The sequence below is a fragment of the Callorhinus ursinus genome, unplaced genomic scaffold, assembly GCF_003265705.2.
Source record: "Callorhinus ursinus isolate GAN/ISIS: 27379988/994484 unplaced genomic scaffold, GSC_fseal_2.0 scaffold51, whole genome shotgun sequence".
NCBI lineage: Eukaryota > Metazoa > Chordata > Mammalia > Carnivora > Otariidae > Callorhinus > Callorhinus ursinus.
The window spans coordinates 5773443-5826438 of record NW_027397113.1 but is presented as its reverse complement, the minus strand read 5'-3'; the positions used below and the strand labels follow the sequence as shown (position 1 = coordinate 5826438).

General features: G+C 49.6%; 1 protein-coding gene across 3 annotated transcripts; it reads left to right on the top strand.

The window, feature by feature from the left end:
- The first annotated feature begins 14033 nt into the window (after positions 1 to 14033).
- On the top strand, positions 14034 to 42023 carry POLA2 (DNA polymerase alpha 2, accessory subunit). Of its 3 annotated transcripts, none has more exons than XM_025878834.2 (20): positions 14034 to 14198; positions 14770 to 15092; positions 15409 to 15803; positions 19400 to 19524; positions 20029 to 20108; positions 20492 to 20549; positions 24520 to 24626; positions 27244 to 27437; positions 28030 to 28118; positions 29387 to 29542; positions 30153 to 30215; positions 30932 to 30974; positions 34567 to 34691; positions 35189 to 35227; positions 35904 to 35977; positions 38903 to 39011; positions 39252 to 39358; positions 40397 to 40456; positions 40704 to 40830; positions 41543 to 42023. In XM_025878834.2, exons 3-20 carry the CDS (start codon positions 15725 to 15727, stop codon positions 41693 to 41695), a joined length of 1788 nt encoding a protein of 595 aa, XP_025734619.1. In that variant the 5' UTR covers positions 14034 to 14198; positions 14770 to 15092; positions 15409 to 15724; the 3' UTR covers positions 41696 to 42023. The 3 variants fall into 3 exon arrangements, with proteins under 3 accessions (XP_025734619.1, XP_025734618.1, XP_073739595.1); XM_025878833.2 differs by having other exon boundaries at positions 14770 to 15202; XM_073883494.1 differs by lacking the exons at positions 14034 to 14198; positions 14770 to 15092 and having other exon boundaries at positions 15315 to 15803.
- The last annotated feature ends 10973 nt before the right edge of the window (positions 42024 to 52996 follow it).

The window sequence follows — 52996 nt, the reverse complement described above, 5'->3', positions numbered from 1 at the left end:
AGTCTGCTTCTCCCTCTGCCCCTCCCCCTGCTCATGCGTGCTCTCCTTCTCTCTCAAATAAATAAATAAAAATCTTAAATATATATATATATAGAGAGAGAGAGAGATGTTTAAAAAAGCGACCAAGTGACATTAGAACATAAAGGGAGACTTAAATCTTACACACAGAAGTGGAAATAGCTAAATGTCATCTTTTATCTGAAAAGGGCTCAAAATTCTAGACTGTTTTTGGTCTGTTTAGGAAAGGAGATATAACTATTGAAATACATTAGTCAGAAGAAAAGAAGATAAAAAATCGTGAGAGAACAGATTGCCAGAGTTAGGGTGATAATTATAAAAAATAGGATGTCAGAGTAAGCTCATTGTAACCACGGGGACAAATTGAATATCTGCTGTTTAGCAAAATAGAATGATGTACAACAACTGCAGCTTTAATTCCACGTAAGTGGATCTGAAAATGCACTCCGGCTTTGTGGCCACCTGCTAGCCATCTGCATACATTCAGGGTATTTGCTTTGTTCAGTAATAAAAAAAATCAGCTAATTCTAAAAAATAAAACAAAAAATGTGCATCCTTGATAGCTATGTCTTCCGGGCCCACCTGACACACCATCTCGTCTTCCTGAAAATGTATGCTATTCCCAGGACAAGCCAGAAGAATATTTCGAATATTTGAATTTATTAAACTTGCTGGTCCGTTCAGGCTGAGAAAGCTAGAGTGTCTGAGCCAACAGCACCCCACTGACTGGATCTTAGGGTGAAGCATCTCAGATGGGGAACGGCACCCCACCTTGGCCACCATCCCCACCCACTCACCAGTCTTGAAGGAGACCAGCCGGGGAGAAGTAGCTCTTCTTTGAAGGGGGGCAGGGGAGAACATGGTGAAAACAGTCACCTCGGGTTGCCTGGGTGGCTCAGTGGGTTAAGCATCTGCCTTGGGCTCATGTCATGATCCCAGGGTCCTGGGATCGAGCCCCGCATCGGGCTCCTTGCTCAGCGGGGAGCCTGCTTCTCCCTCCGCCTACCACTCCCCCTGCTTGTGAGCTCTCTCTCTCTCTGACAAAAAAATAAAATCTTAAAAAAAAAAACAACAGTCCCCTCGAGTTGCCCTTCAAGTGAGCATTTGCTACAGAGAGAAGCAGAGTTCATCTTGCATGTTCACATGATCCTTGGAGGCCCAGGCCAGCTCCTACAACATCACCCGCAAGGACAAGAGAAACAGTCCAAACTGGGGGCCCAGCTCAGTCTAGCCCTGGTTCTGAAAGGACAGTTAACATCGTGCCCGACAGAAGAACGTCTAGTGGGTGAGAGGGTCACCCACCCTGAAAGCCGGGCTGGGACAACCTGGGGCAGTTATCTGAGAAGAAGAGAACAGCTGATGTCATCCCCACCTTTTCATGTTCATACACAATACTCCCCAAATACCCAAGGCCCCTTTTCTTCTGAAATTGCTACCGCAGAGCATGCTTGATTCAATTAAAACGTGCAAGTGGGCTGACCATAAACCCAGGGCCACCTAGCCCATACACGACCCTTGAGTGAACTTGGAAAAGGTTCTCCCCTCCGGGCAGAGGCAGCTTCCTGAGCACCCAGCTTGGTGAGTGAAGGGTGCCCTTGCACATGCTGGAAAGAGTCCCAACCCCCACCCCACCCTGGGGAGATACGGCTTCACAGCACAATGCACAGCTTGGCCAGCAAAACGCGGGCTCAGTTTCACCACCCCATCCCCACGCATTTGGGAGCAAGGCACCCTTGCTCAGTAAACAGCCTGCACAGCTGCACTCACTGGCTCTGCTTGATCACCAAACATTAAGCTGCTCTACAATAGGAGGAAAGCAATTCACCTGGCCTGATTCTTATCATGTGCAATTTACTGACAATTCTGAAAACATCACAGCAATAACTACTTTTTTTAAAAGAGAAGGCCTGTTGACTCAAGAGAAACTCAGGAAATTTTCAGGTTATATAAAAGGAAGTGAAAAAACTTAGATAAAACTCAGAAAGACATTTAGGTCTTTGCCCAACAGCAGAGGAATAGTCGGAAGTGAGTTCAGTTTTTGGCCACATGACCTTGGGCAAGTCATTTAGCCTCAGTCTCTGCATCTGGAAAATGGAAATAAAAATGTGTGCCTCCAAGCACCTGGTAGCTCAGTTGGTTAAGCATCCGACTCGATTTTGGCTCAGGTCATGATCTCAGGGTCGTGAGATCAAGCCCTGTGTGGGGCTCTGCTTGAGATTCTCTCTCCCTCTCCCTCTGCCCCACCCCCTCCTCTCTAAATAAATAAATAGATAAATGAATAAATAAATAAATTATCTTTATTAAAAATAGTGTACCTCACAGGGATATTCTAAAGATTACAGAAGGTAATGTTCATTCAGCTAATACTTACTGAACACTCCTTACGTGCCAGGCCCTGAAACACAACTATGAGTTTACAGACAGGGCCCCTACCATTTAGTATGGGGTCAAAAATAACATAAAATTTCCATTAGGATAAGAGTTATGAGAGGGTATGATGGGGCAGGAGGTGGGGAGGAAAATGACCTGGTCAGGTGGGTTGGGGATAGTTCCTAGTCTGTGATCTGAAAAAGAGTGGAGGCTACCAAGCAATGAGAGGGGTGAAGACAGACCCAGTCAGAGGGGAAGGGCATGTGCAAGAGTCTTGTGGCGGGAAGAAGCTTGGCTCCATCAGGGAAGCAAGGCCACTGGGGCTAAAACACAGAAATCAGGGAGAACAGTAATATCAGAGGAGGCTGGAGAGAGGTAGCTGGGGCCAAACTGGGCAGAGTCTTGAGGCCGCGATAAGGATATGGCTCTTCATCCTGTGAGCAATGGGAAGTGAAGGTTGGATCTTACGCAAGATGGGGCAAGAGGGGAGAGGAGGCAAGTGTGACGGAACTGAATTGTTTTTTTGAAACAAATCACGCTGGCTATGGAGTAGAAAGTGGATCAGAAGGGAGCCAGAGTGGTGTGGAAACCAACTGGTAGGTCGTTGCAGTCATCCAGGTGGGACAGGGTGGCTCCTGGATTCCGATGGCGGTGATGGGGAGAGGAAAAGGGGTTTCACAGGGGAAGAGAGGGAAACAGACCAGATAGGCAATGTGGTGGGAGGGGCTGAGAGCTTCACCCAGGCGACCCCCAGACTTGGGACATATGGTTCTAGATGGACGTTGGTGTCATTCACTAGGACAGGCAATGCCAGAAGAGGACCACATTGTAGGGGGAGGTCCTAATTTAGTTTAGGGAATACTGAATTTAAGATGTTTCTTCTCCAGCAGAGGCCGCAAGAAAGCAGTTGTGCCTGCACCTCTGACCTCAAAGGAAAAACCCACTACAATCCACTACAGGTAAAAATCCACGAATCATCTGTGTAGAGGGGGCACCTGAAGCCATAGTTGTGGATGCGGCCACCTAACACCACTTGGATCATTTGTAAACTTAAAAAAATTGTTGACCTGATTGCGTATTCTTGTTCTGTATCCAAGTCAACAAATAAATATTTAATTTTTGTTTTGCTTTATTTATTTATTTAAAGTAATCTCTACATCCAACGTGGGACTCACAATGCTGAGATCAAGAGCCGCATGCTCTTCTGACTGAGCCAGCCGGGTGCCTCCAACAGATAAATATTTTAAACTTTTTATGCTGTTCCTGAAGATTTTATGTCTCTGAAAGTATGGCAAGAAGTCATCTGGTCACAGAGGCCATGCGTTCAAGAGAAGCTTTCACTCAGAGAAATCTCTGGAAACCTGAATGTATTAGTTATACATAGATGTGTAACAAATTATTCCAAAATTTAGCAGCTCAGAACAACAAATGTCTTATCTCACAGTTTCTGCAGGTGAGGAATTCAGGAGCCACTGAGCCGGCTGCTCCTGGGTCCGGGTTCCACATGAGGTTGCAGTCAGGAGGTTGGCTGGGGCCACCATCACCTGAAGGCTACACTGGGGCTGAAGGAGCTGCTTCCATTCACAGGTGGCGGTAGGAAGCCTCAATCTTTGCCACAAAGACCTGTCCAAAGAGCTGCTTGAGCGTCCCCACAACATGGCACCTGGCTTCCCCAGAGCAAGTGATCTGAGAGAGGTTGGAGCCACAACTTTTTATGTGCTAATTTCAGCTGTCACACATGGGCTTTTCCACCACATTCTATTCACAAAAAAATGAGGCACTAAGTCCAGGCCGTGCATGACAGGAGGGGAATTAGGCTTCACCTTTGGAAGGGAGGAGTATCAACGAATTTGTGGACATTTTTTAAACCTCTTGTGGAAATCACATAGTTTAGTTCTTTGACATGAAACAGCTCCTTCCTCTAGGCTTCTCCATGGCCTTCTCCATTCAGAGGGAGTGGCATTGGACCCACGTCTGCTGATTTCCCCAGCTTTTATACCCACCTGTTCTTAAGCCTAGAGCTTTCATTGCATCCTTCTGAGAACACAAAGGGTGAAGTTCAAGTTGAGAAGTAACACCGATGAGGACCTGGCTGTCTACACTGGTTCTCATGGCTTCCTTTATCTTCATCCTCCAGATTCTGGTCCTCAGCCTGCCCATCTGGGAACAATATGCCATCACATCCTCAGAGAGGACCAGGCTCTGGTGATGTAGTCCCCACTGAACTCATTTTTGAGAGACTAGTTTATAAACACCTAGACTAATTTTTTAAACCAGGATACTGATGTGCTTGTGGCTGCCCCCAGAATCCTCGGGCGTGAGGAATGCAGGTCCATTCAGAGCTATACCGAACACTCTGGGCAGCTCAAAGGGGCGAGTTGCACACAAATACCCAAGGGCTCTTTCCTTGGGAAACAGGACAAAGGAGTAGAGGTGAAGGCCTTTGGAGAACCCATGGTGTCCGTGCCTGGCTTCCTCCAGCCACACCGAGGACCTCAACACACAAGCTCAGTCCTGCCTGGTTCTGGACCAATCTGGACCAAGGCAAGTAGAATATTTCTACCCCTATTTCTACCCCTTCGGGACTCAGCTAGTTGTAGGAATCCTGGTATCTAAGATGCCAGCTTGGACAGTCTCTGGGTCCCAGGGCTGTATTAGTTAGAGTACACATCCAAAATAACAAGGGCTTTTATACTGGCTCCGAGCCCAGCATGGAGCCCAATGTGGGGCTTGAATTCATGACCCTGAGATTGGAGGCTTAACCGACTGAGCCACCCAGGTGCCCTAACGGTGGCTTTTAAAAAATCAATTTCTCTCTCCTGTCACAGGCCAGACATAAGCCATCCAGGCTGGGAGGAAGGTGTCTCCACAGCATCAGAGACCTAAGAGTATTCTTTTGCTAGCTCTGTCATCCTTTGGGCATTTCCTTTGTCCCCACAATCCAAGATTTCTGTCATCATGTCCCATTCCAGCCATTGGGAGGTGAGGGCCTGCTGCTTCTTTCCCTTAAGGACGCAACCCAGAGGGTACCCATTTCTCTGTGATTCACATCCTACTGGCCAGAACCTGGCAGATGGCCACACCTGGCTGCAAGGGAGGCTAGGGGATGTAGGCTTGATTCTGGGTAGCCACTGGCCCAGCTAAAAAGCTGGTGTGTCTTGGTATAAGAAAGGAAATACATGTATAGGGCAACCCAACCAGCAGTTTCCACCATCAGAATGTTGTCTACTCCTTGCCACGATCACAATAAGGATAATTTACGTTTACCAAGGGCATTCCAGGCACCAGGCACTGTGCAAGGGTCTGACCAGTATTATAGCCCAGTGTGTACTACAAGCCTGTTAGTATTCCTGCTTACACAGGAGTAAACCGAGATTCAGAAATATCAGCAACTCTTTCCAGTTCACTCAACAAGGCAGGTCAAAGCCTGCATTTAGACCACCCAGCTAATTCCACGTCGAAACCATGATCTAGAGCAGCGCCGTCTGCTAGAAACAGAATGCAAGTCACATAGTAATTTTAAATATTCTAGTGGCCACATTTTTTAGAAGTTTCAAAAAATTAATTTATGGTATACATTATAATAAAAGATATTTTATTTAACCCAATTATTCCAAAAATTATCATTTCAACATGTAATCAATATAAAACATTATTCATGAGGGGCACCTGGGTGGCTCAGTTTGTTGAGTGTCTGCCTTTGGCTTGGGTCATGATCCCAGGGTCCTGGGATGGAGCCCTGCATCAGGCTCCCTGCTCAGTGGAGAGTCTGCTCCCCCCCTCTGCCCCTCTCCCCTGCTCATGTGTGCCCTTGCTCTCTCTCTCTTTCAAATAAATAAATAAGATCTTTAAATAATAATAGGGCACCTGGGTGGCTCAGTTGGTTAAGCGACTGCCTTCGGCTCAGGTCATGATCCCGGAGTCCTGAGATCGAGTCCCACATCAGGCTCCCGGCTCAGTGGGAACCCTGCCTCTCCCTCTGACCCTCTCCCCTCTCATGCTGTTTCTCTCTCTCTCTCTCAAATAAATAAATAAATAAAATCTTTAAAAATAAATAATAATAATAATATTATTATTAATGAGATCATTTGCGTTCTTCTGTGGGTCTCTACCCAACACTCTAGTGCCTAGATGCTTCACATGTATCAACTCATTTCATTGTCACAGCTGACCTTGGGTCCAATAGTCCTTCTGCATGGTTTTCTTCCTTTTTTTTTTTTTAAAGATTATTTATTTGAGAGAGAGAGAAAGAGTGCGAGCAAGTTGGGGGAGAGGCTGAGGGAGAGAATCTCAAACAGACTCCCCGCTGAGCACGGAGCCCAACGCGGGGCTCGATCTCATCATCCTGAGATCACAACCTGAGCCGAAATCAAGAGTCAGACACTCAACAGACTGAGCCATCCAGGCACCCCCTGCAGGGTTTTACGCTCATTTGACAAACTAGCAAACTGAAGTGCAGAGGTCAGGTAACCTGCCCAAGGTCACAAAGGGCTCAAAGTCAACTTGAGTGGACAGAGTATAAATCTGCACCCAGTCTAGGTTGGGATCTCTACTGGCTGTGGGACCCGAAGCAAATCCCTGCAACCTCTCTCCTTGTTTCCTTTGTTCATTGAGTAAGCAGCGAGTTGAGAGCCTGCCATGTGTCAGGCACCAGGATCTAAAAACACACACGTCATCTCCCTATGGAGCTTACAGTAAAATGCGCTGGAGAGATACCGACTAACCCAAGACTGACAGAAATATATGTGAAATTAAAGTTGTAATGAGGGTCACAAAGGACAGATCCTGGAGGTCAGAAAAGACAGCCCCAAAATGAAACAGGAAAGAATTGGAGTTAGCTCTGTGAAGAGGGGACCAGTCCAGGTGGGGGCCCCAGTGGTGATGAAAAGCCGTGTGGCAAACGGACCCGGTGTGGCCACAGAAAGAACAAAAGGTGAGTAAAGGTGAGGATGGGAATGTCCGGTGAGCGTCTTGAGGAACCCACTGAAAGTGTTCTAAGCAGGAGGTGGGGCTGACAGGACCGTATTTGAGTTTCAAACAGATCACAGCTGCCCCACTGGGGTGGACAATGTGGGGAGTGGAGGCCAGTAGCAGTAATGCCACACAAGGTTGCTGTAAGGAGTGAGGATAAGACAGAAGAGGCCCCAGCGTGGTGCCCAGCTCCCTCGGTGCGCAGCAGACCCCAGCTGCTCTTCTTATGCTCTTATTATTGGGCGCTCCCAGGGTTTACTGTCTTTGTACACCCATCTCCCTTTCCACCACAGATCGAATCCAGTGCCTCAGACATTATGGTAACTCAATAAACAGTAGTTAATTGGTTCAAGGTTCATGGTTTTGTGTTTTTGTTTGTTCGTTTGTTTTTGTTTTTTAATTTTTAATTTTGCCTCCCCTCCTCCAGAGAGCCCTAGTTTCACATAGGAATCTGGGAAGGACAGTTTGAATAATGGTCCTGGACTGCGCCACTCTGCCGCCACCTGGTGGCAACATGACTACAGCGTAGAACAATGGTTCCGGGCGACATTAGTGTCAAAAATAAATGAAAAGATAACACTACTAACAGTACACTTAAAGATGGTAAATTTTACCTTATGTGTCTTTACCACGATAAAAAAAATAAAGTGAGAGAAGCCTGGGTGGCTTAGCCATTAAGCGTCTGCCTTTGGCTCAGGTCATGATCTCAGGGTCCTGGGATAGAGCCCCGCGTCAGGCTGCCTGCTCCATGGGAGGCCTGCTTCTCCCTCTCCCACTCCCCCTGCTTGTGTTCCTGCTCTCGCTGTGTCCCTCTCTGTCGAATACATAAATCTCAAAAAAAAAAAAAAATGGATGTGGGGTGGGCGCCTGGGCTGGATTGAGATCTGCCTTTGCCATTTAGCTGAGAACTTTCCCTGGACTTCTCACCTCCCTCTCTGAGCTTCCGAATTCATGTTTGGGAAGAAATAGAAGCAACTATTCCATGAACTCAGGGATTGTGCTATCATTACAGACATAGCAAATGTAAAAGGGCTGTCCCAGAGCAAGGGTGCCGCCCACAGGATACAAGAGCTCGCTCAGAACACCGGCTGTTCTGGAACCTTCCTGGGGAGTAGCCCATCCCTGACCACATAGACCAGGAGGTGCCCTTCCCTGCACCATAGGCAGCCCAGGTTTTCACCCACAGATTTTAGCATGTTGCTGCTTGGGACATTGCTTATATTTTATTCCCTGACTATACAGTTCCTTTGAGATGACAAGCCACTCGAAAAAGTAGTGACAGGCACTCCCACCCTCCCCCACGCCCTTCAGGATAATAAGGTTTATTCACAGATTAACAGGAATTATATTAATTATATAGTACCTCAAATTGAAGATTGTGGACATTTATATTAGACTATATTGCTTATAACACACATAACCTTGTTTAAAATAAAAGTTTTATTGGGATAATTCACCCTATAAAATGGTACAATTCAGTGGTTTTTACTATTTTCACAATGGTATATATTCACACTGTTGGGCAACCATCACCACTATAAAATTTTAGAACATTTTCATCACCCCAGAAAGAAACCCTATACCCATTAACAGTCACTCCCCATTCTTCCCTCCCCCAACTCCTGGCAACCAGTAATCCATTCTCGGTCTCTATGGATTTGCCTCTCCTGGACATTTTATTTAAGTGGAATCATACACTATGTGGCCTTCTGTTTCTGTGTTCTTTCTTTCTTTTTCTAAAGATTTTATTTATTTATTTGTCAGAGAGAGAGAGAGGGGGAGAGAGCACAAGCAGGGGGAGCGGCAGGCAGAGGAGAAGCAGCCTCCTCACTGAGTGAGGAGCCCGATGCAGGACTCAATCCCAGGACCTTGGGATCATGACCAGAGCCAAAGGCAGACACTTAACTGACTGAGCCACCCAGGCATCCCTTTCTTTCTTCTTTGAGAGGGAGAGGACACGCGGGAGAATGCGGGGGGCGGGGTCAGAGAAAGAATCCCAAGCAGAGAATCTGAAGAACCCTATGCAGGGCTTGGGCTCAATCTCACAACTCTGAGATCATGACCTGAGCCAAAATCAAGAGTCAGACACTCAACTGACTGAGCCACCCAAGCATCCTGTTCATCCTTTTTATTACAGCCTTCCTAGTGGGCATGAAGTGACAAGATTTGCATCTTCCTAAAGACTGATGAGGTTAAGCATATTTTCATGTGCTTATTGGCTATTTATGTATCTTCTTTGGGGAAATGTTCATTCAAGTCCTTTGCCCTTCTACATTAGGTTATTTGTCTTTTTGTTGTTGAGTTGTGAGAGTTCTTTATAGTTCCAGATACTAGACCTTTAACAGATATATGATTTGCAAGTCATTTTCTCCTATGGATTATCTTTTCACTTTCTTGATAGCACTCTTTGATGCACAAACATTTTTAAAATGTGATCTTTTAAAGTGAATGTTTGATTTATTATAAAAGTGACATATTTTATTACATTCATGAGGTAAAAAGAGAAAATCGTTGTCTTGTGGTTGGGTACAATTAGGCTGCCATTCCTAATAAACTCTAAGTAAAACAGAACTGGAAGAAAACAACCAAACCCTGAGTATGCATTCTTAACAAAACCACTAGCTACCACCAAACCACATGAGGCCATGCCAAAGCCACTGCTCTTAGGAACAGCAAAAGGGCAAGATGCCCATTGTGATTCAACTGTGATTTTTTTTTTAAGATTTTATTTTATTAACTGAGAGAGAGTGAAAGTAAAAGAGATCACAGAGGGAGAGGGAGAAGCAGACTCACTGCTGAGCGGAGAGCCCGATGAGGGGCTCCATCCCAGGACCCTGAGATCACAACCTGAGCTGAAGGCAGATGCTTAACCAACTGAGCCACCCAGGTGCCCTCAACTGTGATTTCAAGGTTTGGATCAATGCACTGAGATAGGAAAATAGAAGTATTAGTATCAATATTTGAAAAGAAGGGGGGAAAGATACCTTTATTTGTCACAATATAATCTAGAAAATCTGAGGCTCTCCTAAAACATTAAAATTAATAAAAGGATTTGGCAAAAATGATTGGCTTCAAGAAATATGTACCAAAAAAATCAATAGCTGGGGCACCTGGGTGGCTCAGTCGGTTGAGTGTCTGACTCTTGGTTTCAGCTCAGGTCATGATCTCAGGGTCATGAGATCGAGCCCCACGTTGGGCTCCATGCTCAGCGGGGAGTCTGCTTGAGATTCTCTCTCTCCCTCTGCCCCTCCCCACCCTCAAATAAATAAAAAAACAAAACAAAACAAAACAACCCAATAGCTTTTCTTTGAACTGGCAATGACCAAATAGAAATCAGTGTGGGAAAAATATCCCATTCACAAGAACAACAAAAAATATTGTGTCACTAATTTGAACAAAAACAGGATCTATATGGAAAAAACTAGAAAGTTGTATTTAAGGACATAAACACAAGGCCTAGAAAAATGAAGAGATATCAAGATCCTTCTTGGAATGCTTTCTACCATTAAAATATCAATTCTTGGGGCACCTGGCTGGGTGGGTCAGTGGAGCATGTGGTTCTTGATCTTGGGGTTTTGAGTCCAAGCCCCACGTTAGGTGTGATTACTTAAAAATATAATCTTTTTATTAAAAAAATCTATCAATTCTTACCAAGTAAATAAAAATTTTAAATACCTCCAATCAGAAAGGCCTGAGATTGGATGGAAAACATAAAATGATTCTAAAGTCTAAAATTGTTTCTTGGGGCGCCTGGGTGGCTCAGTCGTTAAGCGTCTGCCTTCGGCTCAGGTCATGATCCCAGGGTCCTGGGATCGAGCCCCACGTCGGGCTCCCTGCTCCGTGGGAAGCTCCGTGGGAAGCCCCACGTCGGGCTCCCTGCTTCTCCTTTTGCCAGTCCTTCTGCTTGTGTTCCCTCTCTCGCTATGTCAAATAAATAAATAAAATCTTTAAAAAAATAAATAAAATTGTTTCTTAAAAAATGTTTTAAAAATAGCAAAATGCTTCAACAGCTTTTAAAAGTAACTATAAAGTTACTTGGAGCAAAGACTGCTAAGTTCTCAGCCATCATTAACTCTCTCCTTTCTTACTAACAAAGTTTATATATTAATGAGGATAGCAGTGTGTCACCCCAATAATATTACAACATTACAATTTATAAACGTGCATTTCCTGGCCTCCCTTAAAGATGTGGCTTTCTGACTAAAATCTAAAAGTTGTTGGGAAGGGTTTACAGAATGACTCCTTCAGAGAGGAATAGATGAAGGTTTGAAAAAAGTCTTTCCCCCTTTTCCTCCTACTTGGAATATGAGTGTGATGGTTGGCACCCCAGAAGCCATCTTGGACTCTGAGCTGAACTTAAGTATGGATGCTAATACGAGGATAGTGCTACAAACAGAAAGATGGAAGGATCTAGTCCTTGATGAACATGAAGCCACCACATCAGCCCTGGGCTGCCTATTCCCTGTCAGATAAATAAACTTCTGTTTTGTCCAAGTCACTGTTATTTTAGGATTTGGCTCTATGTTCCTGATCCAAAACCTCTTTGACACTACTATAATCAAAAAAATTATTATCCTGACACAGAAAAGGCAACGAATAAATCAGTGGAATGTAAAAAAAAAAAAAAAAAAATCCAGAAATAGATCCAAGTATTTATGCGGACTTAATACATGAAAAGATCACAGTTCAATTCACTTGGAAAAAAACGGTTCATTCACTAAGTTTACCTGACATACTGTCTGTTTGTCTGGAGAAAACAAAGCTAAATCCTTCCTTACATCATAGATAACATTACTTCCAGGTGGAGCAGAGCTCTAAAGGTGAAGTGTAAAACAATTAAATTAATAAAAGAGAAGTTAGAAGAATATTTGCATAAATAAGCTTAGATTGGGGAGACTTTATTAAGCAAAGCGGGAAACCAAAAAGCCACAAAGGAAAAGAGAGACATAAAAATGGTAGGGGCACCTGGCTGGCTCAGTCGGTGGAGCACGTGACTCTTGATCTCAGGGTTGCGAGTTCGAGCCCCACAGTGGGTGTAGAAATTACTTAAAAACAAAATCTTAAAAAAAGATTGTAACACTTTGGTAGAGGAAACTACAAAGTTAAAATACAGATTGGAAAAAGTCTGGGTGCAACACACTTGCTGGACAGTGGTTATCATCTATGACGGGGTCTGCAACCATTTTCTGTAAATGACACATGGTAGATATTTGAGGTTTAAGGGTCATAAGGTCTCTGCCACAACCACTCAAGGCTGTCTTTGTAGCACAAACTCAGCCATAGACCATAAACAAATGAGCACAGCGGCATTCCAATAAAATGTTATGCATACTGAAATTTGGATTTCATATCATTTCCATACATCTCGAAATATTCTTCTTTTGATTTTTTTCAACCATTTAAAAATGTAAAGAATATTCTTAATTTGAAGGCCTTACAGAAACAGGCAGCTGGCCAGTTTGGGCCTAAGGGCCATAGTTTGTGAACTCTGGTCTATGATATACAAAGAGTTCCTGCTACTTGGTCGTAAAAGTCAAAGGACAAAGGATGTAGACATGCCAGGGGCAGAAGAGGAAACCCAAAAGGTCACTAAGCATTTGTAACAGGATGTGGAATGAGATTTTTCCTGTTACCTGTGCACAAGATGCGACAAATAGTCCCACATTCTAGAGAGAGAGTATTGACACCCTCTTGAAAGCTTCCTATAGGGCGCCTGGGTGGCTTAGTCCTTAAGCGTCTGCCTTCGGCTCAGGTCATGATCCCAGGGTCCTGGGATCGAGTCCCGCATTGGGCTCCCTGCTGAGCAGGAAGCCTGCTTCTCCCTCTCTCACTCGCCCTGCTTGTGTTCTCTATGTCTCTCTCTGTGAAATAAATAAATAAAATCTTAAAAAAAAAAAAAGAAAGCTTCCTATAAAACACCAGAGACAGTCTTTTGATAATCGGCCCCATCACCCACCTCCAAATAGTAACAGGCAACTACTAATTCAGGAAAGGATTGACAGGGAGGAGAGTTGGTGTCAGACCTAGTCTATTTGACACCCAGAGCAGATGATTTAAATCCTCCTCTTCTCTACTACATTATTTTTAGCATTTATTTTTATCATGAAATGAAACTATACCCAACATAGAAGGCCTTACATATTTCAAAATAGTTCCAGACATTCGATAACTTCCTCTTTTGCTTTTTTTCTTTCTTAGGCTCTACTGATTCATGTCTTTTCACGTAAAGACAGTGCCCTCTTCACACTAATCTAGCACTGCTGTAAAGGTATTTCGTAGATGTAATTATAGTCCCAAATCATTTGGCCTTAAGAGAGGGAAATGATCTGTGTGGATTTGACCTAATAACATGAGACTTTTAAAAACAGAGTTCCCCTGGCTGGTTGAAGAAACCCCTAGAAAGGAATCCATCTTGGCCAACACCTTGATTTCAGCCTCACGGAGCTGGGAACGGAGACATGAAGACATGCTATGCCCTGACATCTGACCTATAGAACCTTGGGCTAATAAGTGGATGTTGTTTTAAGCCACTAAATTTGTGATGAATCATTATGCAACAATAGAAAACGATTACACCCTTTATTGCTTGTACCCAGGAGGACCACTCCTACCCTCTGCCCTCTGTACCCACCAGTAAGAGACCTGAGGGGAGAATGAGGATTTTTTCCTCTCCACCCAGCCCTTGAATAGGGAAACAGACTAAACTCTGCTCCACGCTGCCTGGCCGAGGCTAAGACAGGGTGCTCTGACTCTGCCTGGCCCCTGGCCCTCATCTCATTCCCTGAGGTGTCCCCTAGAAGTCTTTGACCTCTCCTGCAGTCTTGAGGATCACTACTTTGGTAAAACCCCATACTTTCCTTAGTCAGTCCCTACCTTCGGACATTCCAACAGTTTCCATTTTTATTTTTTATTTATTTATTTTTTAAGATTTTATTTATTTGAGGAGAGAATGAGAGACAGAGAGCACAAGAGGGAAGAGGGTCAGAGGGAGAAGCAGACTCCCTGCTGAGCAGGGAGCCCGATGCGGGACTCGATCCCGAGACTCCAGGATCATGACCTGAGCCGAAGGCAGTCGCTTAACCAACTGAGCCACCCAGGCGCCCAGTTTCCATTTTTAATATTGTAAATATGGCTACCACAAATATCTTCGTACATAAAACTTTGTCTGGATTTTGGCTGGTTTTCTTAGGATAAGAAATGCTGAGTCAAGAGCAAATGAACATCTTTAAGACTCCTCATATATACTGCCCAACTTTTCTAGAAAGATTTACCAGTATATCATCCCATTAGGGGAGCATGATGTCCAAGGTTATTGATCTAAGCTGAGCCAGAGATTGTGGCTCAAAGACTTAGGAGGTATTTCATGGGGAAGGCCACCTTTTCATTTTACTTCCACTCTCTTCCTCTTAGTGAACCGTCTTCACTCCCAAGTTTCCAGTCGTCCACTGGGAACTTCTACAGGGAAATCCCAAATGCACCCAAACCTAACCTGCCCTCGCTTATCTTAAAAGAGTGGTTTCGTTAGGGAATCTGGTTGGTTATCATCAACGGTTATCGGCTTGTCCCAGACCCACGTCGACCGGGTCAGAGAAGGGACGACGTGCGCTGCGCACAGGAGCTTTGGGAGGTTTGCGGGTGTATACGTAACAGCGCCTGCGCACCAACGCACAGGATGAAAGGGTGACGAACATTCGCCACCGGAGCTTCGCCAGCAGGCGGTGCCCGAAATACAGGTAACCGCGCCGGGCACAGAGACGCGATTCAGGTGATGCGAGCTCCGGACGTCGCGCACCAGAGCCCAGCTTTCGCGCCTTACGAGGCACAACTGCGCAGCCGCCAAAAGGTAGCCGGACCGCCAGGCGCGGACGGCGGGCGCGCGAGCGGGCGTAGTAGCGTTTCTGCGCACGCGCCCTTGGACGCGCGGGGGCGCGCGGCGTCTGGGAACAAGAAGGAAGCCGCGGGGAAGGGGTGGGGTTGAACCCGGCTCGCGCATGCGCGCGCCATGCAAACCATTTGGCGGGTTTTCCTGGTTGCTCTGTTCTGTTCCAGTCATTGAGATGATCCGCGGTAGTCTTGAGGAAGCCGGACGTTCTCCCCAGAAGAGCGAGATAACGAGATTTCCTCCTCTTCCTTCCGGCGTTTGGGGGCTCCTCCCACATCAAAAAGAAGTGTTTCTCCGTGACTGACGCCGGGGGCCTTCTGACCGCCGGAGGCCTTGGGCCATTTGGTCCTCTTCCGTCTCGGTCTCCGTGAGGGGGAAAGGATCCGCGGAACCTCGTCCTGCCCATCAGCCTCCACGCCGTGAATTCCTTGAACTCAGGTCCGAGCTCGGTGGGCCGGGCCCCCGGCCTCCCCCTGGGTCACCATGAGTGTGTCCGCCCAGCGCCTGCTGGAAGAGTTGCAGATCTTCGACGTAGATTGCGAGGAGGCTCTGACCGAGAAATGTGAGTCCCTCGCCCCCGCCCCGGACCCCAGCCGAGGTCCACGCTCCCGCTCCGTGTTCCCAGTCCCCTAGAACCCAAAAGGGAACGCTTCCAAGTTTCCCCTTCCCTAGAGCAGACCTCTTGGTGGTTGGGAGACGACGTTTTAAACCAAATTTCGAGATTTGGGTTGTAGGGACTTCGAAACGTTTGCAGTGTACTGCTTGGATCCCAACTCAAGAATGAGGATGCGAAGCCCGACTTTAAATCAACGCAGTTCCAGAAAGGTGGAATTGGGACGGGCCAGGTTCAAACTAGGCCCGGTGGCACGAGTTGAGAAATTCTTTAAGCCCCCACAACAGAACAAGAGATGTGGGGGTTTTGAAATGTAACTTTTTATCCCTGGCTCCTCCCTTTCCAGCCTACACTTTAAACTTGGGCTGATCCATCATTTCTCATCAAAACTGTTGGTGGTCTGTGCAGATATGAACCCTTGAGGTGGATTCCCAAAATTGAACTTTAGCTTGTCAGCTGTTTGCAGAGGGAGAAGCAGACAAGGAGACTGCTAGTCTGTGGGTCCCCGTCTCCTCTCCTCAAGTCCGGTGCTCCCTCTTACTGGTCAGGCTCTGGGGCAGGAGGTGTTTGAAGCAGTGTCTTGGGAGACACAGAGTTCTCAGTTTTAGAATCAGGATGAATGTGCAGCTGCCTTAACTGTTCATCAACATTTGGAACTTCTTTTTTAATGTCTAAAACCAGAATGCAAACATAATTCACTTACCATGAGATACCAAAATACTCCCAAGTTCTTCCACCCGGTGCATTTTTTTCCAAAATGGTAGTCCTTCCATCCCACAGAACTAGTTTGGCAGGGGTGTTGGACTTCTAGGCTTTTTTTTTTTTTTTTAAAGATTTTATTTATTTATTTGAGAGAGAGAGAATGAGAGATAGCACGAGAGGGAAGAGGGTCAGAGGGAGAAGCAGACTCCCCGCCGAGCAGGGAGCCCGACGCGGGACTCGATCCCAGGACTCCAGGATCATGACCTGAGCCGAAGGCAGTCGCTTAACCAACGGAGCCACCCAGGCGCCCTGGACTTCTAGGCTTTTAATTCATAATCACTAACCTGAGTGGGACTTTAACTTTGCCACCTTCTCCTTTAACGTCCTTCTGTCCCCCTCAAAGCTGATGAACTTCTTGTCTCACCAAGAAAGTAGAAACAATTAGAAAACTTCCACCATTACTTCCTCGTACCTACCTCTCCTGCCCTCCCATTACAATGAATAAATTCTCCCTATTCCTAGCAAAATCCAAACCCTCCACTTGAGTCCTAAATCCCATTCCTTCTCGAACCTTCTTAAGAACATCACTCCAGTAATTCTAGCCTCTTACATATTTTCTATTTTTCTCACTATAAGAGTTTTTCTCCTAATAGCATAGAAGTGTGGTTCTTGCTCCGCTTTTAAAATACTTTATTGGACCCAGTCCCCGGTTCCAGTTCTCTCCTCCCCAATTACAGCAAACCTCTTCAAAAGGGTTGTCTATATTTGTTGTCTTCAAATTTTTCCTCCTTCAGCCCATGTCAGTAAGCTTTTTCAGCCCCAGTGCTTCACTGAAATTGCTTCTCTCAAGGTCACCGGTGACCTTAAGCTAGCTAAACTCGTGGTGAATTTTCAGTCCTCATCCGGAATTAGCATTTGACACCACTTGTCATGTCTTCTTTGAAACGCGTTTTTCTCCTAGCTTCTCAGACACCACGCCTAATTGTTCTTATCTTACTTGTCACCACTTCTCAGGCTCATCCTGAGTCCCAGTACACACGCTTCCTTAGGGACTCTCACCTGGTCTCTCGGCTTTTCATCCCATGTGTTGCTGATGATTCCCAGGTGTATATTTTAGCCTGGACTACTTGCTAAACCACAAACTCATCTGTCCAACTGCTAGTTGGATTTGTAATTGGCACCTCAAACTCTGTATGTCTAACCAACTGAGCCACCCAGGCGCTCAAACTCTGTATGTCTAAAAACTAAGCTCCCGTATGTCCTCCCGCTCCTCAGTACTTCCTCCTGCTGTCTTCCCCACCCTTCTAGGTGCTTAGGCTGAAAACAGCATCATCCTTGACTCCTTTTTTTCTTCACCATCAGCAAATCCCACTGGCTTTACCCTCAGGATGCCTCCTATCTGAAGTCCAAGCACTTCTTCCCACCTCCACTGCCACCACCTAGATCCAAGCCACCATCATCTCTCACCTGCACTTTGCCGTGGTTCTCTTAATTGGTCCCCCTGATTCTGCCCATGCCCCCTTCGTGCTAAACTTAACACAGCATCCAGAGTGATCCTGTTCAGTGGAAGCTGGATCATGTTACTGTTCTGTCAGGTGCCCCCCTCTAGTTATTTTCTTTTCTTTTTTTTTTTAAGATTTTATTTATTTATTTATTTGACAGAGAGAGAGAGAGAGAGAGAGACAGCGAGAGAGAGAACACAAGCAGGGGGAGTGGGAGAGGGAGAAGCAGGCTTCTCACCGAGCAGGGAGCCCGACGCGGGGCTCAATCCCAGGACCCTGGGATCATGACCTGAGCCAAAGGCAGATGCTTAACGACTGAGCCACCCAGCTGCCCTCCTCTAGTGATTTTCTAAGTTGCTGAGAGTACTAACCAGGGTAATTATAGTGGCCAACAGTCTGCACTCCCTTTACCCTTGAACTCCTCTTCTGCCTCCTTCCTCACTGTGTTCTAGCCATAGTAGCTTTGCTGATCTTGTTTCTGCCTCAGGATCTTTGGTTGAAAGCTCTTTCCCTAAAAACTGCAGGGCGCCTGGGTGGCTCAGTTGGTTAAGCAACTGCCTTCGGCTCAGGTCATGATCCCAGGGTCCTGGGATCCAGCCCCGCACCGGGCTCCCTGCTCAGTGGGAAGCCTGCTTCTCCCTCTCCCACATCCCCTGCTTGTGTTCCCTCTCTCACTATGTCTCTCTCTGTCAAATACATAAGTAAATAATCTTTAAAAAAAAAAAAAGATTTTATTTATTTGAGAGGGAGAGAGAGAGCAGGGGGAGGGAGGGGCGCCTGGGTGGCTCAGTTGGTTAACCGTCTGCCTTAGCCTCGGGTCATGATCCGAGAGCCCTGGGTTGAGCCCACATTGGGCTACCTGCTCGGCAAGGAGTCTGCTTCTCCCTCTGACTCTCCCCCCTCTCATGCTCTCTCTCTCTCAAATAAAATCTTTAAAAAAAAAGAGCAGGGGGAGGGAGAAGTAGACTCCCTGCAGAGCAAGGACCCTGACCTGGGGCTCAGTCTCAAGATGCTGGGATCATGACCTGAGCTGAAGGCAGATGCTTACCGGACTGAGCCACCCAGGCGCCCCCAGCTTTATTTTTCGACACAGCACATTTAACCATCTAACGTACCACAGATTTTACTTCCTTGTTGTCTGTCTCCTATAGTAAGTTTCATGGAGACAAGGATTCTTCTCTGTGTTGTTCACTGCTATATTCTCATGCCTGGAACTGTGCCTGGGACTAGTGGGTGCTGAAAAAATATTGACTGAAGAAATCGAAGATTGTTTTCACCTTTCACTGGGAAAGCTGCAAGAAATGAACTGTGTTCTTACCTGTCCACTTTTCCTTCCTGCAGTGGTGGAGCTCTGCATTCTGTATGGACAGAACGAGGAGGGAATGGTAGCTGAGCTTATAGCCTTCTGCACCAGAACAGGGAAAGTTTGCCTCACCTCAGAGACCCTGAACTGTTTTGAGCATGAGGTAAGAACAAAATGTAAGGAAACTAATAATGAAATTCTCCATTTCTGCTCTTGAGGGGAGGCGTTGTGATGTATTGTGAGAAGAGTATGGGCTTTAGAAACAGATCTGGACTCTTGGTCCCAGTGTGCACTTGGGCAGGCTACATAATGTCTGTCCCTGAGCCTCCGTTTCCTCTTATGTTAGTGGTTCTAATAATCCATATTTTTTTTATGGTTATTGTAAGAATTAAATGAGAGTGGATCTAAATCACCTAAAACTGTGTATGTCGAGTGGTAGGGCTTCAACAAATCATTGGTGGGGGTGTTAGATATAAGTGGTTGCAGACAGCACAGGATAACTCTTCGTTTTTAGCCTGTCATGCATCATCTTAACTTAATTCTTACTTGGAGGAATTTTATATATTAGATTATATTTTGAATGCCTGTTATTACCTCATGGCTGTGGAAAACACCTCCTCTGTTACTTGACTATGGAATAATATCTTCATTATCTTTTATTCCTCAGTGTCTGAGCAAAAAATTGTCCAGAGTGCCCAGGGATGGTGGGCACGCGGGAGCTAGAGACATTGTTTCCATCCAAGAGCTGTATCCTTTCCTGCTGTGGGTCTTTATATAAAGCCAGGGGCTATATTTGGTAATTTGTGTAATTTAAAAACAAATAATAAGAGTACCTACTATTCAGGGGTGCCTGGGTGGCTCAGTCATTAAGTGTCTGCCTTCAGCTCAGGTCATGATCCCAGGGTCCTGGGATCGAGCCCTGCATTGGGCTCCCTGCTCAGCGGGAAGCCTGCTTCTCCCTCTCCGCCTGCTTGTGTTCCCTCTCTCATGTTCTCTCTCTCTGTCAAACAAATAAAATAAAATCTTAAAAAAAAACTTTAAAAAAAAGTACCTACTATTCAGGTTTCTTATTTAATCAACCCTTGCCTTAGATTTTGGGTAGAAGTCTTTTTCTTGAGCACTGTTTTTAGAATTGAAGTGGAGGAAGAAGAAGAGAGCCTCTTGAACTCTTACACCACACCCTCTAAGGTGAGTATATGTTTGGAGATTGCTTTCTATGAATAGCATTTTTTTTTTAATTCTAAAAACATTATTGCAACATTTGAAGTTCTGAGGGAGAGCAGTAGCACCCATATAGTTCCTACTATGTTTCCACTTACACATCTTCCTTTCCCATCACAGGCATAGCTGTGTTTATGTAATGGCAGTCCTTGTAACCATATACCTATCCTGCTTTTTTCAATTAGCATAAACATCATAAAAAGTTCATAAATATGGTTTCTCCATAATTACTCTTCATAAAAGTTGCAAAGTGTTGTATAGGTGGAGGTACTATAATGGAATGATCCAGTTCCAGTGTTGGATCCCAGCATGAGGGGTAGGATAGGGTAGTGGAATAGTATTGCCCTCAAAGCCTGAGTCAACAGACCTAGGTGACCTTAGGTGAGTTGTTTCATCCCTCTGAACTGCAGTTTCCTTATCTCTGAAGTCCCGATGCTACTGGTCATTTACTGAGCAGCGGCTATGGGCCAGGCACTGTACCCTGTACTAGCTGGGTGAGCAGTGGTGAAAGAAACAGGCATGGCTGGGCTCTGCCCTCAAGAAGCTCAAATTTGTAGAAATTCATAAACATGGAGTAAGCCTTAATTTTTCAAAGTCAAGTTACATTGTGAGAAAGAAGGTAAGTAGTTTAGGTGTGCCTGTGGAGAGCGGGAGAGCTAAAAACACGCACTGTGAAGTTGCTGACACAAGACAGGTGCACCTAATGTATTATGTGGACATACTGCAGTTTTTCTTGGCTTAAAATTGGAGACGTAAAATCAACGTTTGATTTTCCCCCTAGAGGTGCTCCTGTCCTAGAGCCCATATCTTACAAAAAAGTGCTTCCATTTTGGGGTTTGCTCAGGCCAGGGACCTTGGAGACCTCCCTGAGTCTTCCTTCTCTCTTATACTCCATATCCAACTCATCCACCAGTCCTGTCAGCCCTCCTTCTGGAATCCCAGCCCTCTCACCTTGTCCACTCACCACCAGGTCCCCAGCACCGTCATCTCCTGAATGAGCGGGACAGCTTCCTGTCCTGGCTTCTTTCTGCTTTGTCCACCTCTGAGCAATTCACATAGCAGCCACAGTGCGCCGTGCTCCTTTCAAATGCAAGTCAGGCCAGGTTTTTCTGCTCACAGCCCTCCACTTGCTCTCCCAGCTTCCCTGATAACATTCAGAAGGTGTGTGAGGGTCTGTCTGAGTTTGCCCTGCTCCCTTGTCCACTTCCCACTTCTCCTCTGCTGGTCTTGCTCTTCAGACACACCAGACATGCGTCCACCTCCGCTGTCCCCTGTCTGAGGGAACACACCTGCCTACGAGAGCAAACCCCTCGTCTTTCCCTCCTTTTCTTCTCTTGCTTTACTTCTCCCTGTGGAACTTACTACCATGAGACAGGTTATATATTTCCTTGTTTGCTTCAGTCTGCCTCCTTATGTTAGAACAGAAGCTCCTTGAGGGCAGAGACGTTGCTGTGTTCGCCGCTGTTTTCCCAGAGCCTGACAGATTAATCATTGTTGAAGGGCAGACCTTCTGAATAAGAACGGTTGCTTGGCTCCCTAAGCAGCATCAACCAGGATTGTGGAACCTAGTGGGGCTGCCTCATGTTGATCTGATTGACAACCTCACAGGTCCAGAATTTGTGATTTGTCTGTATATCCAGAGTCGATCATGTTCTTGGGGACTGACTTGTGGTAATCCAGCTCTCAGTAGACTGACGCATAGGTCAGATGCAAATTTACTTGATTTCCTATGGAAGTATATGCCCCTCCCATGACGGAAATACCATCCTGAGGACTCCCATTCCTGCCACGAAGGTATTTAGGAGGCCCAGTTATGAATCACAGTTGGTGACCAGGGAATCAGAGTTAAGTGAGTCAGACTAAAATGAGCAAACAAGATGAAATACATGTCTGAAGCTCAGAGGAGATGCCACATGGGTCTGGCCTGGAGAAATGTAAAATACTTAGAACAGTACCTATCACATGGAAGCCGCTGGATCATCGTTAGGCCATACATCAGTGGCCTCCCGACAAAGTAGTCATGGGGCCGAACGTTGGCCTTTCCCTCACAAACAGTGACACAGCGAGGTTGCCAGGCCCTTGTGGGGTGTCCGAGGCAGGTGTACCTGTGTCATAGAGCCGAGTGTTCTGGTGGCCTTGCCTGATCATTATTAAATATTTGCCTGGTACAGTTGACAGCTACTCCCTTGCCTCCACACTCGTCATAAATCCCCTGGTGATAATTTGGCTTTCCACGTGTCCTGCCTGACATGGAGGGGATGTGTTAGCCTGCTGATTTGAAGTTCCCATGCCTCTAATGTTATATTTCTAGTACATTAATAAACTGGCAACCTGACCTATAATTTGGGTTTCTGTGTGGTATGAGAATGTGCTTACCCCAGGATATGAGAATATCCTCAGTCACTGTATTTCTCACTGCAAATGAACAGGCATGCAGCATTAATAGCAAATCTCATGAGCATGGTGGGAGTGAGTGCATCCCTGAGAAGTGTAACGAGTTGGCCTGTTGACACCATCGGGTTGTGCTGTGAGGGCTGAGGACAAGGGCCATGAAACTGCCCTGTCTCCCAATGTGCCATCCTCTTGCCATGTCCTGGGAGATGGACTGTCTTTGTCTGGAAATACTCCCACACAACCTTGGCCCTAGAGTTCGACAGCCCCTGTGGATTACAAGAGTCGTTTGAGAAAATATACCAAAACCGTAAAATCTTATCCATCCTTTGGCCCAGTATTTATCCCTAGTCAGAATCTCTCCTAAGGAAATAATCCAAATTATGGGAGAAGCTGTCTGCGTAAAGATGGGCATCTCAGCGTAATTTATAATCACCCAAAATTACAAGCATCCCATACATCAAGCGGTAGAGAAGTAGTTATGTCAACTATTATGTATCAATTTATTCACAGCTACTGAAAAGGACAAAGGTTGTGAGGATGTGGGAAAACGTTCATAGTTAATATAGCGTGAAAAAAATCAGTATATGTAATATTCAGATAAAGGTTTACATTTAAACTAAGACTGTAAATATTAGAATTTATATATTTTTTGACTTGGAAAAATATGAAAATACCAGAAAGGAGTATTTAAAAATGGTTATTGTATAAGAGCAGTAGCATCAGGTTCTTTTTAAAACCTAGTTTCCGTCCCGGCTACCTGATGGTCTTTCTTGCATCTGTTCTCTTGTGTTTGTCCCCAGTTGTCACCAGCAGGCAACTGTGGTGGCGTAACTTCGGTGCGCCGCCAGGAGGAGCCCGAGGGCAGGGAATCCTCTGCAGACCGGCTGGCCTCCTGATTGCGGTCCTGGCAAAGATCTTATCTCTGCCAGAGTCAGCTATCCTAGACTCTGGGGAGCAATAGATCTCTGAGCTGTGGGTCTCATCCTCCATCCTGGGCATACCTTTGGATTCTTGCTGATGAGCAAAAGCCAGAGAACAGAAGTGACCATCAGTGAGGCATTTGCTAAATAGACTAAGAGTTCAACCATGTTATCTGCCTGGAGTCATTCCTTTCTCTAATTTTGAAAACGTGCAGGGGACTTTGCCAAAATGAGTAGTAATGTGGTCCCATCCCTTCTCAGGAAAATGTGTCTGCGCAGGTCAAAACTCCCCGCTGTTCTAAAGCAAAGGGGTGGGGAAAGAAAGTGACCACGTGAACAGTTTGATAGGACAGATTGCCTGCTTGGCAGTCATTTCTGGGAAATGTCACTACTTTTTCATAATTGCCTTCAAAATCGGGACAAGATACCAATGGATTGGTGATAGCTGCTCAAGATTTCTATATGGGATTGTGCTTGGAGACGGGGCCTTAAGAAGGGAACCAGCCCAGCCCTACATTGTGCCCTTCACTTGGGCACCGTGCTTTTCTTCCTAAGGGGCTCTACCCTCAGGTAGCAACTTGGGTCTACAGTGACTGGGATCTTGTTTTCTGTTTTGTTCCTAGGGTTCTCAGAAGCGAGCTATCACCACCCCAGAAACCCCCCTAACAAAAAGGACTGTGTCTACTTGGAGCCCCCATCAACTCCTCTCGCCATCAAGTTTCTCTCCAAGGTACAGATCAGAATGAATCCAGCTGCCGGACAGCTGGCCTGCCCTCCCCTTTCTGTGGTTGTCAGGGGGCTGACCCTCCAGAGTGACAGACTCAATACTGGTGGGTGTGTACCTCTGTGGTGCCTGACTTGAGAGCCTATTGCTCTCTGCCCTCCCTGCCTTCTCTTCCTGTGTGGAAAATTACCGTGTCTTCCAGTAGTTAAGGAAACTCACTTTCCACCCACTTTTCTGGGGCTCATTTCCTAGATCAGGAGCAGATATCTTCTCGGGAAAACAACTTGTCTGTTCAGAAGTCTACGAGTCTCAGGAGTCTTGCCAATAGAGACAAATAGGTTTCCACCTGCCTCTGTTAGTTTTGGTGTTGTTGGGTTTCTTCTTCTCCTTTTTCTTCTTTTTCTTCTCTTCATCTGTTGTTTTTTTTTTTTTTTTTTTTTTTTTTTTAGGATTTTACTTACATATTTGTCAGAGAGAGAGAGCACAAGCAGGGGGAGTGGCAGGCAGAGGGAGAAGCAGACTCCCCGCTGAGCAGGGAGCCTGACGCGGGGCTCGATCCCAGGACCCTGGGATCATGACCTGAGCCGAAGGCAGACGCTTAACAGCTGAGCCACCCAGGCGTCCCCAGTATGTATTTTTTAAAAAGAATAGCACGTATCTGTGTTCATCCTGTTGTATAACCTGCTTATTGTTCCTCTCTCAGGTTACAACTAGTTTCTCAGAGTTTGCGTGTCGCTGTGAATCTACACAGACTTAATTGGCATTTTTATCCCTGCTGCCACCTCTGCACGTAAATCCACAAAGATCACATGTGATTTTTTTGAAATCCATAAATGACATGTCTCCTGTTAGAGAATTCCGTTGGCAAAGGCCCTGCCGAGTAGAAGAAAGTCTTGGTGCTGCCAGGTCAGGATGAGGCTGAGGACCCGTCACATTAACCATTTAGGGAAATAGGAACTGCCTGTACTGTGGATCCCTTGTAGACAGAGGAGAGCTTAAGATTGTCCAGCTCTGTCGCTTGAGAAAGGAGGTGACAGCAGTCACTCCAGGTGAGCGACCACAGGACTGGGAAGGACAGTTTCTCTAGTGTAGTCCACTGCTGCTTTCGGGAGTTCTCAAACTGGTTTGGGAGGCAAGCTTTCCAGACGTACAAAGGCATCTTTGAAACTTGATAGGTAGAGACGGTTCTCATCAGCTGAGCCAGCACTATGACAGCAGCTACACTCTCTAAATAAGCAGTCCCCCGAAGCATCACTGCACTAAAGGGCCAGCCGTAACCGCTGTCCCACAGAGCTATGGGGGGAGGAGCTCAGAGAAGCCGGCGGTACGCTGCCTCGGCATTTTTTAATGCACGCTAATAAAGCTGACATCAGAAACTGGTTTTGTAATTTATGAAAGTAACTTCTAAATTATTCAGGTAGAGGCAGCGCGGAGATCGAGATCGTTAATTGAGCTCATTTTCCATAGCCTCTGTGGGAAGAAGTTGCAGTATTACCCACATAAAACTGGTTCCTGCAAAGCTTCGGTGCCTAAAGCGCAGACTGTTTGAAAGCGACCTCTCTGCAAGCTGTGTTCCCATCCAGAGGATTAGAGGCCCACACTGCCTTCCGAGGAGCTCGGCGATGTTCATGCTCTTGTTTACCAGGCAGCATGTGGAAATACGAGAACTTGTCAGTTGAGCCTCGGAGAATAGGAATGTTTGTTCACCAGCTGACTGAATTCATTACATCTCCACCTCCACACATACAGGGGAGAGCTGATGAATTCCTTTTAACTTCATTTTATTGTGGTATCTACCTTGAACTATGTTGTGAGGTACTATAGAGGCACGGCAGTTTTGGGCTTATCCACAGCCAGGCTCTAGTGGTATTCTAATAAATGCTAAAAAAGAAAAATCATAAGAGGGACACCTGATTGGCTCAGTCGATTAAGCATCTGCCGTTGCCTCAGGTCATGATCTCAGGGACCTAGGATCGAGCCCCGCATCAGGCTCCCTGCTCAGTGGAGAGTCTGCCTCTGCCCCTGCCCTTCCCCCGCTTGCGCGCTCTCTCTCTCTCTCTCTCTCTCTCTGTCTCACAAATAAATAAAAAATCTTTTAAAAAATTATAAGAAAGAAAAGAAAGTGGTACTTTAAACTCACTTCTTAATCAATCCAGAGTTTGGTTGGGTTTTGCTTTGTTTAGTTGTAAGCTAGGAGAAAACCTTTTTAAAATATGTCTGTGTCTGGGGCGCCTGGGTGGCTCAGTTGGTTAAGTGACTGCCTTCGGCTCAGGTCATGATCCTGGAGTCCCAGGATCGAGTCCCGCATCAGGCTCCCTGCTTGGCGGGGAGTCTGCTTCTCCCTCTGACCTTCCCCCCCATCATGTACTCTCTCTCTCTCATTCTCTCTCTCAAATAAATAAATAAAATTAAAAAAAAATATATGTCTTTGTCTCTAAACTTACCCTCATTCCTGAAATTCCTTAAAGGTCCGGGTATGTCCAACCCCATTAAGCTGATTAGATATAAAATGTGAGGCCAGCTTGACGTTTCTCCAGTCCCCATCTCCAAGGTAACCTCATTTGATTCGTCTCTCTCTTTAGATAGGAACACAGTAATGTGCATCTGTTTTGCTTCCAATCAGTGCTACTCCCTCTCAGAAATACAACTCGAGAAATAACCGAGGAGAAGTGGTTACCTCCTTCGGCTCAACACAAGGAGTGTCTTGGTCTGGAAGAGGAGGAGCCGGTAACATCAGCCTAAAGGTTTTGGGGGGTCCAGAGTCACTCACCGGGAGCTACAAGTCAATGTTTCAGAAGCTTCCAGATATTCGAGACGGTAATTGTTTTTCTCTTTGCGATTCTGGAAAATATAAAACCACCTAGAAGGGTGTGGAGTAGGTAACAAAGCTTCAGCTAGGCTGGTAGAACAAGTTCCGAGGTAGCCTTTGAATATAGAAGTTGGTAGATGTCCTCTGGGTACCCCTAGCAGTGGAGGGACATGAGGTGACACTCTTCAGCAATTCTCCCATGTCACTTCGCTTCCCTAAAGAAAAAGCACATAACCATTTCCCAGTGACAGCCGTTTGAACTGTGTAGAGGAAGCCAGTGAAAGTCAGATATTTGTGGTTTCTTCCTTATAAGAATGGAAGACTCTCCACGTTGCACTTGACTCCCCCACAATGATGGCCAGAATGAAAGGAAGGCTGGGTTGTGGACATCCGTGCTGACTCCTGGGGATTGTGCCACATGATCTGTGGCCAAATTTCAGCCACCAAGTATTGGGAGATTGGCTGAGGCTTTAGAAAGAGGTCCTGGGCACCCTCCTCCTTCTGTAAAATGACTGACTTCAATATTTTACGATGCGCTGTATCTTCTCTTGACAAGTGAAATGTCCTAAACACAGTACTTTTTCCCCTCTGGGCTTTCAGTTCTGACCTGTAAGATAGAGGAACTTGGCAGTGAACTCAAGGAACATTACAAGATTGAGGCTTTTACTCCTGTTCTGGTCCCAGCTCAAGTAAGAATTGTTCTAATAGTCCTTCCTAATTAATACTGTATTTTTAAACTGATGGTAAAAAGGCATCCTTGCTTCCTTTTTTACTTCTTGTCTACATTCTAGTTAGAACATCTGTCTTGGTCGGATTTGATAACATGGATCCTTCTGAAGAAAGACTGAGAAGTGCTCTCTGGTTTTGTGACCAGAGATGGTCATTTTCTTTGCACTTGGATTAGGGTCTTGCACATAAGCAAAGACTGAGGCCTTTTCCTTTTTAGTGGTGAGGCAGGTAGCCCCCTGGAGATTTCCCACGAATAGAAGTGTTCAGTGATCAGGATATGAGGACAACAGCAAGGACAAGATTTCCAGGAATGGTGACCCGTAGTCTCTCCCCTAGTTGGTCTCTGTCCTTATGGGTCAACTGTTGCCAGTAGTATCTTTAATTGTAGTTTAATCTGGCATATGTTCAAGTGCTTTCTCTCTGAAACATTTTTTAATCTAAGGGGAAATGTGTTCTAGAAGATTCCTTAAGGCACCTCTGTCATTGTTTGCATTCAGAGAAGATTGACCAGTTGGGGAAGAATGCAAAACCATGTCATATAAGGAAGTTTGGGAGGAATTGGGAGGAAGTAGTAGAGGGGAGGCAGGGATGCACGGTCTTGTGGGGAAAGATTAGACTTCCTCAGACTGCCCCCTGTAATGGGAACAGGACAGAGGAAGCCACAGGGAGAGAAATTTCAGCTCAATTTAAAGAAGAACTTCCTGTTAAGAGACAATATGGTGTGTGGTTAAGAATCTGGCTCTGGAGCCAAACTTCAAACCCAGGCTCGACCCACTCTTTGACCTTAACTAAATTACGTAACCTGTCACTGATTTTTCTCTTTTGTAAAGTGGGTCCAATAATAGTATCCACTTCACCGTCATTGTGAGGATTAAACAAGTTAATCCACGTAAGCCTTTAGAACAATGCCTGGTATTCAGTAAGCTCGATAGATGTGAGCTATTAATGGTTGAAGCTATGCAGAGATGCAGTGGGCTGCCTTGGGGTACAGGGACCAAGTTTGCCTTCACTAGAGATGCCCAAGCTTAGATGACCACTTAGAGGGGCTCAAGCATTGGGTGGGTGGGCAGACCAGATGCCCTGAGAGTCACTGATGATACTTATTAATATGATGCCCCTGCCAAAAAAATCTTTCCTGCTTGGGATTTGCTTTGCTGTTCATTCTGTTGACCCCAGATTTTGAGCTCCTGTCCCCAAGACTGTCATTCGTATGTTACACCTTCGGTAGGAGCCTGTTACTCTGCTGGGCCAGATTGGCTGTGACACCAACGGGAAGCTGAACAGCAAGTCAGTGATTCTTGAAGGAGACCGGGAACATTCCTCGGGGGCTCAGATTCCAGTGAATTTATCTGAGCTCAAAGAATATTCTCTGTTTCCCGGACAGGTGAGACGGGTTGCATGCGTGCTGTTTGCTCTATAGCGTGTGTGGTGGGCGGCGGTAGGATGAGCATTTCGTCGCTGGCTGCCTCCTACTTTCACGAGGTGTGGTGGGAGCACCGGCTCTAGAGCAGACAGCGGTGTGGGGGTTCCAGCTTTCCCTGAATGCTCTGACCTCAGCTCTGGGACCTGCTGCCCGGTTCAGCCTCCAGCTCCACCCCAGCAGGGTGTGTCACTCTGGCCAGGTCCCTTATCGTCTCGAAGTCAGCGTGTCTTCATCTCTAAAATGGGAATAATAATTCTTATGTCATAGGATTGTTACAAAAAATTAGGTCATCCGTATAGAGCAGTTATTATTACTAACACAACCCCCTTAATTTGTTTTCTAGAAAATACCGCCAAGTTTGTAATTATAAAATGAGATAGATGGACTTAGTACTTAATAGATTTTTTTTTTTTTAAGTAAAGTACCCCCGACGTGGGGCTCAAACTCATGACCCCAAGATCAAGAATTGCATGTCCTCCCCACTGACCTGGCCAGGCGTCCCAGTACTTCTTTTTAACTATATTTATTGCCGATCCCTTGTTCATCTCCCGTTCTGCTTCTTGTCCTTCAGGTTGTAGTTATGGAAGGACTCAACACAACTGGTAGAAGATTTATTGCCACCAAAGTCTACGAGGTACGATGGCAGTTGCCCCATCTTCCCTCCTGCTTTGCTGCAGACACAGTATGTGCCGTTCTGTCTGTCTGGAAACTCAGGAGAACCTATTTATTTGCTTCTCAATTCTCTACAGAATGGGAAGCTGCCTCTGGGCCCCCTTGCAAACCATTTCTGTAAAGGGCCGAACAGTAAATATTTGAGGCTTTACAGGCCATACGGTCTCTGTCACAATGACTCGGCCATTGTGGCTCAGAAGTGCCGTAGACAGCCTGCAAACCAATGAGTGTGGCTGGATTCGTGAAAGCAGGCAGAGTAGCCGGGTCAGGCCTACAGGCCCGAGTTTACCTACCTCTGCTCTAGGCAATAGGCCTCCACAGATTTGTGAGTAACGTGAGCAAAAGTAGCAGATTCCCTGCTCTCAGGTCCTTGCCTAGGATACTGGTACCTCAGGCACCTGTGTTCTCCCACCTTTTGCTGGGTGTTACGAGTTTAGCCATGACCTCCCATTACCAGGGTTTCTTTGCTGCTCTTGTGCCATATAGGTACCATCAGTTCTGTGAGCTTTTAGCTCCAGGGAGCAAGACGGAGGCTGCTTTCTTCCTTTTGCCTCTCAGCCCTCCCCCACCACCCTCCCTCCCCACTTGCCGAAGCTGTGGTTCCCCACTCTCATTCAGGGCCCGTCCCCACCTTTGTTTTAACCAAGAACTCAGTTCAGTTTTTCTCCTGTTTTTAAGGGCGTGCCACTTCCATTTTATCAGCCCACCAAAGAGGATGGAGGTAAGTTTGGGTTCAAGCATTGTTTTGCTCACAGTGAGGATGGTGGATGAGGGTCGTCCAGGTTCCTCAGGCCGCAAGAAAGCTGCCAAAGCCACCTGGGAGCTCCCCAGTGGAGGCAAGGGAGGACAGCGGATGGGTGGCTTCACAGGACCTTGGTGGTAGGCCAGGGTCTGAGCCCACTGAGAGTGACCACCTGGGTTCTGGCTACACGAGGCATGCCATCTGTATCTGGAAGTTACTTTATAAAAGGCAAAATAGGGGCGCCTGGGTGGCTCAGTCGTTAAGCGTCTGCCTTCAGCTCAGGTTATGATCCCAGGGTCCTGGGATCGAACCCCACATCGGGCTCCCTGTTCAGCGGGAAGCCTGCTTCTCCCTCTCCTACTCCCGCTGCTTCTGTTCCCTCTCTTGCTGTGTCTCTCTCTGTCAAGTAAATAAATAAAATCTTTTAAAAAAAATTAATAAATAAAAGGCAAAATAGGAATAGTTTCTTTCAATGCACTGTGGTGTCCTGGATGGGGATCCTAGAAGAGAAAAGGGACATGAGTGGAAAAGCTAGTGAACCCCAAATAGTTAGGAGTTAACAATAATAAGCCAGCAGTAATTCCTTTGTTTTGTTTTTTGAAGATTGATTGATTGATTTTAGATAGAGAGCGTGCACACGGGGTCGGGTCGGGGCAGGAGGCACGCCCTAACAGCTTGATCTCACGACCCTGGGATCATGACCTGAGCTGAAGTCAAGAGTCAGACGCTTAACCGACCGAACCACCCAGGTGCCCCTGGATTCATTTTGACAGATGCACCCTAGTCAGGCAGGGTGCCGGCATTCGGAGACGCTGGGGGAAGGGTATATATACAAGAACTTGGTATTATCTTTGCAACTTTCCGACGTTTCTAAAGTTATTCCAAAATAAAAAGTTTATTAAAAAGTTAGACAAATTTCTGGGGCGCGTGGGTGGCTCAGTCGGTTAAGCGTCTGCCTCATCTTGAGTCATGATCTTAGGGTCCCCGTTCAGCGAGAGTCTGCTTCTCCCCCTCCCTCTGGCACTGCCCCTCCCCACTGCGTTCACGCCCTCGCTCTGTCAAATAAAATCTTTCTTTAAAAAGTTAGACAAGGGCCCCTGGGTGGCTCGGTCGTTAAGCGTCTGCCTTCGGCTCAGGTCATGGTCCCAGGGTTCTGGGGTCGAGTCCCACATCGGGCTCCCGGCTCCCTGGAGAGCTGCTTCTCCCTCTCCTGCTCCCCCTGCTTGTGTTTCCCTCTCTCGCTGTGTCTCTCCCTGTCAAATAAATAAATAAAATCTTTAAAAAAAGAAAAAAAACAAATTTCTAAGGAACCTAGAGTTATCTGGTAACTAACCTAGGTGGGAAAGGACAAAAAGAAATTTTAACAGACTGCTTCAAAATAATTCAAAGCATTTTTGAAAGCAAAGCAGAAGACTGTTGAGGACTCGCAGTGAGATGGCCAACTCTAGGGTATTGTCAGCACCCCATGCACAGTAACAGTGTGTGATGAGGTCCTTCTTGGCAGAGACCTAGAATCAGGAATGAAATTTAGGAGTTTATGACATTGCACATTGCATTAGAAGGTCCGTGTTGCTGGCAACAAGAGGAGCATGGTGGTATTAGATCCGCTTCAGGTGGTGGGATGAAATTGACGCGGCTGAGATGCCCAGAGCCTGAGCTGTGTGCCAGGGAAGCCTGCAGAAGCAGTGGAATAAGTTATTAACATTTTTGACCTAGGTACTGAGCTGGAGACTAAGGGAGACACAGAATGAGAAGTGGGCCTTCCTCTCCTGGCACTTGCTTTCCTCCAGGGTTTACATCTCCTGTAGGCTCCTCAGAACCAGATTTAACTTTGTCCCCTGCCCTAGCACTGCATGAAACAGACTCTTCTCCCTGAACTCTTGATCTTGCTTCATGGTGTTACTGCTCTGGTGGACAAGTAATGGCCTCATCCCTGGGACGGGGGCGTAGGTTATTTTATATGGCAGCAGGAACTTCGCAGCTGTCCTTCAGTTAAGAATCCTGACATGAGGGATTATCCTGGATTGTCCAGGTGGGCCCAGTGTAATCACAGGGGTCTTTATAAGGGGGAGGGCAGAAGGATCCGCATCAAAGATAGAAATGGTAGGCTGCTGGCTGGGAAGATGGAGGAGGGGTCATGAGCCAAGAAATGCAGGTGGCTTCTAAAAGCTGGAAAAGTCAAGGAAACCTCTCTCCTTGAGCCTCCAGAAGGAATGCAGCCCTGCCAAAACCTTGATTTTAGGACTTCTGAATTCCAGAACCATAATCATAAATACGTGTTTGTTTTCAGTCACTAAGGTTGAGATAATTTTTCATAGTAGCCATAGAAAACTAATACAACTACATGATAAGTCAGAGATCTTTGGGTTTTGTTGGCGTAAGCTACAGAAACAGGTTCAGACTAACTTAAGAAAAAGAGAATTTGTTAGGGGAAATCCAGCTAGCTCACAGCAAGGATAGGGAGCTAGAAATGCAGACTCAGAAGCAGATAAGGACCTCACAACTCTAGGTGTCCAGCTAGCAGGAATTCCCCAACTATCTCATCCAGTTACCTCTGGCTGGAATACATCAGCTCCACCCTTTTTTCTGTTCTTAAATGATTCACCTCGAGATTCCATTACCAGGGAGGAGAGTGTGGACGGCTCAAACTGGTCACACGCCTGCCCCTTAGCTAGGGGACGACAGTGCACCTGATTTATAACCCCCCAGACTGCCTTATGGAGGAGAGGGCTGGCTCTCCCAAAGGAAAGCCAATTCTTTGAGAAAAAAGGCAGTGCAGACAGTTGGCCAAACATCACACCTCCCTACCCCTCACACAGGAATCCCAGGCCAAGCCTCACACCCAGCCCATCTTTGTGGACTCCTCACCAGACCACATTCTCCAGTCACACTGGAACACAGATGTTCCCTCAAACCACACACTCTCCAGGACCCTGTCTTGCCCTTGCTCCTGGGAAATTCTACTTACAAGCATAAGCAAAGTGAAATAAACCAGTCACAGAAAGATAAATAGATTCCACTTATGTGAGATACTTAGAGTAACCAGAATCCTAGAGACAGACAATAGAATGGTGGTGGCCAGGGCCTGGGGGAGGGGGAGCTCATGTTTAATGGGGACGAGTTTCGGTTTGACAGGAGGAAAAGAGTTCTGGGAATGGATGGCGGTGATGATTGCACAGCATTCTGTATTTATTTAATGCCACTGAAATGTATGCTTAAAAATGGTTACGATGGTAAATTTTGTGTTTGTGTTTCATCACAATAAAAATAACTAGGGGAAAGGCATGAGCAAATCTCACCTTGATCAGGTCTTTCCTGATTGCTGCATTCTCCCATTGCTCAGTGTGCTGCTAGCAAACAGCCTGTCACTCCCTAGTTATTCGCATACTTCCCTGTCTCTAGCAGCTGATGGAGTATTCTTTGAGGATGGGGATGAGATCTTGGATTCCCAGCGTTGTACACTTAGGGAGACTCTTAATTAATTGAATCCTGTGGCATTTTTCCCTAATTGCCCTTTCTCCCACCATCCCATTATCTTTTAATCAACACTTTGTGATCCTTTCTGTCTTAGATTTTGAGCAACACGTGGTCCTGGTGGCCTGTGGGCCATACACCACATCCGACAGCATCACCTACGACCCTCTGCTCGATCTGATTGCCACCATCAACCGTGATCAGCCTGATGTCTGCATCCTGGTAGGAAGCCCTCCTGGGGCAGCTTCACTGGGGGAGGCACCAATGGGAAAACTGGGGAGGGGACCTTAGAAAAAGATCCAGGAGCGCCTGGGGGGCTCAGTCAGTTAAGTGTCTGACTCGGTTTCAGCTCAGGTCACAATTTCACGGTCATGGGATCAAGTCCCGAGTCAGGCTCCACACTGAGCATGGAGTCTGCTTCAGGTTCTCTCTCCCTCGCTCTCTGCTCCTCTCTTTCTCTTTCTCTCCCTCTCTCTCTCAAATAAAGTTTTTTTAAAAAAGCTCAGTGTTGTAGGAGGCAGTACACCTGGTTAGGGGGCCTTGGCGGCCTCCCTCCATCCAGGGTCACAGCCTTTGCCTGTGATATTGGCTGGGTACTCCCACCCCGTCTGCCACCCGGAGGGACAGATGAGCCCTGGGCAGAGAACCGCCAGGAGAGGGTGTGTGAAGGCACTCACGGACCCGAGTGGTTCTGATACCTTTGTTTCTCTTATTTGCAGTTTGGACCTTTCCTGGACGCTAAGCACGAACAGGTGGAGGTAAGTGACGGGGGCCAGGAAGGAAAAGTGCCCGATACCTGCATCAAGTTGAGCCCTCGCTCCTGTTTCCATATTTTGGACTTTATGCTGCATTTGTAACAAACCTAAATTAATCCCTGTGGCTAATCAGAAAAACACTGTAGCAGGGTATTTTTGTAAGTATTTGAAGGCTTCATGTCATCAGAATACAAGGCCATTTGGAAGCTGGGGGAGGGAAGTGCACATCCGTGAATCTGGTGTCCCCCATGAGGCTCGGTGCTAAGGCACGAGCCCCCTCACACAGGCGCGGGTGTCTGTGGCTCCGGGACCCATGTCTTACTGTCCTTTAATGCAGAAAACACAAAAGGCCCTTCTCAGGACATCTCTGTGGTCGAGAGTCAGTGCCTCCCACCCTTTATCTCAGGATATTGTGCCTTCCATAGAAAGGATTGCAGAATGCTCTTGCTTTTAGTCTTTCAGCTTACATTCTAGAGGATGAATTCCTCCGCCATCCCCTTTCCTGTCCCCAAACAGAGTCTGCTCCTTGAGGACAGAGACCACGAACAGGTGTCTTTCATCGTACTCTGTCCTCCCGCTCCTCGCCCAACAGGTGGCCCCCGGGGTCGTTCAGCACGCTAGGCCAGTGAATAAAGGCCAGCGTCTGCTCTCTGAATCGGTCTCCTTCCTTCTCTTGCAGAACTGCCTGCTCACAAGTCCGTTTGAAGATATTTTCAAGCAGTGTCTGCGGACAATTATTGAAGGAACGCGCAGGTCAGAATTCAGACTGTTGGACAGAACCTTGCGCTAGCCGGTCTCTCCGGGGCAGGAAGGAATGGCAGCTCGTGTCCCTTGATCCTTGTGAACTCCAGAGATCAGATCCTCCTCTTGACTCCCAAGTGCACTGACGCCGGGTTAAGAGGCGTCTCTGAAATACAGAGACAAACACGCTTGACAGGAAAAGGCTGCGAAGACTTTCGCTCTTCCCTTGCTTGCCTTTACTTCCTTCCTTTTCTCATTCCCTTTTGTATAAACTCCTATTCCCTGGGAATCTTCCCAGCTGATTCTGAGAAGTGTTTGATGAGTTCCCCAGTGAAATCCCTGGGGGCCCCAAACATCTCGATGCTTGAGTGATTGTTTTGGGGTGAGCCCAAGTTCTTCCCCAGAGTCAGAGCTGCCCCACGTTTCACGGGACACTGCAGACGGACGGCCGAGCAGGCCGTGGTAGAAACTTGGGGGTGCAGAGAGGAGATCTTGGATCCTTGCCATAGACCAAGGGGCAGGAACTGTGAGGAGAGATGTGCAATTCTAATTTGAGAGAAAAGGCACTATTCCAGGAAGAGTCTCGAACTACAAGTAGGAAGTTATTCAGGAAGCTAACATCCTCACTTCCTGCCCCTCTTCCTCCAGGGCCGGGGTTTGAAAGGAATTGGTATAGGTGATGGATCTTCTCCTCTAGGGATTTGCTTGCCTGCGGCTGAGCTCATAGAAAATAAACATTCCTGAGGCTAAGCTTTTCAAAACAAGTCTATAACAAAGGTGGTTCTTAAAATCTTCCGCCCATTTGCTGTGAGAACTGATCCCAGAGTCGATTAGTCGTAATACTACCTTTTTGTATCAGCAGCAGGGCCGGTCTGGCAGGCCTCGGGGACTGGGGAGAAGCACCCCCTAACTTACCTGGGAGTCAGGGGACTCAGCCTGCGCCTGGGTCTGCCCCTTCCCCACTCCCCCCACCCAAATGAAGTTAATCCAAGTGCCTCTTGCCTCCCACGCTGTCGTTTGTCGTGACGCAGGCCAGACCTGGGGAGCACCTAGTGCTCCTCAGAGATACTCCTCCCCACCCCAAGTGCCAGGAGCAGGGCTGGTGTCCCTGTTGGGTTGGGCCCCCTGGGGATGGCAGGGACCTCAAAGCCATGCCCCAGCAGGCGGGGTGCTCTCAGTGCGACATTGGGTTCTGTTTTTGGTTCCTCGCCCCATGTGGTGGTGACAGCAGTGGGACAAACAAAGAACAAACTGGGCATTGTTACTGTGCCCAGCGCTGCCAGGCACTTTCTTCTGCAGCCAGTGTGCGCCTCAGGGCAGGAGGAGCTGCCCTGCCCTCCCCAAAACAGTATATAAGCGGTCAGTGCTGGGGGGGAGGGGTTATTTTTATTCCTGAGAGATCAGACGTGCAGAGCACAAAGCTGATTTATCAGTAAAAGCCAGAACTCGAGGAAGTGCCCTGTCCACAGAGCAGCAGAGCCGCAGAGGGAGCGGCTGTGGGGACCCTCCCACCGTGATGCACGAGGTTGTGCAATGCTCAGCATAGTTGGAATTTTCTTTCAGATCCCTCCCCCTACAGCCACTTCATAGCCATGAGCAGGAGGGCTGTTTCCTCCTTAACCATTGCCCTTCCAGCACCTTCGCTGAAACAGCGGCTCCACCCCTTTAACCGTGGCCAGCGGCACCTCCACCCTTTGTGTCCATCACAGACTGAGCCTGTGGGGTCTGGAGCACAGCTAATCCCGGGTGGGTCAGCCTTGGCTTTGGGTACCGATCATGTACTTCTCGGTGTCACAGGGACTGTAACTAATGTGCAAAGTGGTCTCAAGATCCTGGTTTTCTGTTGCACAAGTCTCAGTTCACACTCTGAGCAGGTATGACAGAGAAGTGACAGATGTGACAACAGTCACCAGTACCTTTATCCCATGGGAAAGGCAGCTTCGGAGCTGTCCCTGCGTCTGGGAAGACCATAGTTTTCAAGCAAGAGAGGGAGCTGACAGCGAGCGCTGGTGGGGGGTTTTAAACATACCCTCAAAGGGACACTGCGCCTGTGTGGTTTGTAATAGGCCCCTCTGCCGAGCACAGCTGAGGGAACCAAGGAAACGGGATTATTTTTTTCCTTTCCTCTTGTGTGTGGCTGAGGATAAACAGTTGGGTCCTTGAGTTAAAGGTTTTTCTTCGCTTACATGTACCGTGGAGATTCCCCTTCTGCCTCCATCAAAGGAAATCTGTTTTTCCTGTTGCTGTTAAAATAGTCCTGTCACTCTTGCAAGACAGTCTGCTGAGGAAAACTTGGGGCATCGCTTCCCTATGCGAGAGGGAAGGGCCTCAGAGAGAGGCCAGGTGCACTCTTCCCCATCCCTCGGAAGGTTTGTCTGTCTGTTGTTCTAAGTTGGACCCAGTGTTCCGGTAGGAGGCTGAGGTTTGACCCTCTACGCGAGAAGGCAGCGTGAGGGTGCGGTCATGGCTGGTCTCTCCCTGGGCAAGAGCCCCCCGTCAGGGAGACCAATGCCTGTACGCCCCATCTGTGTGCATAGTGTGAAGTCAGAACTTTGGTTTCGTATCTGCACGTCTCTGGTTCTTTGGTCAGAACCTTGTCTTTCTAGATTTTTCTATTTCCCAATTTCTGCTCCCCCTTTCCTACCAAACAGTCCCGTCCTCTCCCTGGTGGAACACCCCGTGGAGCCAGGCGGGACAAAGCACATCCCGGGTGACCTGAGCCCCATGGAGGTAGATGTGTGGAAGTGAGAACAAGGGGTCTTCTGCTCTCAGTGTCCCATGGGAAACAGCACCTCTCCTCATAGAATGCAGTTCGGAAACTCCTCCCTGGATGGAGGCTCTTGTCTCAAGCCCTGACATTTTCAGTCTGTCGTCCAGCTGTTCTAACTCGACTGCGCTCATTTTTCTCCCTCTTCTGATGGTTTTTGGATGAAGTAGCTCTGGCTCCCACCTCGTCTTTGTCCCATCCGTGAGGGACGTGCACCGCGAGCCCGTGTACCCACAGCCACCTTTCAGCTACTCCGATCTGCCTCGAGATGACAGAAAGGTACCACATCCCCGCTCTGGCCCCTGAGTGGAGGGTGGAGAAGCCTTCTGGGTGCATGGATAGGGCCTGAATCTTAAGCATCTTTCTTTAACAGACAGATGTATTTATGATTTACTGTCCATTGGTTTGGCCCCCCCTTTGGTGGTCTTTTCCCCCCTGGGGGAACCCCCCCCCCCTTTCTTGGGAAAAAAGGTTCTAGCTTTGGTGCACAAATGACTGTCTCACCCCTTCTTGTTTTAGCGAGTGCAGTTCGTGTCTGAGCCCTGCAGCCTCTCCGTAAATGGAGTGATCTTTGGCCTGACGTCCACAGATCTGCTGTTCCACATGGGAGCCGAGGAGATCAGTAGGTGGGAAGCAGTTCTGGTCCAGCAAGCAGGACGCTGGCTCTCTGGACCCTGGGCCTTTCTTCCACCAAGAAAATCAAGGGGCTGCTTGGCAGAGCCTTGACTGGGAAGTCCTTAGAGCAGCCCTTTGTGCCAGACCCTTTGGCCATTCGAGTTTCTCTGTTCCCAACCGGAGCAACGGGATGCATCTGTTTCTGCTAGCGCTTGTCTGTACAGCGTTGGAGACCCTGAAGAACCATGGCCGTGTGTCTTTGCGCTTTGTTTCTAATCCTAGAAGTTCATCTCCTTTTCTTCACCTCCCACACCCGCGATCTAAACAGGAGTGGGTGTCCCTGCTCCTAGAGGATGAACTGCCGAGCTACTCAGCAGGGCGTCGGTCTGCAGAGAGTCAGACCTAGCCTGCCTGCTGCTGCAGGTCCGGCAGTTCCCCCATCGCCAGGAGGAGTGTGAAGCAATGCGCGTGTTAGGCGAGATGGGTGTGTGCTTGTTGGCTGAGGTCTGAGGGGCAAGGGTCACCCTGACAACACACTCACTGCATGCTGCTGCACTCCTTGCACATTCTCTTTTTTTTTTTTTTAAGATTTTATTTATTTGACAGAGAGATAGCAGAAGTAGGCAGAGTGGCAGGCAGAGGGAGAGGGAGAAGCAGGCTCACCGATGAGCAGGGAGCCTGACGTGGGGCCCGATCCCAGGACCCTGGGATCATGACCTGAGCCAAAGGCAGCCGCCCAACCAACAGAGCCACCCAGGTGCCCACTCCTTGCACATTCTTGCACACTGCAGTTTTAGCCAACAGCCTGCTGTGGTCTTGATCACCTGGGATGCCCGCTCTTTCCCATCGCAACCCGGTGGCCTGCTCCCCTTCTCAGGTGGGAACAGACCGAGCTCTTTGTCGGGGGGTCTTTCGACTTCCCCAGAGGTACCCTCTCATCACTGTGTGTGCTCGCCGGTTTATCGAATCCTCAGGTTCTCCCCAAAGAGACAACAGAAGCTGAGAAACAAGGCTCTGCATTCCATTTCTTGCTTCTCTTGCTTTCCCAGTGCTTCCGGAACTTCAGACAGACTCAGTCGAATCCTCAAGCACATCCTGACCCAGAGGAGGTGAGCTCACTCGTGGGAATATCTGACCAGGACGAGTGTTCTTTGGGGTCTGGTGCTCTGACAGGTTTGATTGCGAGCACCTTCCTTGGGGCACTACCAGGGAACTACCCCCTGTGATGACGAGCCTGCCTTCTGTCCCCCAAACACAGGGAGGAACAGGAGAGACAGTCTGTGAAAGCTCGGAGGCCATGTGGGAAGAGGGGACCCCGGCTCAGTCACTGCTTACTGTTTCTCTCCGTCTCTCTAGCTACTACCCGCTCTACCCTCCCCAGGAAGACATGGCCATTGACTATGAGAATTTCTACACCTATGCGCAGCTACCTGTCACCCCGGATGTCTTCATTATCCCATCAGAGCTGAAATACTTTGTGAAGGTAGGTTTGAAGTCTGCTTTTTCCCAGAAGTGCCAGGACCCATCTGACTTTCCCTTCTAGACCACTGATCCTCATTCCTCATGTGGGGACAGTGGCCTCATTTCTTTGGGAGAGGTGGTAAAGGACTAGAAAACGAATATTAGTAAAACATTTAAGTAAAAGCCATCCCCCTGCTCCCCTGGGAGTCCCAGGGGCGGGTAGGAAGGCCCTCAAACAGTGGTTGTCACGTAGGGGCCATGTCAGGGTGACCTGGGAACATTTCGCACATGCACTTGCCTGCCCCCCTCCACCAAATTCAGATGTGATCTCCATGGGGGCTCAGCCTTGAGAACTTGGAAGAAGCTCTTGGTCATTCTCATCTCTGCCACCCGAGGCCCTGCCCACCTGGGGTGGGTCCCTCACGGGGGATCCACCCAACCCATAGCCCTCTTGCCAAATCAGAGCCAGTTCAATCTCAAAAGGTAAAACTGTGTTCCTGTGTTGGAAAACAATAACCAGGTCAGGTTTGTCTCCCAAGTTGGGGAACTGATTGTTACCCTCCCTCATTCCGCTTCAGAGGCTCAAAAGGAATTCAGGGTTTTCCGATAATAAGTTAACAGATTAGACTTGAGATGTGTTCAGTTGCCTTCCTTTCCATTTTATCAACCCCTCTCTGGGGTCTGACTCTTAGATGATTCCAGCTTTCTCACATCGGCCCCTTTCCTCTCCCCAGGATGTCCTCGGCTGTGTCTGTGTGAATCCCGGGCGCCTCACCAAAGGGCAGGTGGGGGGCACCTTTGGCCGACTCTTCCTCAGGAGGCAGCAGGCCGCGGGCGGGGAGGGGAGGCGGAGTCCGTGCACTGCCGTCCAGGTGGTCCGGATCTGAGGCCTGGGTGCTTTATCGTCCCCCGTCATGCGGCGCTCACGGACGTCTGAGAGCCCGGGAGTGGCCCTCTGACAGGAGCCCAGCCGTTGAGAGGTAGAGGGGAGGCTGCGGGGCGCGGGCCCAGCGGGCGAGGCCTCATGCAGCTGGACCCTGACCCTGAGTCGATCTGCTCTGGAAGAAAGCTGTTGTCGTGGACACGCGAAGAGTCCAGGGCGAACTGGCTGTGGATGCAGCATGCTCGGAAAAGGCAAGAAGACTTTGTGATTTTTCTACATGAATCAGACACAGGAACAACTTTTGGAGAAATAAAAGTAAATTCTGAGGGTGACTTCTGAGTTTAATTCCTCTTCCGCTCTTTCTTTTTCCTGGCAGTGAACAAAGAACATTGCCTCCTTGACCTGTGCCCAGTGAAGGCAGAGCATCTGTCACTGGGTTTCCATCCAGCCGCAAGCCTGGTCCTCCCCAGGCCCCCGTGGCCTCGGTGCTGAGGAGGTGTGTTGGGCGGGGGCCATGGAGCCGGGCTGCAGAGCGAGCAGCTGGCTGCGCGCCTGGCCCTCCCCGCACAGCACTCGCCTGTGTGCTGTGGTCCCAGCCTGACCTCTCCATCTGGAGGGGGCGGCCGCGCGGAACCCTGCCAAAGCTGGATTCCCCAGGGCCAACCCTGCCAAGCTGCACAGCATGCGGGGCTCGCCCACAGCCCAGAGCACTTGGCCAGGCGGGGCCCTCTAGGGTCCCCAAACGTCCCATGTGTCCCGGCATTTGGGGAGAGGCCGTCACTGGCCAACCATGGACCGGGTTTTTGCCCAAAGCTGGCAGGCTGTCCTGCGTCCTGTGCCAAAGCCAAGCCCGAAGGGCCCGACTCAGCGGCGGGTGTGATGCCTTTGGCCTGAGTCAGAGATAAATAGGTGACGGAGCAGTGTCCAGCCTTTGCCTCCCACCTCAGACAGTGGAATCCACGGCAGATCCAACCGGGTTTGGGAGAAACTGGTCTCCCTTTGAAAACAAGCAGCTGCGGTTTTGTCTCGTTCATTTTATAGGCGCCTCCTCTGAACACAAGAACCAGAGACAAGCCCCAGCTTGGGGAGCTGATTTTCTTCCCTCTGAAGATCCCCCCGCATGGGAAGCACCCAGTGACTTCGTCTCCGGATGTGCCATTTTGGGAGCCCGGGCCCCTCTCCCAAACCTCAGACAGCTGTGGTCCCCCAGTTCAAGAAGAACCTTTGTATTTCCACCAACCCCAATGTCCGCTAAAACCCTGCCCTCCACCCCACAACCCTTGCCTTGGAAAACCCTTGCCTGGGACTATTAACCAGCAGGCCCTGGGCCGCGATAAACCAGGCTCCGGGCCCTTACCGTGTGAGCCCATGCGTGGTTCCTCCATGCATGGCAATTACGCCCATGTTGCTGAAGAAGCTTTGTGGGGAATCGCCATGTCATGGTCCCCCCTTGGCAAGGTACAAAGGCCCCTCTCCCCTTATGACAGACTCAGCAAGATCCAGAGTCCCCGTGGGATGGGGCAGTTGGTGGAGGGGGAGGACGGTTCTGCATCCTGGGGGGAGGCGTGTGCAGGGCGGAGGGAGGCAGTGGTGAGAAAGCTGGAGCTCAGCATGAATGGGAGCCCGAGCCTGTTGCCTGGAGACGAGTCGTGTGACTGTTGGAAGTGATCCTGGAGGGCTCTGAGCAGGCATTTAAAACTCAAACGGAAAGCAGGCTGCGGACCCCAGATTGCAGACAGCTCTGGCAGGCGAGCGCCTCTCTGCCCCAAGACGGTTCCCTTTTGCTCGTATCAGGAAGCCGGTGCCCAGCATCTGCCAACTGGCTGCTCCTAGACCCCTTTTCAGCTGGGCCACTAATTTCCTGAATGGCTGTCCCTCTGTGCTCATGGAGGGCTCTTGCACCTGCCCGTGCTGGGGCATCGGCCTCGAGTAAGGCTTGAGGAGGGAGGGTGGAGGAAGCCGAGGAGCCGGAGCTGGGCCAGGACTCCTGAGACACTCCTGCTTCAGAACCCCCTTTTGTTCGGTGGCATCTCCCCTGGTCCTGGTTGTGCCTGTGCCCTTGAGACACAGATCTAAGGGTGGAGCCGATGGTTCTGAGCAAACAAAGTCCCTGTGCTCTTACCAAGTTCCACGTCTGGATGCCCCAGCCCTCATGCCCCGCCCAGGGTCACCACCTCTTCCTCACTCGCTGGTGCTGGTGGAGCCTGCGGCTGCCCTCCCTTCACCCCTGCATGGCCACCCTTTAAGATTTGGGCTCTGTCCCCAGGAAGGTCAAGGGAGAGCTGCTGAGGGTGACCCCAGTGGGTTCTAAGAAGGAAGCCAGGGGACTGGGGCAGTGGGGGCAGCCAGAGGAGGGCTGGGGCAGGGCCATGACTCTGCTCCTTGGGGCCTCCATCCTGCTCTGTCTCTGCAGCAACTTTGGGCTTGGCGTTTCCTTTCCCTTGACCCGGGGTCACCCAGCCTGGCTCAGCCCATCTTGCAGCTTCCCCTGGTGCTGGGAGTAGCCTTCTGGGCTGATTTTTCACTTCTGTTTAGTACACGTTTCCTTTCCCCTGACCTCGGGGCTCCTGGCTGAGCCCTCCCGAGAAGGCGTCTTCCTCCACACTTGAGCCTGCTAACTAGCCATGAAGGGTCTCGACTGACTGGGGTGGGGATGGGGATAGATTTTTTTTTTTTAACACTTTAAAAATTAGTGAGATACACAACCAGCATCAACTTTACCGTCTTAGTGTATACCATTCAGTGGTTTTTAGTACATTCACAATGTCGTATAAACATAATTATCGGGCGCCTGGGTGGCTCAGTCGTTAAGCGTCTGCCTTCGGCTCAGGTCATGATTCAAGGGTCCTGGGATTGAGCCCCACATCGGGCTCCCTGCTAAGTGGGGAGCCTGCTTCTCCCTGTCGCACTCCCCCTGCTTGTGTTCCCTCTCTCGCTGTGTCTCTCTCTGTCAAATAAATAAAATTAAAAAGAAATCATAACTATCGAATTCCAGATTTTCCTCACTTCTAAAAGAAACCCCATCCCCATTAGCAGTCGCTCCCCACCCCACCCCCTGGAAAACACAGACCTACTTTCCACCTCAACAGACTTGTCTGTTCTGGGCACATCACACAAATGGGATCATATACTATGTGGTCCTCTGCGTCCAGCTTCTTTCTCTGAGCATGATGTTTTCAAGGGCCATCCATGTTGTAGCAGGGGTCAGAATTTCCTTTCCTTTCTCCCCTTGTTTGAGTACTATTCCCTTGTGCAGATAGACAGTGTTGTCTTTCTTCACTCATCAGGTGATGGACAGTGGAGCTGTTTCCACATTTTGGCTGTTATGAATGATGCTCCAGTGTTGGAACATCTGTCTTCAGTGCTCTCATTACATACCCCGGCGTGGTGGGGAAGGGGCTTGAGGGTTATGGGGGAAGGGAATGCAAGGAAAGAGGAAGACAAGAGGAAGAAAGAGAGGGGCAGAGGGGGAAAAAAGAAGTGATGGGCAGAGGCGCCTGGGTGGCTCAGTCATTAAGCGTCTGCCTTCATTCAGCTCAGGTCATGTTCCCAGGGTCCTGGGACCGAGCCCCACATCGGGCTCCCAGCTCCGCGGGAAGCCTGCTTCTCCCTCTCCCACTCCCCCTGCTTGTGTTCCCTCTCTCTCGCTGTGTCTCTCTCTGTCAAAAAAATAAATAAAATCTTAAAAAAAAAAAAAAGTGATGGGCCGGGAACAGAGCCCTGGAGCCAGGCTGTGAAGTCAGGAATGCCTGGCAAAGGAGTTTGGACTTGATTCATCCCAGGGAACTTTTGGAGGCTTCTGAGTAGAGCAGGAGGACAGTAAGGAACTTGCATCTTAGGAAGGCCTGGCGGTGCCGCAAAGGGCAGAGTGAAGCTGGGAGAGGCTGGAGGCCAGAGACACTCTAAGAGCTATCAGAAGACAGAGCCACCTGGTACCCACTCTCTGTTCCCATGGAAACAGTACCCTGATTTCCCTGTGGGGAACCACCGCTCCTCCAAACTCCTCCCTGGCCTAAACCAAGCAGCACATTGCCCCTCCCTGGCCTCAGTGAATGGCCGGGGATAAGCAAGACCAAGGAGAGTCCAAACACCGTGACTCCAGGACTTCTGCAGGAGTGGTAGAAAAGACACGGCCGCAAGAGTGGAGCTGCTGCAGCCATCTTGCCACAATGAGGGGAAACCCATCCTGAATAGGGACTAAACCAGAGGACACATTGCCAGGAGTTAGAGAGGGAGATGTCAGCACCAGGCCACGTTGTCTGAGCTCTGATGAAGCTAGCCCCCACCCCTCAAAATCTAAGCCACAAATACACCCCGTTCTTTCTTTCTTAAACTAGTTGGAATTAAATTTTCTGTCATTTGCAACCAAAACAATGAGGGCCTGATCTGGGACAGCAGGTTTGGGATGACTGCCGGGGACAGACAGAAAACACAGCTCAGGAAGGCAAGGGAGTTAACATTTCAGAGGACATGCTGTCTGTACTTTGATATAGAGATCACATCTAACTCTCTCAACAAACCCTGCTGGCAGGTACTAAGAGGTTGGAGGTCACCGGCCTAAGTAAGTGATGGAACTGGGATTTTAACTCCAAACCCATTTTCTCTCCATCCTGCCACGCTGACCAACTTGGTACACGACAAGGACAGACTGAGAAGGAGTTGCAGGTAGCAGCCCAGGTGCCTGGGAGCACAGGGGGGAGGGGGTCGGAGGAGAGGTGTTTGGGAGGTGCCTGGGACTACTGGGGGCAAGTTGGGACCAAAGGGGGCACCCAAATGGCTATTGGGCTGGAGCTGCACTCTGGTGAGGGATGGGAACTGGACTGTGGACTGGTTGATCTGGGAGTGGAGTGGCCTGCATAAAGCTCACCGCACTCAAAAGCTGGAGAACCGTGAGGTCCTGGGGGTCTGGTGGAGGAGGGGCGAGCTGGAGGTGAAGCTGACACTCCTGGCCTCCCAGTCTGGAGTCACCGAGGCAGGACTCAATCAGTTGCCCTCAGGCTTTTGGGCCCCTCTGTCACCCCTCTATCCCTGAGCAGCCAGGCCTATCTGCCCCCTCCGGGTCTGCCCGAAAAATGCCAAGGGCCCCAGGGGCCAGCCTGCCCTTGGACCCACCTGGGCCCATGGTCAGTTCCCGATTCCCCCACCCAACCCACCCTCCTCCTCACGTTCCGGGCTCCCCGCCCTCCTGGAGCCCGCCTGACAGCTGAGAGGCCGGCGGCGGCCTGGGCCAAGGGGCCCCTCGGAGGTCTCTCGGACAGCTGCTGCCCCACGACCCTGCTGACCCCTGGTCCCTGTGCGCTGCTCCCGGAGGGCCCAGCCGAGCCCCGTCTCCTCTACCTGCTCCATCACTCCCCGATCTTCCCAGGGCCTGAAGCATCTGCTCAAGGGTTGAGTCAGCAGCCCCCCTCCGCCCCAGAAGAGGGGGAAGGGGGAGATGCCGGGCTGGCAGAGGCGGCCCCTCAGGGCAGCGGCTCTCCTTGGAAGCAGGCAGCAGCACCCTCCTGGCTTCTCTGCTCCGGGAGCAGGAGGAGAGCTAGGCCAGGGTCTAGAGGGCATGGCCATTCCTGATTCCCACAGGTCCTTCCCAAGGCCCACGTTCCCCTTGAGGACTCCGTCCCCTTCAAATGCTCTGCCCCTTAGAACACGTCTAGTAGCAGTGGTTTGCTTCTGGGGATGGGTATGGAAGGGCTAGGGGGCAGGGGCAGGAGGACTCGGAGAATTAATTGTCATGTCCATGCTCATAGCGCATTTGAAATCTTTTGCCATGTGCACGGATTACTTTCATTGAAAATATACACACAGTGATCTGGCCCCTCCACTCTGTTCTCCATGTCCTGTCCTGTGGTAACCCCCTCCCCAGGAATCCATCAGGATGTCTGCTTCCTGAGAGCAGGGAGCCTGTCCCATCCCGGTAGAGGACATCGCGGGCAGCAGGCCCACGGGAGGTACCTGCAGAAGGAATGCCTTCCCTTCCACCTTCCCAGACAGGCGCCCAGAGAGGAGGAAGCAGGAGTGCCTCTGCCTTTGGTGTGCGGACCTGGAGCCTGAGCCCATCACTTCCCACGCTTGCTCCTGTTGGCAAACGCTGGCTGTGGGCCGACTCCGTGTCGGGATGGGACCGGGCTGCAGAGGGGAACCGAGCAGACAATGCCTGCTCCCCCCAGAGCCCCGCTCCAGTGCAGAAACCGCAAACAAGCAAACACCAGGCCCAGATGCAGGCAGATGCTGTGGAGAAAACCAAAGCCGGGCCGAGCACAGAGGGGGCGCCAGGGCGGGGCCCGCAGAGAAGTCTTTGGCTCCTGGCTCTTACTTCCTAAACCCCGTCTCTGACACGCCCCCTTCCTGCCATCCCCAGCCTCATGTCCTTCATTCGCAGATCCATTCGTTTGCTTGTTCGTCAGCTATCTGCTATGCTGCACGCACTCTGGGGAGACGCTGGTGGCTACTGGGCGTGGCGGAGGGGGTTGGCGGCGGACGTGAATCAGTTGACAGCACAGAGGGGACAGTGGTCCGGAGTTTCTCCAAGGGATCACAAGGGGACTTGACATCAGCTGGGGGTGCGGAAGACTTCCCTGGGGGAGAGATACCACAGCTGAGAGCTGCAGGATGCGCCCCAGGGAGGTGGCCAGGTGAGGTGAGGGGCGGAGCACGTGCAAGGGGGCTGCCCCTGCGGCCAAGGGAGAGGGGGCAGCCGGGGCCCTGCCCAGGGACTGTGGACCCAGAAGTGTGTAAGCAGGGGCATGTGGGGTGGAGAAAGGGCAGGAGGCACATCATCTTCACCCCCAGAATCCTCCATCTCCTTTGGGGCCACACCGTCCTCCCTTCCCTCCCCCACCCACTCGACCCTGAGTCATCACCCTGGATTGGGCTCCACGCCCCCCTTCTCCTCCCCCCTCCGTGGGCCCCGTGGCCGGTCTGTCACCAAATTCCAATCTTTCTACTTTATTATCCTCAACTCTGGCTTTTACGCCACAGCTCAGAGCCAAGTTCCGTCTCTTTCCTGAACCAACTGTCCCCAGAGTGGCCCCTGCCTCCGGTCAGGCCTCCCTCCAGGTGCCCCTTTCCGAAGCGACCTTCCTAAGTGAAACCGTGCAGCCAGTCCACAGAGAAGGAACGAGGAATGGCCCCGAAGCCAAGGAAAAGGCGGCTAAACTCAATTCGCATAAGAGAAACACACACTAAAGCTACACGGAGGCTCCTTTGGCTAGGTTTAGTTTTCCCTTGCAGGCTAGCAGAGATCAAAGAGCTCCAGAACCAGGCGCCTGGGGAGGCTGGGGAGGGAGGGGCCCCGCGGTCTGTGCCAGGGCCTGGTACCCAGCACATCCCCTGGAAGAACCAGCATACAGAGCTGACCAGTGACAACAGCGCGTGTCCTTGCACCGCCCCCCCCCAGCACGTAACAATTATTCCACAGCCTGTGCTCACGTGTGTGTGAATGGGCAGCTGTACAAGGTGACTCACGGAGCCCTGCTTCTCATAGGAAAGGGCTGGGAAAAACCGAAAGGATGGCCGGCTGAGAACGACTTAGGTATACCATGACACCCTGGAATGCTAGGCAGCAGCAAAAAAGGGAAACTGAGGACACTTTCTGTGTACTGATATGGGGTGGTCATACATGTAATGTTAACTGAAAGAAAAGCAAGGTGCAGAACAACAGGAAGGGCAGAGGCTCAATGAGACGCAGTTTCCCAGATGCCCCGGGGGTCACCTCCACTGCCTCTGACATTACGTAGAGCCTGTCCTCCCCCCAGGGCCTGCCGGACCTGGGGGGGCCCTACTCACCTAGATATTGCCATTTGTGTAGAAAGGATGGGAGGGGCTTTGCTTGCACAGGCAAAGAGTATCTCCAGAAGTGTTTACAAGAAGCTGATAATGCTGGTTGTCTGCCTGGGGGACAGGGCTAAGAGGGAGACTTTTGCCTTGGGGGTGGGGCTAGTCACACTGGAGACTCTGGAAAACGGAGTGGTGGTCACCAGAGTAAGAGGGATGCATGCTGGACAAGAAAGACAGTGCTCCCCCACTACCCTCTTGGACTTGCCCCCTCTCCTATGCCATGGTCCGCTGGGTATCTCTTGTTTCCCCGATCACACCATGCATCTACTTGTATTCTCCCTGACTTTTGCCTTTGCCTCTGCCCGCTCCCTCTGGAACATCTTTCCCTTTCCCTGCCTGGCGAACTCCTATTCGTCCGTTAACACCCTGCTCAAATATCACCTCTTCCTTGAAGTTTTCTTAACACTCCCATCTGCTTCCTCACCTCTAGCAAAACAAATCCTTCTCATTTCTGTTCTTTTTAGTTCTTCTTTCGATCCTCAGTCACTGATTGAGCCTCATCCACACTGGCCTGGGATAGATAGAGGTGAGTCAGAGCCAGCCTCTACCCTGGAGGACCTCCTTTATGGCACAGAATGTGTTGTTTTAGCATCAGCTATTTGTTTCATTTGGGGTTATCTGTTCCCTGCAAGCCGGGGACCAGCCTTGGCCACCTGCGTCTTCGCTAGTCCAGCATAACCATAGGCAAGACGTAGAATCAAATATGAGTTTTCAAAATGAACAGTGACAGGGTGTCTTGAGGAGGTGGGAAGTGTTGAAGACTGCCCCTGCTGATTCTGTGTTCCCCAGGCCAAAGGACAGCCGTGCGGCTCGGATGCTCCCAGAGGCCTCTGGGGGAAGTGCCTGGGCTGGTCCCTCCTAGGACAGAGCTGTCACCACTCTGGAAACCCCCATGGTTCTAGGCCTGGGGCCAAAATCCAGACCCAAAGGGAAGTCCCCGCACAAGGCCCTGACACCCAACTCCCCAGGAGGGGTTCAAGACGGAGGCAGAAACTGGGGGGAGCTCCAAGGGGACTCTCACCTGGGATCCAGCCTCTGGCGGATCAGAGTTCTCTAAAGGAGGGTGAAGAGTGAGGAGGGCAGGGCTAGAGTTGGCAGGAGACCAGGGGAGGAAGGAAACAAGAAACAATCAAGGAAAAATCCAACCCAGGCCTGGGGTTGGCTGAGGCCGTGGGGCCCTGCGGACTGAGCTCAGGCTGAGGTGGAGGAGGCTTCCTAGGGGCGGATGGAGCTCCTGCCTAGCTCCCTGCTGCCCTGTGGCCCTGGGCGGTAGGAGTGCTGAAGCCCCTTCCAGATACTTTGTCTTTTCTCACTGGCCCCCTAGATCCCCCCAAGATTATCACTACCCTTCCCTTGTGACCCTCTGCTCCCAGACCTGCCCCCAGACCTGCCCCCAGACTACTGGTCACCATTGTCCCACCTGCCTCCCAGGGCCCTAGCTTCCCAGGTAGGTGGGGCAGTGGAGCGCTGGCTCCAACCTGGGGGTCCTTCCCTGCCAGCCTCTCCATCCTCCCCACTTAACCTTGGAGGAGGGGGCTTCCGACTCTCTCCACGGGGGCTCAGGCTGCTGACGTAGATGATTTCCAGGAAGAAGGGGCTGGGAGGGGAAGGAAGGGCTGAGTCAGTCACTGTGTGGTGATTACAGGGCCCTGTGGGGGAGGGGGGAGCAGCCATTGGGTGGGAGAAACCAGCTAGACCCATCTCCGGGCCAAGGAGAGCTCCCAGAGGAGGAGAAGGAAGTTGAATAGCCCATTCCAGGCATTTCTCCATCAGTAGCCTTCCTTGCCTCTAACCCCTCCCAAACGCCCTTCAGGGTCCTGCCCCTTCAGCCACCAGGGTGTCCAGCAGTCCTTCCAGTGAGAACAGTCCAGGCCTTGGCTGAGAAGTATTAGAGCCTGGACACGGGGTGCAGGCGGGGCAGGGGGAGGACATTTGACCTGATTGTCTGTTGAGTCAGAAAAGCAGGACACCCTGGCTCTCCCCTGGCCCAGGATCCCAGCCTCCCCGCCCACACTCAGGCCCTTACACACAGCCTGAGAAGTTGCGTAAAAAAAGCCAATTTTAGCAAATGAAATCCCATTTCATAAATGCGCATTAATTGCAGGGCTTCCACAGCTGCGGGGTATGTACGCAAAGATCCTGCCTATTCAGCAAAACCTCAAGGAGAGGAGCTGTCAGCAGGTCCTGAGGGATTCCTCCAGCCCCAGCCAAGTGACATAACCTCATCTGTGCATGAAGAGGATGAACCGTTCACCTGAGTGAGCGGTTCTGTGCCAAGCACGGAACCCACCACCAGGCCCCAATCATGCCTTGGATGTAGGCTTTGCGCGGGCGGGCCCTGAGCTCTGGCTGATGGCAGGGGTATACTGAGCAGCATGGGGAGCCAGCACTTAGCTGGAACCTTGTCACATCCAGGTGGACTTAAAACAGTCTTCCCCAGAGCACAGATGGTGGTCCCGATGACTCTGGGCCCCGGTTGGGAGTCCTGGCCTGGCAGCCAGGCTGGAGAGATGGCTCCCTAGTCGCTGAGGGAGGGGAGCAGGGGCTAGGGCCAGGCTGAGGGGGCCAAATCCACTGTTCTCTACCCATCCCCCAATGTTCCCCAGTAGCCCCCCCAACCTCTCTGGAACTGGTTCCCAGTGTCATGTGGCCTCCGATGTCTTTGCCTGTCCAAACTTCCATCCCTGCAACTTTCTATTTTGTCACCAGCTCTGAATGGAGCTCTTGACCCTTCCCAACCTCCTTCCCCCAAAGGAGGACTCTCAGCAGATGGGCAGAGGGTAGGGGGCAGTGCCTCAGCCACATTCCTGCAGGCTCAGGAGTTCTCATCAGTGGAATCATTCCAGGTCAGGTGGTGAGGCCAGCCTGCTGTCCCTCAAATCGACTGTTCCAATGTTTGCATGAAAGTGGCCCCTGTGGGGGCTGTGTTCCCATCCACAAAGCACACACAGGTTTCTTATCTTGTTTGGGACTCATGTAACTCTCCTTTTACAGGCAAAGAGGCTCAGAAAGGGACTGTCCTTTGCCTGTGGCCACAGAGGAAGTGGGCAGCAGAGCCAGCACGGCACCTGGGTCCATGGCTCAAAGGCAGTGCTGAAGGCTTGGCACAGAGCTGGGGTCCCCTCCCAGGGCTGTGCTGTGGGAGGGAGGGCAGGGCAAGGAGGCCAGTGGCTGGGTGAAAAGCCTGAGGCAGGAGGAAGGCCCAAAGACCACAGGTCTTGCCCTTTGAGGCCGAGCAGATCACCATCAGGGCCCTGAGCTTCAGTTTTCTGGCTTCCCTAGGACGCTGAATTCCCAGCGACAAGAACAGCAGCAGGTGCCTGCTAGATGCTTCAGTCTCTGTTGAATCACTGAACGGAGGGAGGGCAGGTTCCTTCCGCCTATGTCCCGCGCCCTGTGCAGGGCCTGCCCTTCAATAAATGTTTCTAGTACCGAATGAATGAATGAATGAATGAATGAAAGAAACAAAGTT

Coding starts and splice junctions, on each gene's coding strand:
- POLA2 (XM_025878834.2), top strand. CDS start 15,725: ATGAGTGTGTCCGCCCAGCGCCTGCTGGAAGAGTTGCAGATCTTCGAC. Junction 19,525..20,028: donor TGAACTGTTTTGAGCATGAG/GTAAGAACAAAA, acceptor TTTATTCCTCAG/TGTCTGAGCAAAAAATTGTC. Junction 30,216..30,931: donor TTGCCACCAAAGTCTACGAG/GTACGATGGCAG, acceptor CCTGTTTTTAAG/GGCGTGCCACTTCCATTTTA.